Below are 71,508 nucleotides of genomic sequence, written 5' to 3' on the forward strand. Positions count from 1 at the left end.
CAAAATTTGAGCTTTGAGGGAACTTCTACACCCTGGGCTGTGATGAATCAACATCAAGATGATTTGACTTTATATGGAAGCGATACACCGGCAAACTAACCTTTAAGATGAACAAAACTACCATGAATCCCAGAACATCTCTCAAGACCAAGAGCTCGATCAATCGACCGAATAACTTCCTCCAAACGCGCAGGTTAGGAGACTTCAAAGCTTTTCAAAAAAGCCTCGTGATCCCGCATCTCCTTTCTGGCTAGCTTTGCCTGGAGATCAATCAGATGTAATCATTGAGGTGCGTTGTTACTCTACGCTTGTTACAAATAAACTAAACTTCTAAAGCTTACGTTTGCTACAAGTCACTAAGCTCAAGCCCCCATCAGTCTACTCAAAAGAGGACGGAGGCTACTTTCGGGTTGCAGCGTAAAAATGGCATGATAGAGTGGAACTTATTATGATTTAATTTCTTACTTCAATTGCACATAAACTTCAAACAAGCTTACATTTGCCAGTTTCAAAAGAGTAAAATTTCTGAAACAGTTCATAAACTCAAGGACACAGTTGAAGGTTCTGACATGTACCTCTAGGACCTTAGTCTTTCACACGTACATCTATATTTCAGTAGTTACACGCAGTATATAGTAATCAAATGTCACTCATTTTTTGATACGTGAGAAAGCGTTGTATTACTATCAAAAACTTCAAAAAATAATACAAGGCTTCCTGTATGAGCAGGGAAGGCAAACAGAAAAGGGTGCACCAGCCTACCAAAAAACACCTTAATGTTATAAGCTAATAAGATATACAATCAATCTTTGTCAATAATTAAAAAAAATCTTCTCTTAACTCTTAAAGAAACTGAGTCATGCAAGCCATTTAACAGTTTCTTGAAATCCAAACATGCTAATCGCTTGTTTCATTTACCCAGAAAGCACCACAAAAAGACTTGGCTGCAAGACATTTGATCCAGAAATAGAAAAAAGAGCCACTATAAACCTATATTCCTATTCCATTCGAATCACAGAAACTTATGTTGGAACTATAAGAATAAAGTGGCTAAAGAAGTTATGTCAAAAGCAGAAGCATACCAGATGCAAATGATGAACACGAGTTAAGACCTGCAGCTCCCTTGAGGCTTGCATATCCATCTTCTTGATTGTTGCTATATGATTCAAAGAGAATGAAATTAGTCAGCAATTTAGAGCTTCCCCTTATTTTCAGACAGGTAAGTGTGCAAATAAGAAATGGCATATCATATCATTTAGCAAATGGGATAAGGCCATCCTAGACCTCACCTCTTTCTTCCCATGACATGAACTGAGCTATAATACATAGAACGTAGGAGGGGAGTCATCATTCTGACATCTGACATAAAATGCCGGAACCAACTTGTTTAAGATGTTATAATGTACTAATTCAAATAGTAAACAACAAAAACCACTTCATATTCCCTACAATACATCTTCTGTCTTTTATTCACACTATATGCTCTATTGTTTAGGGTTCTTCGTTGTTGGACGAGTATTCAGCTCTATGGAATAGATCTGTTTCAGATTTTCAAACTATAATCTCCAAGGAAGTTGATCAGTGGAATTCCTAAGAAGAAGTCGCGCAATGCCTTATGATAACAGTAAAGCTATGCAAAATAGGTCAGTCAGAATTATGACTTTTATTCATAGAAACTACAGGTACAAACCTCGCCTCTGTGCTATGCGAAGAAGACTTCTCCAAATCCACCTGCACCAATCCTATAACTGCTGTTGAAAATTATTTGTCGCTTTTGCAAGCTCTTCGTAAGAGAACTCCATAGAATTGCCCATATATATACCTGAATTACCAGCTGTATGTCCACTTTGGAAGGAACCTGCAATAGGAACCCGCATATCAATAAGAGTTGATCGCAACCCTAAAACCTTAGGTCGTGTTAATTCAAACAAAATTTACAAAAAGAGGAAAAATAAAATCGATCACAGCCCTAAAAGTAGAATTGAAATCTAAACAACGAAGCATTCCACCTACATCTTTAATCTCCATTATCGCCCAATTACAAACAGAAATAAAAAAAAAACCCTAGAATAAACACACACACACACACAAAAAAAATCAAATTATGAAACAAAAAAAAAGTTATTAACCTTGCAAGAGTTGCAGCGACCATATGTAGAAATAGCAGATGAACCTTCAACTGGGTTATTTTTAATGTTTTCCATTTTTTGATAAACCCGGAATTAGAAATGGCATTAATCAAATAGAAACTGAAAATATTGAAACTTTGGAAAAAGAGGAGAGAGAGAATTGCTAAAACCGATGATGGAGAGCCGATAGTTCGGTGGCAAATGGAGCCCTTCAAAACGAACGCCCTGGGAGATGTCCTATAAAACAGGTCATCAAAGAAGAGAAATTAGTAGGAAAAATTAGGAGGACAAATTGAAGAAGAGAAGTAGGAGAGGGGAGGAGAAGTACCAGCGCCATTCGAGAGGAGAGGAGAGTAGAGAGAGGTAGCAAGAAAGTGAAACGTAACCCGGGTCCAGAGAGGCAAATAACAGGTGCGAGGAACATGCAGCAGTGTAGGAAGTCGGGGCTAAAAACGTAATCACTCTATTTTTAAGGAAAATGACAAAATAAAAACATGAAGGATTTTGAGGTTATAACAGACATTTAACTATTGTGTGAATAATAAGTAACGTATGAGACTTTAGCAGTGTTAGGATAATATCAAGGAGTTCTACCTATAAGAATATAACTTTTATACTTTTAAGCATTTTACTGAGTCATCAGTTGTATTGCCCTAATAATGGTTGCTCCACCACACCTCCACAGGAAACATCACAAGCCAAATTTACGAATTGAAGTCAGGTGTGGCTGACGGGGCTGGGTTGGGCTGACCCGTGTACCATGATGGCATGCCATAACCTGGTGTTGTAAACAATGGCCGTCTCAACTTTCCGGTCGTTAGGAGGCCAGAATAGTATACTTCGTATATAGATATAAATAGTCATTGACCATAGTTACCAATTTACCATACCACCCAAGAGAAGACATTGAAATGCAGTAAATCAATTTTGAAGGAGACCATAACACGCTGCTTACCAGTAGAGACTACAAAGACGCGAAATGTTCTCTGATATAAGTGGTGACATAAGTATAGCTGGAAACAGTGCAGATCCATTTGGTAACAGACGACAATTTTAGTTTAGATGGGAAAATAACAAGCTGGAAAATTGGACATGTGTTTGCTCCAAAGTATCAGAGAAAACCAGTTTCCAGGTAATGCTGGTCACAATACACTCAGGACTCGAGCCTTTGACATATATTAAGTGCTACATAAAACTAAGGAAAACAAAATTGGGTACAAGTAAAGTATTATCTGATGCATACGGTTTAGGAAGTGCATCATCAGGTCCCAACTCCCAAACTAATTTTTTCAACCCTTGCTCTTTCTTGAGGGAACTACAGTCCATCCATCTTCAGCTTCTTCCATCTGCTGGTGTCTGCTATTGTTTTTCTGTGTTTCTGTGGAGTTTGTACTTAGAAAGGACTCTGGTGTATCTACCATCATATTTGATGCCTCGTCATTCCCCATGCTATTCTCATTTTCATCCTCACCCTCATCACTGTCACTTGCATCCTGTCATATAGTAACTTGCACTTCAACAGAAGCAAAACAACATATTACAGTTTCTAAAATCCAAAATAAGGATCAATGACATCGTAACTAGAATGAGTCTCCCCCCCCCCCCTATATGTATAAGCTTCGGATCAAAGTCCAGGTTCAGGCTGGAATTAGTGAACTACTAGTGATAAACCGTAAAGCATATACTCCTCGACTCCACCAAGAACAACTACCCACTGTAATGAGGCATTGAAGGGGTATAACATCAATAGCGAACAACGATCAAGGAGAAAAGGGAAGAAGTCCAGGCAATTCATTGTGTGATCATAACATTCAAGTGCGTTTGGTGAAATTCCGGAAGAAACCATTCTCTTATTTATTACTCCTGTTAGGTTCAAGTTCTATAAAACCACATATCTAGCTAAAAGCATTCCTCACATACACACTCCTATCTCCCCTCCTCCTCCTTAGCCCTTACAACCAAGCAAATCAACTCTTCTTCCTCTCTCCTAAAAAGCAGAAATGGTTGTAATGCTGCTGTGTCAGTGAAGTGGTTGTGATAAGGCTGATAACAAGGTGGGTAGATATGATGGGTGAACTAGTGAAATGGGTGTGATTGTGGTGGTGGTGCCGCCAGTGGAGGTGGTTTCCATTATCTCCAGGTTCCAGATAAGGCTTTTTGTCTTTTTGAAACCCAAGGTGGGGGGTGGGGGTGGGGGTGGGGGGGTTTAATTTCGGTGAATGTGATTAGGCTTGATACGGAAATAAAATCAATTTGAACCAAATACAAAGTACCGGTTGTTGTTTGATTCATGTCCATGCCTCTAAATCAGTAAACCAAATATCCTCTCAAAATGCATGTACAACTTTGCAACATCATTTCAGGGGTAACAACTATTTTCAAGATGATACTCCGTACAACAGAAACATAGTTAGTTTTAGTATATACTGGATACATAGTCACCTAGCTTCTAAACATACTCCGTAATCTAAACGCTCACAATGAGTGCTATCCAGAACCTTTCCCAGAGTAGAGATCTTAAGGATAGGCCTAGAGTATCAAAACTGGGTAAATCCTCTTCTCTAGTTTCATATTCCCGGACAGTTTATTGATCCACGTTATGTTTTGATTTTTAAAAAAGATCATAACTTCAACAAACTTCTCCACTATTGAGTACTCCGTATTAAGGAATACATATTAAGACCTTCACTGCTCATGTAAATTCTTCACGCCAAGAACATCATGCCAAGCTCCCAATCCAGATACAGAGTGTAAAAAATCACAAATAACAATGTGTTGCACATAGCTCCAAATTCTCCAATTAACGTAGTTGTTGCATAGTCATCTAAATCCTCATTAAAATGAAAAAACATGATAGAAAAATGCTAATTACCTGTTCTACACGAAGAACAGGCTGCGATTTCATTTGCTTTAACTTCTGAATTGATTGATAGTTCCCTTCCAAACACTCTTCATACATAACCATCAATTGCACTGCCACCTATACACATTACAAAGCAGATACAAGAGTCTAAATTAGAATAAACCCATTATTGCTGATACAAAATCTTAAGCATTTCAACTCAATTCAACATGGAAATTCAGCATGTAACTTGGAGAAGGTGACAAAAACTAAATGAAGCAATAACCTCCTCGACGCTGCCGTCATCTGCAGTTGTATTGAAAGAATCCAAGCCTACGTTTAGTTCTTCTTCTAAATCATCTATGTATATGGGTTCTGAATAAAACAATCAAAATACAAACAATTCAAAAAATAATAATCAAATTCAAATAGCAGTCAAATGCAACCCCTCCAAATAACCCAGAAAGACAGCAATATGAAAACCGTTAAATTTTAAACCAAAATTTCAGGCAAAGTCCAAATTAGGCAAGAACCATATCCAAATAAATTAAAATAATCATACGATTATAGGTAGCTTAGTACGCGATATTCAATTATAGAAGAAAACATTTCTACTAATTTAGCAACAAAAAAAACGAAAAATTGAAGGAATTATACCTTTGCGATTAGGTTTGTAGAAGAAATTAAAGATATCAGAGGAGAAATTGAGAGATTTAGTATGAGAATCATGGCCTCCCCACTCGTTTTGAACAGCCATTTGAAGGGCCCACCATTTTGAGAACACCAATGATATGCCTTCTTGGAAGTGTGGAATTGCCACCGTTGGTAATACCTGCGGTTTCTTTGGCTCATCCATTCTTAATTTGATGACCAATTGTTTGAGGTCGAAGCTCCCGATTGTAGAAGAGGAGAGAGGAAAGGATAAAAAACCCTAGAATTTGGATGACTGGAGTTGCAAAACCCCGGCCAAATATTCGGCCATAGTTACTAAGAGCAAGATTATCGCTAGTCTTAGCAATATTCGTTTTTAGTATTAACCTAGCCTAAGCACGAGTTTTGAATTTCGAGACTTTTTTAATACGTTTAAACAGTAAATTCAATATTAATTTTTAATTTTTTTATTATTTTCTTAAGTTTGAGAATCTTGAATTAGTAAGAGGGGTGAAGTGAAAAAATTAAGTAAGTCTGGAAGGGTCTCAACAAGAATTTGAGAAATTAATAAAAGGATGATGTGGAAGTCTTAGCTTATACTAGCGCTAATCTTGCTCTAATCTAATATATATATATATAAAGGAGGCATATTTGCTGAAATATTAGAGCGCCACCTAGGATTACTAATAGTTTCGGCCAATGAAAAATAAGATTTATAATTATTTTTGAATTAAAAAAATCAATTGCCACGTAGATAATTAGTTATGTGCCACGTAGATATTTTAATTAATTAATTACTAATATATATAACTCCATCTAAAATCAAACACTCTAATAATTAAAAAATAAATCCAAAATAAAATTCATCCAAAATCAAACACTAATCTAAAATAAAATAAATAACTTCAACTTAATCAAACATTAGTCTAATTTTAGAGCGCAGCGTATGAAATCTAATGGTTACAACCAATGAAAAATAAGATTTCAAAATTATTTTTTAATTAGAAAAGTCAAGTGCCACGTACATAAATAATTAAGTGCCACGTAGATATTTTTATTGATTAATTATTAATATTAGCATATACAATTTCATCCAAAAACAAACACTCTCGTAGTTTTTAAAAAATCTAAAATGAAATTCAATGCAATCAAAAACTAATCTAATCTAATATATAAAATTGGTATATACATAAGAGTTTTATTTAAACATAACAATTTTAAGAAACCGTGCATCGCACGGGCTAAAATCTAGTATATACTATGGGTATATAATTAGTTTGAGTGAATATGTGGATTTGTTTTTTTTTCGAGAACAGTTGCCATCAGGTTAATTAATCCAGCAGTGTTGTTGGCTAATGAAAATACGCTATTCTCTGTATTTCTAAAAGGATAAAATACAAGAAAAATACATTCTCCGTAATACATACTCCTGCGTATGTTTAGTGTATTATTCCCCTCAACGTCTCTCCTCTTTGCAAATCTATGTAGGGTTCAAAGTATTAGCAGATCAGGCCAGCCTCCAGATCTCAAGAAGTGCAAGAAGCTTTAAATCAAGTCGAATGCAAACATGATGGTGGTGGCAATACTTTGTGGCTTCAAATCAATTTAATGCAAGCTATATGATGTAATCCCCCGTAAATTTATAAATTTTATTAATATATTTTAACGTATATTATTTATATTTAAATAGAATTTATGAATTCTAAGTAATAAATATATAATTAACGTATATTTATTTTATTTTAAGTACGTTCTAAATATTTAACGATTTTTGAATTTTATTATATATTTAATGTATATTTAATTTTATGTAAATATATTATAAATATTTTAACGATTTGTGCAATCAAAAATGATTTTAGAATTTTAAGTTGAAAAGAATTTGAATTACGAAAATTGATTGAATTTAGAAAACGATCCTATTCAGTTTTGGATTCGAATCATAAAAGCTAAATCCTATTTCTAGCCCACTTGGGAAAGCCCAACATTAAAACCCAAACCTCAAAACCCTACCCAAACTATTTTCACGTAAAACACCAAAGCCCTTCCTCCTCTCTGTTTCACGTACAAACAAACCACAAGCAAGCCCTCAACCGTTTCTCTCTCTCTCCTTGCTTCAACATCCACGACGCACAAACCCTGCCCTCTCCTTGTCGCCGCCGTCCAGCCAGTCACGCCGGACCACCGTCGTCCCTTGCCAGCCGCCGGTAATCCCCCTTCTCCTTTTCTCTCTCTTCGTTCTCCTTCTTTTCTTTTTCTGGATTTTTCGTCCTCCCTCACCATTGCTTCCCTCTTGTTTAAGTTTCGCGCAGCCAAGTCGTGAGCCTCCCTCGCCGCCAGCCGTCGTCGCCGCGAAAGGTCGCCGTCGTTGCACGTTAGTTCGCCCATCCTCCCTTCTCTTTTTGTCTTTCGTTCTCTTTCTTTGTCTATTTCGTTCGTGGCACTCATTCGTGCCCTATTTATGCCGACAGCAACCGCCGCCCACCAGTCGCAACCACCAACCCAGCAGCTGCCGCGCCGCCGTGCCCCGGACCGCCGGTCGCCCACTCTCTTCTCTTTAGTTTGGTTGTTTTTCTTAAACCCTAACTTATTTAAATGTTTAATTAAGTTTATTAATTTAATTTATGTCTCTTGAATTAAATTTATGATTTTTATGATTAAGTTATGAAATTTCAGATTATATGTTGTTGAAATTAATTTAATTATTTTCAGATTTATTAACTACGTTTAATTTAGGGTCTTAATGAAGTTTTATTAATTTAATTCATGCTCCTTGAATGTAAATTATAAGTTATCATGATTAAATTATATTTTCATATTATATATTATGTTTAAATAATAAATTTAATTTTCAGATTATGTAATTGAATTGAAATAAGGAATTTAATTATTAAAGCATGGATTTTTAAGGTTTTAATATTCTAAAATCATAATAGAATGATTATATATTATTAAAGCTATTATTTTTATGATTTTAAGAACGTTGATTATGATTTGTGGACGTTTGAAATAATTTTATATTGCTGAAAATTTTAAAAGGGATGTTTTATTGGAGTTTAGAACGATTTGGGATAATTAGTTTAATAGTTATTATGCTTGGAGGTTATTTAGTTAAGTTTCGATATTGGGGATGGTTCAAAATATGTTTAGGATGTATTTGGAATACTTTAGTATTTCTGTAAATTGTTGGAAATTGATTGGGGAATTTTATTGGTTGTTTTTAGGCGGAGAATTCTTTGTGGGCGACTTTTGAATTCGTTAAAGTGGCCTATCAGTTTGTTTACACAAGGTACGTACATGCCTGTGTGCTTGGATGTGTGTTGTATTGAGAATATGATGAATATATTTATGAACTTGTTTATGTTGGAATTTCATGTTCAGTGTCGTTGAATTAATGCGTTGAGCATAGAACTTTATTTATAAGAATTGAATCATGTTAGCATGGAATATTGATGCAAGCATGTTGGTTTTGTGGAACTTTATATTATTTAATATTGGTTTAGATCTTTATTGATCGTTGTTCCTCTTTAGATTTTCACTACTTTATAAGGGCCGAGGACCTTGTTTGGTAGTTGAACCTTATACCTAATAAAGGTTTTTAAATATGGATAAAGGAAGGATTAAAATAGTTGGAATTGGCTCTTGGTTGAATGTTGAGATCACTGGTTTAATTCAAAGATAAAAGAAGTTGTGTTTACTTGTTGAATATAATATTTATGTTTGATGAGTCACAACCAAGTATTAAAAGTTAAGTCATGTAAAGTGAAAATGAGTAGCAATAGCTTTAGACTGTGCACGTCTAAAGTGACGGCCAATCAGGAGTTGGGGTCATGGGTAGCCTATGGATTTTTCTTGGGCCGGATTGATCACCGGTTCTATTTTTATTTAAAAGTCCCTCGATATCGCAGGTCATTGGGGTTTACGGAGTCGCGCCCGTACCTCGTCTTCCTTAGTGAAGAAGAAGAAGTTTCTAGTAGACAACTCAGTCCATTGACTATTTCAATTAAAATAATGTTAATGATACAAAGGTCTAGTTCAGTCAAATATAGTATTCAAGTCAATATATCTTGATTATCCTTGCTTATGTTTTATTTAGTACCATGTTAGGATTGTTCGTTTAATAGAATCATGTTGGGATTATTATTGATTTAGTATGTAGTACTCAGCTTTGCTGATTACGTGCTTTTGCTTGTGCATGTTGATCATGACTATGCCTTATTGATCCTGTGATGACCCAATCTTTGGTGAGCAGTCTCTAAGGATCAATAAGCATTGTCCATCTGCAGGTTTGAAGATGTTGCATATTGGGATCGGGAATAGAGAGCTTGTATTTAGTTTTGATTTGCTAAGTTAACTTGGGTTTGTTAATTGGGACTTTAAACTTGTCGTACTATTTATATTTCCTTATTTTCGTTGGATGATTTTTGGGATTAAACATGTAATCGATTATTTATAAACCTAAAGTTAGTTTTATGTTTTCCGCTGCAAAATTCTGAATAAGCCGTTACGTTTTCACACGGGCGATAATGCCTTGATAATTCTCTACGTTTTATATTAAAATGTTGTTTTAGAAAAGAGAGAATTGTCGGGGTGTTACATATGATTTTGGTGAAAACCATTGTTTGTTGACACTTATCTCCTTTGAAATAAGTATAATTCCTATATTTTGAGAAACCAAAATTAAATGTTCTAATATTGCAGATTTCAAAATTAGTTTTCGGCTAAATGATATTCCTCATCTTCAATTTAAGTTTATTATTTCGACAAACCTTATATCTAAATACGGAGTATGAGTTTTTGAAACTCCAGCATAAGCTATTGAAGTTTTGATATAACCTATTTAGATATTAAATAATTTATTGTTTTAAGATTTTGATATAAGCTATTGAAGTTTCAATGTAAACAATTTGGATTAAGATATAAGTTATTGTAATGTAGACATAAGCTATTGCGAATTTAATTATTCCTCTGTTGTTTAAAAATTATGTTTTGATGTAGAGTGTTAGACATGCAAATTGAAAATTTCACCGAGAACTCTTGTCTGACTTCCACTAGTACAATTGCTCATCTCTCCAAGAAATGAAGCTCATGTAATAGCCCCAGGTTCCCTACTGAGATTGTTTGCCAACATGTCAAGCACAACTAACGCTGAATAGTTGGATATTCAACAGGAATATTGCCAATAAGAGAATCACCCCCACAGAAGTAAGCTAGTGAGCTTCCATATGCAAATACAAATTAGACAACTTGTATAGTCAGGTCAAATCTAGTATTTTTGATGAGATTTTTGCTAATAAATCTATTTTAACTTATAAATTTAAGCTTATATTGTCTTGGATATTTTTTGAGCTTTTTTCTTATTGAAGTTTTGGTGATTTGTAATACGGAGTGCTTGGTTAATTGCAAATTAATAGGTCTGTTTGAAAATATAGGAAAGGAAACTAGAATTTTGGTTGATTGGAAGTTGCAACTTCTTCAATTTGTTAGGTGTGACACTTAAATATATAAATATACACCCTAATGCAATCAAACTAGTATTTGTATGTTATAGATTTTCTTCTTTTTATTGTCTTAATCACGTGTAGTGTTTGCCACTTTTAATTGATACTTTAAGTTAGTTGTCTTAGTTCGAAAAGTTCTAACATGAGAATTTGGACATTGAGTAGAGACAAGCAGTTATTGTTGCTGGATCTGGGTGCATTGCTGCAATGTCAGCTGAAAGATATCTTACAAGCCACAAGCCCAGAAAATCAATCAATGAAAAACGTCAAAATCAATAATTTTTAACTAAATTGACGGTTCCGAAATAAAAATCAAAAGTGGGTAAGTCCTCAATAGTATCTTTGGTTCATCAACTAAAGAGAATTTTGAATTTAATAATTTGATTTTGAGAATAAAAGAAGTTAAAGAAATAGAAGTTGAAGTGGGCAAGCAAATGAGAGGAGTTCCGATGAGTGGAGCCCCGATGAGGGAAGGAAAGCAACGGCACCGACCACCAGCTGCGGCAAGAGACAACGATGGATGTACCGGAGAAGAAGGCGGCGTCTAGAGAGAAGAGGCGACGACGGTGGCTATGGAGAAGAAGAGGCGGCGGCGGTAAGAGGCGGCATCATATTAAGTCACCAAACAAGAGTGAGAAAGATGTGAAATGTTGAAAATGATAACCAAAAAACATTTTAAATCAGCTTGTTGGAAGACTCACCCACCACAAGCAAGGTGTGCGACCCGGGTCGGATCCGGATGTAGTCGGAGCTAAGCTCCGGTGAACCGGGTGTGCTATGCGTAAAAAAAAAAACATTTTAAATCAAAAAGTATTATTCCCATTCTCTTTCTTTTCCTTTATTCCATTCCATTTACCACGTGTGAACCAAACGCCCACTTAAACTTTATAAAACATCATTACCAAACATTTCCATTTACCACGTGTGAACCAAACCCCCCCACTTAAACTTTATAAAACTCCATTACCAAACATCTATCTTCTCTGACGTCCACCATCTGCAAACAAATCGTAGAGCCCCCTCGTAAAGGACAACATCCCCGTCTTCCCTATAAATTCCAACATCCTTGTGCCCAAGTTTCTGAGATCCCAGCGCTCAGCTCACTCGACATAGAGGAGGGAGAAAATGGCGAAAGCTCGAAAGCCGTCCAAGAATGAAGGTTCCAAGTCCGATTCCTCCTCCGCAGAAGCTCTCGTTCTTCACCAGAAGTTATGCCTTTCGATTGACATCATTAATCGTCGAATTCATGGGTTCGTCTTTCCTTTCATCTGTTGAAATGCGTCTCAATTGCCAATCCCTAGCTTTTTTTTTGCTTCATTTTTTGATTCACGTGCTCAAAAATGTCAATCCCTAGTTTGTTTTAATTTTTAATTTTAGTGCTGGAAAATTCACTTGTATAAAGTTAATTGATTCAATTGTGTGAAGAGATGAGGAGTGGAATTGAGTTTCTTGCTGGAAAATTCACTTGTATTGAGTTCTGTTTGGTAGTTCAAGAGGTTCTCTATCATGACTTGTTTGAGTAACCTTGACATTTATTTATGGTTTTTTCAATTATGTAGTTACACCGAGCTGGAGATTGCTGTCCCTGATAGTGGGGTTATTGGTTTGCATGCTGAGAATTTGGAGATTGAGAGAGTTTCCGTAGATGGGGAGCCAGCAGAGTTTGATGTTTTCCCTCACTATCAACCCGTTGAAATTGAGAACAGGTGGTGTTCTGTGTCTTCTGTGAGTTCTGCTGCAGATGCTGCTGGCGTCACTTACATATCAGCACTGGAAAGAGAATTAGTTCCGAACCTGCTGATCCTTTGCCGTAAGTCAATCGACACTGGAAACCAGCAGCAGGGACAACTGACCCTGGAAAATGGGAGCCAATCAAACAGCGAAGTGAAGCAGGTTTTATTTATATGTTGTGCTTTAGATGAATTTTGCTCTGTGAAGTTTCCCTTATGTACTGGATGCTTAATGTCTTATGTAAGCTGATTCACTGGTTTGTCATGCAATAAACTGAGATTGTTTGTACACGACCTGCACACCCATCCCCTAAAAAAAGGAAAAAGGAAGTAAATACAATAGTGCCTTGGGTTGCAGCTAATATATCTTTTCATTATCCATCTTAAAGAGACATCAAACTTCCTAAGGAATGCCCCATGTGCATTGAGTCTAAAGAAAAGAAGAAAAGAAGAGAGGCGCTACCATTTCCCATAAAGAAATATGAATAGACAACCAATGCTGGAAGATCCTACGCTCTCTTCCGTCAAATTTGTCAGAAAATAGTGTAAAAATGTTTACTTCCCAAAAACATTTATGCTTATCATGCCTCTGAACCTTTCATAATGGTCGAGCAATGTTTTGAGATAGCACTGTTCTATTCCACCTCATCCAAATAGTGCTAAAAGTTCCGAATTTAAGTAGGCAATTGACGATGCCAGGGCTAGTGACTATTCATTTCTCCTCTTGTAGGACATAAGATGTGTGCATAAGGCCTAAGTGCCTTAGTAAGCCTCCTAACCTTTAGCTTATCACTAATTTTGAGCTTTTCCAAGCTTCTAGGCATACAAAAAGATACCCCTTAGAATGGGTACCGGACATGGTGTCCTCACAAAGATACTCGAACAAAACTGCAGATTAGCCCAATTCTTCTGTATCTTTCCTAGAGAATAATGTGGGAAAACCTGCTTTATTAGATGGCTATAAAACATTAATGGCTAGTCTTATTGATCTCTGTTGGTGACTTGGTGGTGGACTTGAGAAAAAGTTTGTTACATGCTTGAATTTGTGGGTTTGAATAAGGCTATTAAGTATTTCCTTCTATTTTGTTTGATCGATGGATTTCTCTCCTTAGTGAAGAATTATGTTTTGAATTGAAGAATCGTCTTAATTTGTCTGGTGTCTAGGGGCTGGACCAACTTTTTAGGGTTGTAAGGAAATTAAGAAATACCTAGTAAGTTAGCAGTAAGTTGCATCTGAAGATAGTTTTTTTTTTTTCGCAAAATCATTAGTGGAGTTGTCTGATGGTGTCTTAAAGAGGTGGCAAACCTTATCCAGACATAATGTTATCCTTCGGATGAAGTTTTCCCATTTGCAAAATTGTCAAGAGTGAAAATAAGTTTGACTGACGGGGGTGTGTTCGTATCTAGCTGATCTTTAAGTTATTTATTTTGTCCGCGATATGGTAACTTAGACATCTTCTCTTGGACGATGTTGTATTAGTTGGTCAATAGTTTTGTACTAGTTTTCAGTCTGGCATATTTCAAATTTTTGGATAGATGGATTTGTTCTGGCACAAGATTTGTATAACGAGGTTTGTAATCTGATCTCTCATGTAGGTTAATGTTGGGTGCAGAATGTGAAGTTGATTAGAATTGACTATTGGGTGGAGAAGGCAGTGGCAGGAGTGCACTTTGATGACGATGTATTACACACCAATAGCCAGATAAGACGTGCACACTGCTGGTTTCCTTGTATGGACGACAGTTTACAGCGCTGCTGGTAACTTGTTGAATCTGATTACTTGTTAATTGATCTCACAGTTTACTGTAACTGATAACACTTATGCTGTTAACTTGTGTTCTTACACCAGCTATGATCTAGAGTTTACTGTTCCTCACAACTTTGTTGCTGTTAGCAATGGAAGGTTGCTTTATCAGGTGTGACACTGAGAACCTATTTTGGAGCTTTATTTAAGTAATATTGTTTTCTTTATTATGCTGTAAAATGCAATGGCTGTTGCTGTTATGTACATATGTTCTGCCATTTTGGGAGACATTATATTATGTTGTAAATGCTGTAATGGACTTATCAAATATTGAAAGTAGTTTCCATGTTCATTTTCAGTTTTAGACTCTTAATGATATGTTTATTACGGAAACTGTTCTAAAATTGTCTCTCTCTCTCTATATTTGTTTTTTTCTTATAAGGAAGCCACAGTTGTTAAACTGTTAATGATATGAGAATGTTATGCAAGCTCAGAATTTCCGAGTTTTCCTAAAAGCATATGAAAGCTACGTAATCTGTTTCCAGTTTAAGTATCACGAGCGGGACATAAGGAACTTTTGTGACTTCAATTTAGTCTTGCTTAGAAATCCTGTTCGCGCGTGCTTTCGAAGTTTATCATGAAACTAAAAAGTCATACGCTTATTTTCCTTGTTTTGTGCTACATGCGTCACATAAAAGAATTAGATACGTCACTGCTAGTATTTGAAGGACGTAGTGCAACCTATCAAGAAAATAATTATAAAAAAAATATGAATAATAACCGGATAATGGATGCTTAGGCTGACCTTCTCTGTTTCTATTCATATACTATTCAACAATTTAAAGAAAGTGACCTTGGGTGTTATAAAAATTCAAATTAGACAAGTAATGAAACATCTGCAGGGGTATAGCCCTTGAGTTGCATCATGTAATCTGTTGAGTGAATATAACTTTGGTAAGGTTGGTCCATTAATAGAAATTCTGTTCATTTGTTGTGGAATTTCCATCCGATTAGTGGCAATCCAGATCCTTTTCACGTATCTTATGCCAATACTTTTATGCGTAAGCTTTTAATGGTGTTTCCTGAATTTTAATGGGTACTAGTTACTTGTATGTAGGTTTTAAGCAAGGATGATCCTCCTCGCAAAACTTTCGTCTACAAATTGGATGTCCCAGTCTTTGCACGGTGGATATCTTTGGCTATAGCACCATTTCAGATTCTTCCAGACTATAATAATAGCCTTCTTTCGCACATGTGTTTGCCAGGAAATGTCTTGAAACTTCAGAACACTGTGGGATTCTTTCATAGTGCTTTCAGGTAGGTCTCCTTATGCCAGTAAAGAATTGTCTTATCTGATGAAGTCAGCTTACTCTCCCAGCCCTACCCCCTATCTCATTAAAGAAAAGGCATTGTTCAATCACACGCCCATCAACTTTGTTGTTTCCCCCCTCTTATATCCCCCGGGTGAATAAAGCTTGGTTCAAAAAGACACTTTACCCATTTTCTTTTCATTCCCGGTAATGCACTGTTCTTTTCTCCTTTGTTTTGGCAGACAATATGAGGCTTACCTTAAATCTCCGTTTCCATTTGGGTCGTATACGCAAGTTTTTATAGCTCCTGAGATGGTGATATCTTCGGTGGCTTTGGGAGCTTCAATGAGTATCTTTAGTTCTCAAATCCTTTTTGACGAGAAGGTTATAGATCAGGTCAGAAGCTCACTCTTATGGTTGTTCCCCTCCTCCATCCATTTTCAGAGTGTAATGTTATTGGTGCACTTGTTCGAAGCATAATGTTATCATGGGCTCATGGTTCTCTCTTTGTGGTACTTTTTATCGCTATCTAATGTCATTTATTTGTTTATGTATGTGAGTGTACGGAAAAGAGTTTCTGTTTGGTGCTTTTGTTTAAGGAATGAAATTTCAGGAAATTGAAGAGGAAAATTTAATAATACAAATTCTACTTCTAAGGCCTAGAGGGAAACCACCCATCCGTTGACTAAGGAGAATGCTGAAGTATGAATGAAAAAATGATCTGCTTGGAAAAGTGTTCAACTTCTCCAAAATTTTTACTAATTCAATCTCAAATTTAAATTTTATTTGATTATCCTGACAAGTCTTATCTAAATTTGGAATTTTAAGAATGAATAAGTGAATTGGAAATACACAGTTGGTAAAATTTAATCCTAGTGAAGATAAACAATGACTTCCATGGGTTTTCTAAGTCATGGTCCAAGGTGAAATTTTTGTCTGCATCCTCATGGTAATTGGCTTTCGCAATTGTATGGTGTTACATGTATATATACGTGTCCATGTAATCTAATAATTGTTCTTGTGTGCTGTCTGTATGTGTATGCTTGTCTAATACTATTACCAAAACACTAGTGGATGACTGCATCATCAAATCAATTTTTAATTAGTAAAAGCAGTTTTAATTAGTAACATAATTCCACTGTAGTGAACATCAGATGAAGAGTATAGAGCCATAGGGGCATGTTTTTAAATCAATAAACAAGACCCATGTGTATAAGTGTAAGACCATTGATGTAATTTTAAGACAGGCAATTAAGTAAATATAGAAACAACTTGTGCAGAAATTGATTTGATATATACAATGTAATCAAATGCTTTTAAGTCAAGCCCTACATAAAGGTCGTTTAATAAAAAGGATGGTTAACTTGTTATTCGGACTTTTGAGAAAGCTGTTCCATGTTTGTGTTTCAAAATCACACCATCTTATCCTATATAGAACTTTGAACTTATATTTGGCCGCTTCAAATGTTAATAACCTCAAAATGCATATATCAAGATAAAGATGTTAAATAGCAGATTTTGAAGTATGTTGTAAACAAAATATTCCAAATTCATTTTTCTTTTGAAGGAAAAAATGTTCCAATTTTTTGAATTAATTTTTCTAGGTTGTCATTTTTGGCTGCAATGTCCAAAAAGTGTGATATAAACTTAAGATTTTCTTTTTGGGTAAAAGGTAAGTATTATAACAATAAGCTCAAAAAACATGACAAGTCCAAAGGTCGCCCAAAAGACAAGCATAAACAGTTTACAACCAAACCAAGCAAACAACAAACTGTTACAAAGAATCCATCCAAACTCTTTGTACAACAAAAGTTTTTATGGGCATAGCGGCTCGAACTCTACCCTTCACTAGGTCTTTGTATGCATTTAACCGTAGTCTCCACTGTAGGAATTCTAAACTCCCAGTACCCCCTTTATTCCTGACTTTCCATATCTGATATAAGCAAGTAGTAGCAACTACAAAGCACACTTTCTTCCTGAAGTTAGAACATCGACTTCTGGAAACCCATATACACCACCAATTGCAAATTAGTATGGGCAACATCCAACCAGGAACAAATTCTGGAAAAAAAACAGCACTGCTAAACAAACAGTAAAAAAATAGGTGGTTATGAGTCTCGGGGCCTTGGCCACAAATATTGCAATGAACATCAGTACAGACTCCAAAGGTAGCAAGAAGAGAAGCGATCCTCAACCTACCTAGCACAGCTAACCATGTTATGAAGCTATGCTTTGGGATATTCATCCTATTCCACACCCATCGTTGCCACACAACCTTATCAAGTTGACCTTGTAGCCAAGTATACCCACTCTTAACTGTATATAGCCCTCTAGGATTTGCAACACAAGAATTACCACTATATCCAGCCATAAACTTGTCTTTTACATGACAAATCGAACGCCATTGCCAACTGGCAGCTTGAGGTGGAGAATAGCTCCACCATTCTTTGCCCTTCAAATACACATGGTCCACCCATTTCACCTACAAACCGTCAGCTTTAGAAGCTATATTCTAGACATACTTTGCCATATTTAGAAGCTATATTGCAGACATACTTTGCCATACAAGCAGTATTCCAGTTAAACACATTACAAACTCCAAGCCCCCCAGCTGACTTGGTTTTGCAAATAAAATCCCAAGACATCAAATGGACTTCAACTCCAGCAGCTTTGCCTTCCCAAAGAAAATGTCTATAAATAGCAACCATCCTCCTGAGAATGCCTTTAGGAGGAACAAAAATACTAGCCTAGTACGAATGCATAGCCAAAAGGACTGAATCAATTAATTGTACTCGTCCTTCATAAGATAAGTTCCTGGTGCCCCAGGTTATCTTGGTATGGTACAGAGTTTATCAATTAAAATTTCACAATCAATAAGCTTCAATTTCCTAGAAGAGACTGGCACGCCTAGGTATTTAAATGGGAGCTTACCTAGGCTGAAATCAGACATGCTTAACATTTGTGCAAGGTCATGATGGCAAACATTAGCAGCATAGATGGAAGACTTGCCAAATTTAGCTTGCAAACTAGAAGAAGAAGAGAAGGTAGCTAACGCCCTCAACAATAAGGGCTCGTTTGGTATGAGGGATAAGGGGTGGGGATAAGGATATTTTATCCCTTTATACTCTTATCCCTTGTTTGTTTACAAGGAATTCTAATTTATTTGGGGATAGGGATAGGGACTAATAGAGCATTTATCCCCATCATTCTGTACCAGGGTAGGAGGAGGTATAGAATGGAGGATTTCTCCTTTTTATGTTAAAAGACTATTTTATCCTTCATCAAAAGGCTAATAAGGAAAGAAAGATGTTGATATGATTTTAGCCTACCATTTTAAAAGGGTTAATATAGTAAATTTAATATTTAATCTCTATCCTTATCATCTACCATGCCAAACAAGGTATAGGGATAAAATTAATGAATTCCCTATCATAAATTCCCTATCCCTATCCCAAATTATATCCTTATCCCTATCCCCTTCTCATACCAAACGAGCCGTAAGGAGACAGATACAAATTGAGGATCACCTTTACAGAACAAGAGTAGATCGTCAGCAAAACAAAGATGATTCATCTTCAAATTATCACACTGTGATGAAAGGAGAATTCTGGTTTCTCTCCAACATATTTCATCAATCGTGACAAATACTCCATGCAAATCACAAAGAGAAGAGGGGACAAGGGGTCACCCTTCCGCAGACCTTTCTTACCCAGGAAATAATCATGAAGTGCCCCATTCAGAGAGACAAAATAACTAGGAGAAGTAACAATTGCCATAATCCCATCAATCATGGCTTTAGGAAAATTTAGAGCACATAACATTTCAGCTAAAAAAGGCCATAAGACAGAGTAATAAGCTTTTTTTGAATCAATTTTCATGATACATTTAGGAGGACCCAACTTCCTGTCATATTGCCAAACAATGTCTTGACACACCAAAATATTATAAACAATTTGCCTACCAGCAAAAAGGGCTCCATGATTAGGAGAAATTATGTTGGGTAACACTAACTTCAACCTATCACAAATAAGTTTCGAAATGCTTTTAAGGATGACAAAGCAACATGAAATTGGCCTATATTCAGTGACTGAAACGGGATGAGAACCTTAGGGACAAGAGTAACTGACGTAGCATTGACCTCCTTAAGTTTAATGTTTTTTTTTAAAAATTATTTTGTTGGGGGTGGGGAGTTGACGAGTAATGTGAGATTTTATAATACGAAGTTATGTATCAGATGGAGATTCATATTCTTTTTGGCTTTCTATGCCAGTTGACTTTATAATCTGTACTCATTCTCAAAGATAGCCTTGCTTGATTACATTACTTTTGTGGAAATAGATGTAAAAATTGTCTGGACTTTGCTTCTAAAGGGTGGAATTCTCTCATGTTTTCTTCTTGAACATTTGCAACATGCAGACCATAGACACAAGAATTAAGCTTGCTCATGCCCTTGCAAGACAATGGTTTGGTGTATATATTACTCCCGAGACACCAAATGATGGTAGGTAACTGCTATAACATCACTAATATGTCTAAGTGGATTCAAATATTGGGCATGAACCCTTTTGTTGTGTTGGCAGAGTGGTTGGTTGAAGGCCTTGCTGGTTTCTTGACTGACACATTTTCTAAAGAATTTTTGGGCAATAATGAAGCACGCTACAGACGGTATAAGGTTCGTGCTACCGTAGACTCTATTTTGGCTTTCTTTTCCGTTTCACACTTAAGCTCGTTTCCAAGTCACTGCAACGTTGTACGACTATTCATTTGGTGTATCAATTATGAAGTAACTCTTCTTTAGGAAATGACTTCTACTGGATTTTCTACATTTGGTGTTCTGCTAGTCTCTCCAAGAGTTATGTGATGGAACTTCTAGATGCTGAATAGAAAGATGTTTGATATCAGAATTGCTGAACTTGTGAAACACTGTCGTGTCTTCAAATCTTTTCAGCATTCAGTAGATTATCTGTCAGGTTTATCTGCATGAAGGCTGCATAAGTGAGCCTTTTGATGTGAACTTCAGATATTTTTTTAATTACAGGCAAATTGTGCTGTTTGCAAGGCTGATGATAGTGGTGCAACAACTTTGAGCCCCTCCGGCCCTCCGAAAGATCTGTATGGTACCCACTCAGTTGGTCTTTATGGCAGAATTCGTTCATGGAAGTCTGTAAGTGCTGGTGCTTTATACCTGATATGATTTTACCGTTTAACCTACTAGATTATTTTGCATATATAGCCTTGTGCATTTCTCATGTGAATTTTATATTAATAGGTGGCTATCCTCCAAATATTGGAAAAGCAGATGGGTCCAGATTTGTTTAAAGGGGTAAGACATTGCTCCTATATTCATATGGATATTCTGGTACTCTGTTTTTGGTGTTTCATTGAAGATCTTTCCCCAGTTTTGAACTACCTCATTTCCAGTGTCACAAATTGTTTCTGGGCTCATTTCCCCAGGTACTTTGTTTCCCCAGTACTTCATTAACAAAGTACCTGGAACTACCTCATTTCCCCAGTACTCTGTTTTTTTTTTTTCAACTTTACATGTTACTGTTTCCCTTGCTATTATGCTTTTGTGATCTATGACGTGTAGATCAAGAGTGTTGCTGGGCTTAATTTTGTAGATTCCTCATCTTTAAGAAACCTACTTCTGATGTGTATATTGAATTTTCATGTTGTGGGTATGAGACAAGGGACTAGTTTTCTTCATGTTATTAGTTTCTAGAAACTAGACTCTTTATTTTATTTTGGATGCCTGAGTGCTTGAAACTCATGCAGCGTTGGCGGTGGTTAGTTATTTGCTGTGGGCAATGGAGTGTAGTTTTTGTGTAGTGAATAGACCGTAGAAAATCCCGATATAAATTGGCCTGCCCCATAAAAACTGATCTAGGTCCATCGATATACCTGATAATGAATCATACTATTCTAATCTGAAACCAATCGAACCTGAATTAAGCCAAAAGTATTACCCTCTACCAGAAATGACATGAATCTGACAGTGTCCAACCCATGTTCACCCCAATCCTGATTATTTATCGGGATAAATATTGTTTTCATACCCTTATTTTCTGTGTTGGCTTCATACTAAATTATAGGAGATGATGTGAGTTGGTTGATTTGAGTCATATGTCTTCTTCAATTATTTAAAGAGTTAACTGTAGGCAAATATATTTGTTTAAGAAGGACAAGTAAATGTTTATTAACTTTTAAGCTTCACTCAATACTTCTGATATTCCGTTCATTAAAACAATGTTAAGAAATCTGAGTTTACCTGACAAATAAGATCCGAAACCCAATTCCCTCAAAAAAAAAGATCCGAAACCCAAAGTATGTTTACCTGATAATATGACATATCATATGAACTAGACTTGACTCAACCGGACCTGGATGCTTGTATGATCCGGAAAAACCTGTACAAGAAATAATTGGTAAGGATGTGATCCAGAACCGATCCAAGCATCGTATTGCTGAAGTGGTTTTCTCACCTTTTGTCCATTCCTGAAATAACACGTGTAAGAAAGAGCTGTTCTGTCAGTAAGTTGTTTCCATGAAAAGTGGCTCCAAGATTTCTCTGATTGTTTTTGTTTATCGTTTATGTATTTTTTCACTATTCTTCTTTCTCGATTTACTTATTTAGTTAATTTATTTCTTCCTGTCGGTCATTGATTAACGGTTCAAGTTGCTGTTATTATCAGTACCGATGGTTTTATTATGACGAGAATGCAAGCTAACCTTTAAAATAATGGTTGTATTTGTTTTTCTGTAGTGGGTTTAATCACAATGTAGGATATAGATTTTTGCTAGCGTGGTCCCAGCTTTATTGTAAACCGGTTAGATGATTGAATGGCTTGGCTTGGCTTTTCTATGTTCTCTAACTCATGTGGTACCATGCATTCCTTTGTCTGTCTAGTTTGGAAACTTAGTTTTGTTTTTGGGAACCCCCCTCTTTTTTATTTAAATTTGTGTATTAAAAAAGTTTTTCAGTTGATTTTCTGTTGTCTGCATCAATGTATAAAAGGCTCAAAGAGCACCTAGGTGATTTGGAGTTCCTTGTGCCTTAGGGGCGCCTCGGTATGCCTCATTGAAGTGAGGCTCACCTAAGAAACAGTAAAAAGTAATTGTGAAAAAATGGTTTGCACCTCTAGGGGTGCGCCTAGGCGTGCTTCTGTGGCGCCTTATTTGCGCCTCATTGAAAGCGCCTCGTCCAAACCACAAAAGGTGGTGGCTCCAAACGCCTCAACTTGAGGCGCGCCTTTTTATACACTGGTCTGCATTCATTCATCTTTATTAGTTCAGTCTGGGTAGCCAAATGATTCATTGCTAAGTTCTTGAGGCTTGATCTAATATTACTTTGCACTTGCAGATCTTGCGAACAATAGTTTCTCGTGCCCAAGATGCTACTCGTCCATTGAGAACGCTTAGTACGAAGGAGGTAATTCTTCTTTACTGTTGTTTAGCATAGGCTATCACCTACCTGGGTTGTGTAACTCATCTTTTTTGCGTTGGAATCTCTGACTTATGTTACAGTTTTTTAACATGTAGTAATCTGTTGCTTCCTCGCTTTTCCCTTATTGTGGTCATTGATGTTGTTTTTCAATTTCCAGATAATTTAATTTGTCTAGTTATGTATTTTGATTGTTGCCTGTACCCGTGCAGTTCCGCCATTTTGCCAATAAGCTTGGTAACCTTGAACGTCCATTTCTTAAAGAATTTTTCCATAGCTGGGTGGAGACTTGTGGTTGCCCCACCTTAAGGTATATGTTTTTTCTTCAGTATATATATATTTTTTAGTATTAGTTCTCCTATAATGTGCTCACTTATAATTGTAAGTTCTTTTTGTGCTTCTTGCTTGTATTCTTTCTGAGTTAGCAAAATGTTCATGTAGGATGGGATTTTCTTACAATAAACGCAAGAATTTGGTTGAATTGGCTGCTTATCGCGAGTGCACGGTTACTCCCAGTGCAGTTGCACCTACTACTAACAGTAACATCGATTCTGAAAATCGGGAAGGTGATAGTGGCTGGCCTGGCATGATGACTATCAAGGTTCACGAACTTGATGGTACACACGACCATCTCTTACCCATGGCTGGTGATGCTTGGCAGCTATTAGAAATTAAGTGCCATTCCAGACTTGCTGCTAAACGTTTCCAAAAGCCTAAAAAGGGTTCCAAACCTGATGGCTCTGATGACAACGGTGATACAGTTACAACTGTGGACATACGCTCTGGGTACTTCATATGCTTACTTCTAATAAGGTGACAAGATTACTAGTCATCCTTTTGTCTGAGTATGAATATGCTTTTTGCAGTACAGATTCACCCTTATTATGGGTCAGAGCGGACCCTGAGATGGAATATCTAGCTGAAATTCACTTTAACCAACCTGTACAGATGTGGGTAAGAATTATAATACCTTAATTAATAAAGTTTTTTGTATACATATTATTCTGAGTCTGTATGCTTAAAGTTTTAATTACCCAAGATGGATTACTTGCTAAAGTTGGTGCAGCAGTGGATAGCATAATAAAAAAACGCGGACGTGGTCGCGTTCGCGGTAACGGTCACGTTGTCGCGGAAACCGCTTGTAACAGATGAATAGAACGGATCGTGGCTGATGTGGTGTGAATTTTTTGTAAAAATTCACATTAGCATGTTTACGCCTTCTTACTACATTTTAATTCTAAAAAGTATTATATCAACAAATATGACCAAATCTAACATATTATGAGTGAGTATTATATTTTGTGAACAAATAACCAATCGAAATATCATGTTTCATAAACTACATAACTAATTACTGAATATTTTAGGCCAATTTGTGCAAAAGAACGGTGTAACGTGGGAAAAAACGTCCTTACGTGGTGAGTCACAATTACGCAACGGACAACGGGGTGAAAGACGTGCTTTTTGTCGCACCGTTACGTAACGGGGTTTCGCGTAATGGCAAATCCAAAATCCGTTACCCGAACGACCATTATGTAACGGAATGGCCGAGTTTTAATTCCATGGTGGATAGTGATAAGAGATCGTTGCTTGTGAACAACTTGGTATTGAGGGTTTTCCATCTATTTCCAAGTACCAAAAGCTGAATAAATAAGCTGTAACACATCTTTACAAGTCTTAGGCTTTGTTTGGTTTGGCGTAAAACGTTTTCAGTGAAAAATGATTTTCTAAGGAAAAACACAATTTCAAACTAATTTTCTTTTATTTGGTTCCTTACAAGAAAATTAATAGAAAAAGAAAAATGGGAGAAAATTAATGGGAAGAAGGAAGAGGGAGGTGAGGAAGAAAAGTGGAAAAGTGATTTCGCGTCCTTTGAAATGGAAAATGTATTTCCACCTTTGAGGGAGTTATGAAAAATTGTTTTCCATCCTTTGCCAAACCAAACAACGTAAAATGATTGAAAAGGGAAAAATCGTTTTCTATGAAAACGTATTACACCAAACCAAACAGAGCCTAAATGATGATCAAATATCCTTGTGGAGTTACGCTAGAGCACTAAATCAAGCAACTCGTTTATTCCTCCATATATAGCATTTGAAAATGTTGGCTGATACTCGATATATCAGTTCATTCATATTGGTTCCTCAACTTGTGGAACTTATATTCCTGAGTCGTAAAGGGGTGTTACCTGTTGTCCAATATGGTTGATAAAGATCCATTTATGCTGAAATGGGTTGATATCATTATGGAGGCGGATTTTGAATTGCGGTCTTTAATCTTTTACACAATGCTGCAGTATAGTTAACTTCTTACATGCTTGTTGACCATTATTGCAACCACGGCCATAAACGCGATCTAAACCTTTGGTTTGGATTTGGAAATAGACATATAGTTGTGGAAGTAAAGAAAATTTCCCCACTGGATTGGCAGATGACTGCAGATCAGTCAGAAAAAGCTATCAGACCTAGAAATTAAAACTTCATCTCACTAACATTTGGTAAAACCTGGGGGGCATGTCCGCAGTCTGCTTCCACTAGATTTGAGGTACTTTGTTAATGGAGTTTGTGTAGCATAAGCGTGTAGGTTCCCGTAAGAACACAGTCACAGAACATTACTACATTGGTTTCATGTTCTGTAACAAAGAATTGATGGGGCTTTAAAAGGAAAATATCATTTTATAAGGTTCCTCTTTGTGATGCATCGGTGAGCTTGATTATAATTTTGTAATTATAAACAGAAAGAAATAGAATAGTAGTGTGCTAATTGGTGGTGCACATATAGATGGTTGGGTTTTATTCTTCCATTTTCCACTATATTTGGAGGACTTTGGATTAATAAGGAAAGTTTCTTTTGAAGATATACTGTTTCTGGCTTTCTGCTCTCATTCGTTTGGCTGCACTAGAAAACATAGTATAGTATAAAAGAAAGGGACTAAAGGTAAATCTTCATGGAGACAAGGGTGACGTTGATTTTGATATTCTCTCAGATTAATCAGTTAGAGAAGGACAGAGATGTTGTTGCTCAAGCTCAAGCAATTGCAACATTGGAAGACTTCCCAAATATCCCATTTCCAGTTATCAATGCTCTAACAAATTTTGCTGCTGACCCCAAGGTTAGTATTAATCTTGATTTTCCACTTGATTTTGCTTCAATTAACGTTTTACGTACGTCACCTTTTTCCTTTTATTTGGTTTTAAGGTATTCTGGAGAGTCCGAATTGAAGCGGCGTTTGCACTGGCAAAAACTGCGTCGGAGGTATGGTGGGCCTTTTTTATTTCGCCAAAATAAAGGGGTGTCCTAGGTGGTATTCTGAGGGAGGCTGAATTACTTTTCATACTCTTGTCCAAATTATTTCAGTTCTGAAGTAGATTTTGGCCTGTGCGATGATTAACGTTATTTTCGAACATAACCTTATGTGAAAAACTGATACTCCTGTATCTCATAAGTTTATGTGCTCTTATGGGTCATTTGCGTGGAGTTTATTTTTTGAATGATCTTGTATCTATGCCATTTTCTTGAACTTCCTCGTCATGTACTCTCATGACGTAAATTGCAGTAATCCTATTTACAGGCAAGATGCTCACTTGATTACGAAACACTGATTAGGCTGACTGGCTGAATATTGATATTAATAACTTTGAAGGACAGGGGATTGACTTTTGTGATGATGTCCCCAAGGCTGGAACGTAATTCTGTTGTCTTGTCTTGCCTTGTGTATTATTTCCTCCGTTTCTTAATGCATGTAGCATTTTAGTTTTTGCACTATTTGTTTATGAACTTTGACCTCATTTTAATATTAACATATAAAAATAAATGTTATTAATTTTTATTATTGTTGGGTTTATCTCAATAAATGTTTTCATAGGATCAACTTTTCATATTTTTTCTAATGTATACTTAAAGATATTAGTGGTCGAAATTTATATTTAAACAGTACAAAAAAGTCAAATGTTGCATGTATTTAGAAACGTAGGAAGTAAATGCTTAGTATTGGAAACACCTTAAGGTGCCTTGACCTTAGGTTATATGGAGTGGTCTTCTTCTGTTTTAAGTCTGTGACAACTTTATAAATCTTTCTACCTGGACCAGTTCTGATGTGGGCTTATGATTTTTTATCAGAATTAGAATGCATTTTTTTCGTGTCTGATCTTCAGCTTGTTTTCCTTTTTTGCTGCAGGAGACTGGTTGGTCTGGCATGCTTAATCTTGTTAGATTCTATAAGGCTAAAAGATTTGACCCTTCCATTGGATTACCTAAGTAAGCCCACTGCATTAGCTGTTGTATATTGCTATTTTAACCTATTTTGTTACTAATTCCAGAAATATCTTTTCCTCGTTTGCCAGGCCTAATGATTTCCTTGATTTCTCTGAGTACTTTCTACTTGAGGTAATGCTATGAGGTAGGATTTGTATCAAATCCGATGTTTGTACGGCTTGGATTGATTTTTAGTTTGGTCATTTATTTTGCCTTTCTGTGGGACCTTTCCATTTGTCACTCCCTTCCTTACTCTCTGTCTTATTTTGTTGTCAGGATTTGGAATATTTGTACAATGGTAGTTGTAAAAAGGGGTTATAGAGTGGAGTACTGTGGATATGTAGTCTAGTGAGGCTGGGTGTGTGATGTTCCTGTTTGTGTGTAACATTCTGCTGCTACTTGTGTCTGAGAAGAAATTTGGGTGGTATATTCAAAATCATAAGGGAAGAACATATGATATTCTAATAATTTAATCTACTGCTAGTAAATGAAACATATCCCTACAGATACATCTCATATGAATTCCTTCTCGCCATAATATCCATATAGTTGCATATCATGTAATTTTTAGGACCATGCTTAGTTGTCGTGTTCATTAGCACCTTCTAGTACGTCACCCTAATTATCAAAGATATCTGTTCCGAAATAGAACCCTACATTTCGGAAAATCACTTCACATAGAAAAAGGACCAAACCCATACAACCTCTCTTGCTCGAACTTTTAAAATAAAAAATGGAAGCACTCAATTCTGTGCGAGTCTGCCTCACATTTTCCTACAAGCCCCACCCTTCTCAGAATAAAGTTGCACCACCTGATCTGCTCTGTCTCATTCTCATAAATTTATAAACCCCACTTCAGATATTTTGTTCCTTTGACTTGGTCACACCTTCTCTTCCTCCCATTTTGGGAACAATTTTTTACACTTTTACCCTTCCCTACCCTGCATAAAAGGACCCACACACATATATTTGGCTACACTCTCTCTTCCTCCCACTTTGGTAACAATGTTTTACACTTTTACCCCTCCCTACCCTGCATAAAAGGACCCACACACATATATTTAGTTAAACCAGGAAAGTGAACCAATACCTTTTAGTTGTGAACTTTTGTTAACACGTCCCTCTAAAAGTTCTTTTTCGTAAACAGCTTCCTAGCTTTAAATATTTTGTTTGGGTACCACTTCCAAATAATGAAATATATCAGGAAATTCCATTTGTAACGTCCACATCTTCATTTTATTTTAATAATATTGTAAATGTGTTGAATTTTCTCTTAATTAAATTGGTGACGATTAAATAAACTTTTGTGACTGGGGTTACAAATTGATGGGTTGAAATTTCCAATTTATTTTTATATTTAATGAATCGGGGGTTTGAATCGGATTAAAAGAGATACATTTAATGTATGCAAATAAGTTATCTTAACCTTGATTGGAGAATGGGAGAGTAAATGGAGAGGGAGTAACATTTATCAAGGTGGGCTTTAAAAGAAAGGAAAAGAAAAACTTAAGCAATGTGGTTTTAAACACTTTATTTCTCAGGCAGTTTCTCATCTCTCTAGATGAAAAGTTTCATTTGGCATCCCGTCCAATTTTTGAAATTTATTGATTTATAAAGTTATGTAATTGCAGAAATGCAATGGTCTCCTGTATATGGGCATTGTTTGACAAAACTTGAAACTACCAACAAAATCTTAAATGTGTCAAGAGTCCTCTAGGTTGTGGTGATTGTGCCAACCAACTTACTAGGTTGTTGAACTTGTAACACTACGCAATAACATTATATAGCTGTATTGCGTGTACTATAGATATTTTGAGAGTTTAAGGATATCCCGTCAACTTTTTAAATTTATTTTTGAGCCCTTATTTTCCTTTTTTGTTTGATTGGTGACAATGACGATCTCCTACGACGATTCATGTTAGCCGACCCCAAATCATTTTGGGACTAAGGCTTTGTTGTTGTTGTTGTTGTTGTTTTGAGCCCTTACTTTGCAATTGCAATATCCTTCTGAAACTGTATGGGTATTGTTTGTCACCTGTCATTGTAGCATAAGAAAGGTTGGTTAACCTTTGACATGTTGAGGTATTGTTGCTGCCGCCGTTCATTAAACGTGGGATGTTGATTTTCTGTGATTGTCTAGGCCATTCCACATGCTGTAGCTACCGTGAGAACTGTGGACAAAAAGAGCCCTAGAGAAGCTGTTGAGTTTGTCTTGCAAGTCCTGAAGGTGAATTTCTTCTTTGGTGTATTCTTTATGATGGTTTTTTCACTAGACTTTCCTCAGGTTTCTTCTTAATGCTTTAAGGAAAGACCAACACTTCATTCATATATCTGACGCCAACCTTTCATTTATTCGATTTACTTCTAGATTTGATTCACAAACATAGATAAATGAGTAGAAAAACTCACTCTTATTAAGGGCATGCTTGGTTTTAGGGTAATGGGTAATGCATTAAGGGGGTAATAAATGTCAAATTAAGAAAAATTAAGGTGATTGGAGGTTATGATGAGAGGATGAAGTGGTGGTAAAGAGAATAAGCTTGTTGGTAAAAAGAAAAGAAAAAGGGGGAATAATCACCCTCCTTATGGGTTGTTACCCACCTTCCTAATAGGATAATTATTACCCTCGTTTTGGGTAATAGATCCCCCCTTCCTCCCTTCTCCTCACAAAACCACCACTTCTCATCATAACACCGCCACATCACCCTCTTTGCAACCACCTTAATTTACCTTAATTTTTCCTTTATTAAGGTGGTTAGACTTTTAGTACCCCCTAATCCATTATTCCCAACCACAAATTATTAGGTACACCCGGTTGTACGTAGCTCTACGTGCAACCGGATCGTTTTGTATTTTTTAATCCCTCAAAAAAAGCACATTTTTCAGTTTAAAAGCACATTTTCAGTTTAAAAGCACATTTTTACAATTTTAATGCACATATGTTTTTCAAATATTATGATATTGAATATCGATCTTCTTCCAATTGGGAAAAAAATCTAAACTTAAAAGGTGAGCAACCAACATCAGTTTACATATCCTCTCAAATTCTTCGCGCTCGTATGTTCTTTTGTACTAACAATGTATTCTTTTGAAATGTATCTGCTTTTAAGCTATAAAAATGTACTTTAACCTGTAAAAATGTGCTTTAAACTCTAAAATTGTGCTTTTTGAGGGGTTAAAAACCAAAACTACCCGGTTGCATTTAGAGCTACGTACAACCGGGTGTACCTTTTACCAATTGATCCAAGCATGCCGTAAAAGAAATTTGTTTGGAAAGGGGTGAGGAGATCAATTATTTAACTTCACTCTCAAATTCTGAACACTAAAAGCTTTGATGAAGCAAATCTTTTGCCCAACTCATAAAGAATCTAAAGCTTAAAGCATATACAAGCATAAAAAGGTTGGAACTTGGAACATACAAAACATTCTAATAAACTGTACCCACATCTGCTACTTACAGTGATTTAGAGACTCTCAAAGATGACACATACTCCTACAAATAAGTTCAGTATATTATACTATTATAGACACATAAACCTAACTTTTGATTCATCTTTGAAAATGTGTTGAGAAGTTACCAGCTCAGGTTGTTTCAACTTTATTTTGATAAGTTGTTTTTAATATGTGATGTATTTGCCATGTATGAATTTTTTATTATTATATTTTATGGATCCTATCTGATTTCTACTAAATAAATACTGAATTTTTCTAATTTATGTTGTCAAGCTTATTTCTAAACATAAAACCCAAGTGTCAGACAGTGATAATTAACCAAAACCAAACAACCAAAACTGAGATTGACAGACACTATAAACTGAAGCAACTCAATTGCTGAAATCCCCCCTCCCCCTCCCCCTCCCCCTCCTCCTCGTCTCCAATCTTCTCTATTTTGCATGCTTGAACCAAACCTTCGACCAGCGACCTGCCCAGAATGCGTATCTGTTGTCATGGAGGCAGCGAAAGACGGGCTGTTTTCCCTTACCACAATCATGCTCCACCAGGGCCACCACCTTACACCTCTTACAATAAGGTGGAAGCCAATCATACAACACCCTTTGTTCAACAGTCTCTCCTTGAGGGTCCTTCACTAACGTGGGGGACTCAAACTCAAAACACCCATTTACAAGAATCACAAGGACTCGATTCTATGTCCAAGCCTTATACTACTAGGTGCTCTGCAGTTCTGTTCTTTAGTTTCAGCAAATGCATTTTTGTGGTTTTTTCTCTTTGCTTTCCCCCTTTGCTCAAAACACTTGTGAATGTTGATTTATCATTTTTCTTTCGATGAGCCTTGTTTTGTATGCTGCTTTTAGTGAAAACTCCTGTTCCAAGGCAATCCAGTTGTATTTCCTACTTAGTTGCTTCCACAAATGCGTTAAAGTTGCAACAAAACAAACTTTATAACTTGTTCTGACACCCCTCGTCAAACAGAAATTTATAGCACAAATGGATAAGGAAAAGGACTTACAGTATGGATGATTGTAGGGGTATCTTTTTTTCCTCTTTGAAGAGAATTCATCGCTGGGTGGAGTGTTTAGGGGTTTTGTGGACTTCTGATGTTCTTAAAAATGTTGGAGTGACGGTAGAAGCGTAAGCACCCGTTTAAATAGATCAAAGAACCTTTAGCTAAAACAGACTAGGGAGTAAGGACTCAAACATTAAAAATAGTAATGAAGGTAATATAAGAATATTGTTTTGAGTTATTCACCTTCTTTCACGTAGTCATCTTTGGTGTTCTAGAATCAAGGCCCTAAGATGCATGTTGTGCTTTGTGTTACTCTTATCTATGCCCTTCACTGGCAGTCCTGTGAGATGCTACAGCTAGTGAATATGAGTTTTCTTCTGACTATCTTGATGTTTTCGGATGCTATTGCAGTATAATGATAACAGTGGTAATCCTTACTCCGATGTATTCTGGTTGGCTGCTCTGGTTGAAGCTATTGGCGAACTTGAATTTGGGCAACAGGTTTCTGGTCCCTATCTCTTCACCTCCTAATATCTTTGTTTGTTTTTGTATGATGATTTCTCATAACTTTTGGCTTATGCCTCTTGATTGTTACACTTAATATCCTCTAAGCCCTATAGATTTTATTTTTGTTTTTCCTATTTCTTTTCCTCTTGTTTTGATTATGCGTATTCATCCAATAATCTTTTCCTATTTTCCTTCTGTTGGGGCACTGTTGATTAGACTTCACTCATCAATTATACACCATTACATTTGTGAAAAGCCAGCTACGCTACTTCCAAAGGAAACATATTTTTAAAGATAATTTTTTTTTTATCACTTTTCTAAGATTCAAGATTTCAAGGTGCTACGAAGTAGATCTAACAAACAGGTTGTTCAGATCACGCCGTTTCAGGTTGAATTAATCCAGGTTATCTTTGTAATACCCTCTAGATTAGTTCTATTTGATTCAAGTATATTACTGTTTAGGATTAATTCGGGTCTGTGCTTTCTGGGTCGGGTAGGGTGCGGTCGTTAATGTTCCTTCTCGGATATAGTGGGGTCAGAGTCAATGTTAGGTGAGTATCAGGTGGGTCAAGTTATATACACCTCCGTTTATTTTTATAATTGCACCATTTGAAATTTACATATTCACACATTCTCTTTTATCAATTTTTTGTGATTTATACATAAGGAGTTATATAATAATGTGGGATCTTGTTAGATTCGTCTCGATATATATTTTCAAAATATCAACTTTATAATTTTAACTAATGTATAATTGAAGATATTAATGCCTAAACTTTTGCATTGATAAGCGAGAAACATCAAATGGTGCAATTATAAAAGAAAGCATAGGAAGTAGGTCATAATGGAATTTTTTGTTTGTGTTCAACTCAAACCTATATTTCTACAAGTTGATTGGGGTACTACTCGGTTAATATGATGTTGAATCCAGCTTCCAGTTTATCATGATTTCTTTTATGTCGTTATGTTTTATTTTTACTTTTTAATTGGATATGTGGAGAATTGTGGATAGAGTACTTTGTCAATTTGGTTTATGGGATCTCTTCTAATTGTCTAGGTCTTATTTTTGGTTTTGTTTGATTTGTAGAACATAGCTTTTCTATCATCGCTTCTCAAGCGGATTGACCGGCTGCTGCAATTTGATAGGTGATTCTTTTTTGCTACTTTTCTAGTGTGTTAGTATCATGCGTAGATTGCTTGTTATTAATTTTTTGTTTGTGCACTTGACATGCATCAGGCTGATGCCAAGCTATAATGGGATCCTGACTATCAGTTGCATTAGGGCTATAACGCAGATGTCACTGAAGCTTTCAGAATTCATTCCTCTTGTGAGTTAAATCACATTTGTACTATCACCTATGTTTGTGTTCTTGCAATTATTAACCCTAAACGGTGTTTCTAATTTATTACAGGATAGTATTCTAGAACTTATCAAACCATTTCAGGACTGCAAGGCAATATGGCAAGTAAGAATTGAAGCTAGGAGAGCCCTTCTTGACATTGAGTTTTACTCTAAAGGCATAGATGCAGCATTGTTGTTGTTCATCAAGTTTCTGGAGGAAGAGTCGTCCTTAAGAGGTCATCTTTTTCAAATTCTTGTACAGAAGATCATGCTAATCTAATATGGTTAATAGCGTTCATATTTCATCTTTCTTTGACATTCAAATGATTGGACGTCTCATTAGCTCTCATTCGTTTCCAAGATGTATGATTGTCAGATTAATAACCCCTCTTTATATTAGATGTGAACTTCATAAAAGGAGGTAGCCCCCTCCCCCCTCCCTCTCTCTCCCGTCAACTGTATTGGGGATTTTGGGTATAGAACCGTAGAGCTTTTATGGATAGTTGTCACATCTGTGTCAATTGTGTGGTACGAAAGACGTTTGTTTCCAGTGTTGAACGTATCCTTGAGAAAACTTGTCTTATGGAACAGAACTTGATTTTTCATTTAATTTTGGGAGTTGGAATTTTCTAAGTAGGTAGTCCCATGTTTTCTTTTATTTAACTACGAACGATGGAGTCATCAGTATGATTTTGGATTACAGCGTCAGTGAGGGTACTTTTTGTTGATCCTTTTCTTATGTTGTTCTGTATGACTCTGTTTTGTATGTAGTGTGAGCTCTGGTTCAGTGAACATCAAATTATGCTATTTTTTTTCCTGTTTCAAATTATTTTCCCCCACATTATCAGGGCAGGCAAAATTGGGCATACATATCATCCGGTTGAGCCAGATTAGTGCTGGGTCTGGATCTAGTGATGATGTCAGGAGCCAAACTCTTGTGGCTTTACTTCGTTTGCTTGAAAGTCGCATAGCGTTCCGGAATGTTTTTCTTCGGCATCATTTGTTCTGCATTTTACAAGTCTTGTCAGGGAGGTGAGTTGATTGACAAATTTCAATATCTTTATTATACAACAATGTGAGTAATGTTTTCGGGCAAAAAGTGTTACTTTCTGTTGCAATGAGTGTACTTTGGCTGGCTGTTTGGTTGGTGGTAATAAATTAAGGTTAATGATGACGAGTTTAAATCAACGCTCACAACTATTATGAATTTAGCGTATGAACCTTTTGCCAAGCATGGAAAAGCATACTTTAAAAGAAGGTCCATAACACAAGTTATGAGAAAGTCAATGGAAAAAAAGAAGGGAAAGGTTCACGATAGGTATGTGAACAGACAACATGTCCTGGATGAGGATACCGAACTAAGGATTCTTCTATTCTTTTTATCAACAAATAGACTATTTCCCTCTGTTGGAAGCCCATAGGTATAATATATCTCATCTAATGATGTAAACAATACAGGCTGTTGAGCCGGCTAGATAACATCTCCCATTTCTTCATATGATCGTTCCATTTCATATCTTTTGACCCACTGCTAGATCCTCACAGCATACAAAGCGGGTATAGCCGAAGTTTTGTAAAGATATCCCATGTCAATGTCCGTGGTAAACTGGTAATGCAGCTCCATTTCAGATAATTACCATCTGTTAACAGTTTTACCACTTTTGAAACATTACACTGTATTGAGTGGTGATTAAAATTTATGAACGGTGTCACTTAGGTTGGGGGGGGGGGGGGGGGGGGGGGTTGTAAACAAGCATTGCCGTTGACATGCTGAAACTTTCCTTGGGAAATTACCTATAAACTCGGTTGCCATTACTGCCATCTTTTCCTGCTATGCCTAACGGGCTGTAGGGGTTTTTTGGAAATGGGAAGTGCAGGCAAGAGAAGGTAGAATTTCTATCTATGGATTTGAATTCGTGAATATCCTTCCTCCTCCCACCCTTTCTCTATTCTTGAGGGAAATATTTTAGAATTCCTTTTTCTTTTTTAAATTCCTTTATGCGAAGTATGTTTTATTCCCCCTGTGTTTAGTTACCCCTTTGAATGAATGCTAATCATGAACTTTGATCATCTCTTCTGCCCCCCCACGATCTCTCTCTCTCTCTCTATATTCCTGTTATTTACTGTCTTCTCATTGTGCTTAGTATTTCTCTCTTTTTTAACCTTTGTAATTCACCATTCCATCATATGCTGGCATTTCATATTTTGACGTTATTAAATACCTGAATAATCTATTGACGAGCCCTGTGGTTCTTGGCTTGTAGCCTTGGTTTCTAATTCATACTCTCAGTGACCTGATTATCTTTTTTGATGACATCAATCATCTCTCCTTCGTCTCAGTACCATGCCACTTCTCAGTAATTATAGCTTTGTAGTTTTTTTATTGCAGTGTAAAAAATTACTGCATTTGTTGACAACAAGCAATCCTACTGATTGTTTGTGTTCTTCTGCGTGAAAGCTTGCACACATAAGTTAGCAGAACTCTGTTCTATTGGCGTTTTCACTCTTTAAAAATCATTATAGGTGTTCTACATTAGCTGTTATTGATATAATTTAGTGTTTCCGTACTTGCATTTCTCTGCTTAACATGATGTCATTCAGTGCTTGTTTAGTTTAAAAACGACACTACCTGGTCCTGTGCTAAAGCTTCTATAGAAGCATTGAGAGTTCTGGATGTTGATACTGATGCTGTTTGCCAAAACCAAGCTTCACAGAATGTCTTCTGTAGTATTGTTTAGAACACTTCGTTTGCAATCTACCGCCTTTTTCTTGTGATTGGGGGCTGGAATTCAACTGGCTGGCCATTGACTACATGCATTTTTATTTAAAATGTAACACTTCCCATTTTACTTTCAGGCGCCCAACTCTGTATGTTGTTCCTAGAGATCACATGCGTCAAACTGCAGAAATTTGCAGTGAGCAAAGGAATAATTTCCTAGCTTTTATCAATCAAATGAAGCCAGCAGAGCATCCTGTTGAAATCCAGAGTCCTTTCCCGGATAGATTGATTGAAGATATGTGCAAAGACGCGGATGCCATATCCAACAGTCAGGAGCAGAAAATGCCTGTTCTGGAAGCTTTCAAGGATATCGATACTGTATCCAATACTCAGGTGCATGTAATGCCTGCTTCAGAAGCATCTGAAGATGCTCAGAAAACTGTCAGAGATGTTATTACCGATTCCGATGCTCAGGTGCAGATAGTTACGGCTCAGGAAGCTCTGAAGGACGTAGATACTTTTGCCAACAGTCAGATGCATATAACACCAGCTGAGGGAGTTGTTACCAATTCCAACGTTCAGGTGCAAATTATTCCTGCTGAGGGAGCTGTTACCAATTCCAATGTTCAGGTGCGGATTATTCCTGCTGAGGGAGTTGTTACCAATTCCAACGTTCAGGTGCCAATAATTCCTGCTGAGGAAGCTCTGAAGGTTGCAGATAATCTCTCCAACAGTCAGATGCAGGTAACAGCTCAGGGAGTTTCCAGAGAGGCAGATAATGTTTCCATAAGTCAGGAGCGGAAGACGGCAGTTTTTAAAATCAGGGTCAAGCAAACAGCAACATCTAACCACGAGAGATCTCAGGCGGGTCATAATGAAATTCATCCAGTAGCTAGCAGTTCTGTTTCTGTTGATGCACCCCAAAGAAATTTAACAGAAGCTGCTGTTAGTGTAAGCAATCAAATCACCGAAGAAGTGAATTCATGCCAGGGTCGTGGGTCCCATTCCCATATGACAGCCAGTATTGGCAGTGCCAAACTAGCTACAGAAGGTGATGAGTTTGGGAAAGAGCTCTTGTGCACTGCTGATTCAAGCAACATTCCACCACTACAACAGCTTGAAGATCGCTTATCACCCAGTGTTGCCAAAGACAACCTTCCGAGGTTGGAGATGCAAAAACAAGAAACATTGCAATCACTGTCAGTTGCAGCTGAAGAAGTCGATGTGGTTTCACAGAGCACGGTAAATCCAGAATCGCATGGGAAACATAAGTCGAAGAGGAAAGATAAAGAAAAGAAAAGAAAGAGGGATGATCCTGAATATTTAGAGAGAAAGCGTTTGAAGAAGGAGAAGAAGAAAAAGGAAAAGGAAATGGCGAAATTGATGAATGAGGAAAGAAAGGCCGGATCAGGTGATAGGCACAACAGATTAGACAACGACAAAAGATTGTTCAGCAATGATACAAACACAATGGCCATATCAACTGATTCACTGGCTAAGACTGGAGTACCTGCAAGGAATTTGGAAAGTGTTGGGCGTAAACCTCGGGACCAAGAGATTCCAGTAGAGGCGCCATTACCATTGCCAAACAGGGATGAGTTTGAACATCGGGAGGCGACTGTAAAATTGAAACAAAATGAATCAAGTGGACCAAAATTAGTGTTGAAGACAAGTGATAATAAACCTGGAGCCCCTTCAGGCGGTACAGGCCACAAACTGCGAATCAAGATAAAAACCCGAAGATAAAGCCCCCAACAAAATTGTAATAAAAACTAGATTGTATGTTCTACCTTCTTTTTTCTTCAGGCCTTGCAAATGGTTTGAGCACAAGGGAACTACCATATAGTGCCTATTTTCTTCCTTGTGGTTTGTTCCCTTTCCATGCCACGCTAAGTTCATTTTATAGTCGAAGTTGCCTGTATTGATTTTTTTTGTTTTCTTTTGAATTTTTCCCCCAGTTAATTGCAGTTCGAATATATCGGGGTTTTTCCCCAATTTATTTCATTTGGATGCGATGCCATACCAATGGTTTGAGATTATAGGGTTCCCTTTCCTGCGCAAGATTTGCTGATTAAGGTCACTTTTGAGTCTACTTAGATGGAGCATGTTGAGTTCGAGTAGTGTGAAAACAGGAATTCTAGGAATACGGCAAGAGTCTGAGATAGAAGATGCTTACTCTTATCGGCTCTATATTCTTGTATGAAGCTGTTCATACTTATATGCAGACAATCAATTCTGAATCTTCATTGGTTGAGGAAAGAAAGGCCGGATAATTTCTGAATCAATACTTTGAGGAAAGAAAGGCCAGATTATTAGTTTGAGGAAAGAAAGGCCGGATCAGGTTATAGCTGTTTTTCCTTGATATAGGGAACTTTTGTTTTAGATAAGTGAGTTTTGAGAATCTCAACTATGTAATTTTGATTCTGATAGTAAGTCACATTCTTTTTTAGATATTATGAATCATTACTGGAGAAATAAAAGTGTTTTTTTAAAGGTTTTGAGCCTCAATTATATGCTCCTCAATGACTAACTAATATAATAAGCTAACAACATGTAACCGAACAGAGCCTTATGAGGATTGAACAATATTCCTATTTTATGATGACATTCATTCCTATGCTTTTATTTGTAATGACAATTAGGGGCGAGTAAAAGGTCAAGTTATCTTGAATCGGAATCGGAACCAGAACTGGTATATGTCAGTAACCTGTGGTTCCGGTTACTTGTAACAAAATTGGGAACATGTTGCAAGTTGCAACAGGTTTCTGTTCCGGACAGTTCTCAAAACGGGTACCTTGGGTGCCTGTACACACCAATTTTCAAATAGAGTACCCAAAATCAGGAACCAGGACCGTATAAAAATTCTTCGTATGCTCGTAATATATACAATCCAAGCTAATTTTTGGAAATATTGTTGGGTATACATCCAAAGTCCCACACCGGAGATATAAGAAGGAGTTACCTAATTTATAAGAGTTCACCAAATACATTAATATGAGGCCTTTTGGGAAGGAGCCTAAAAGCAAATTCGCGCGGGCTTTGCCAAATCGGTCAATATCATACTAATGGAGTAATGGTGGAGCTGATGGTGAACTCGTGGCCCTACAAATATAAAATTACAATTTAAGTCCAAACAATCAAAACCGTAAATTAGATTTCCTTTAAAAAATTAGCAAAAACGACGGGTATCCTTAATCGTAACCTTTTGAAACAAAATTCGATTCTGATTCTCATTTTTAGGAACTTATTGCAACTAGTTGTCTTTCATACCGAGCTCTTTTTTCCCAATTTAAATTTGAGTGTAATTAACCTAGTATTTAAGAGACCGTTGTTTGGGAGACAAGTCTTATTACTTCCAGATTTTTAGTCTTTTTCCTTCCAAATTTTTGTCATTCATAAAAGTCATAAAACCGCTACTTGGATAACGGATTTTTCTGTCATTCATGCCTACTTTGATGACATTTTGGTAATTAAATTTGATTCCAATTAATGCACAAATTCAGATATGTTTTTGAATAGCGATAGTGTTGTGAATGAACCCTTTTGGGCTTGAATGTTGATTTTATGACAATTTGATGTTGAAAATAATGAGAAGAAATAAATGAAGAAATTAAACAATACACAAAGATTTAAATTGGTTCACTCCTCAATGAGCTACATCCACCATGGGGGAGGATTTGAAGCTTGTATTATTCTTCAATGGACAAAAGATTACATAGAGGAATTCTCAAAGGTGAAGAAGAGAGAATTCTATGTATGCTTAGATCTAAGGTTTCAACCTCACTTGTGTTTCTATCTCTTAATTCTGAAAATCTCATTACATTTGGTATTTATAGTGTTAGACATCAAAACAATATAAGGGACAAGAAAAGGCCACGTCGATTGAAGCTTGCGGAGAAGAAAACAGTTCACCCACAGGGTTCGGTCAAACCTATAATGGGTCGGCTGAACCAAGGCCAGGTTTGGCCGAACCAACCCAAAGTTCGGCCGAACCTCAAGAATCTCCAAGCTACTGGTTCTTTTCTTGTTAGGTCGAACCATCAAAAGGTTCGGGCGAACTTCCAGCAGGTTTGGCCGAACATCAAACATGTCCGGTCGGACCTCCAAAATCTCCAAGCTACTTACTCTTTTCATGTTCGTTCGAACCATCAAAGGGTTTGGCCGAACTTCCAGCAGGTTTGGTCGAACCTCCAACAGGTTCGGCCGAACCTCCCGTGCTTCAGGACAACTTCTCGTAAAATAGTCCTAACTCCTTCATTTCTCATCCAAAATGAGCTTATGAACATGCGTTGGAAAGCTATTGAACCAAGCTTTCACCTCCAACTTGAATCAACTCAATCTAATGAGTAGATCATGAAATATGTCCATTTAAAGTCGTTTCTTCCACTATAACAACCTAACATATATCCTTCAAGGAGAATTCGAGAGACACATAAACCATAGATTAGTTAACTATAATCGAACGCATTGGGAGCATGACCCCAACAAATACTTGCACATCTCACACATTGCCTCTCATACCGCAAGTGAACAACGTGTGGATATTATGCATTCGTGTAAAATTCTGATAAATTATCACGCTCAGTGTTCTCAGGATTAATTACAGAGTAATATACTACTCTGTATAAGTTTTTGGACTTTATCTTCTAATATATGCACCCGCATTATAATCATGTATCTTAATAACGGGTACACCTACTACTTATCTAGTTATCTTAAGTAATTATGTCCCTAGCTTGCATAATTTCAGAACAATTGTTGGACTTTATTTAGCCGTGCAAGCTGCAAGTTTTGAATAGTTCTGAATTAAGTACGGAGTCGTGAGTCTATTTAACTCTAGCATGCTTGCTCTATGTCCAACAAAAAATCTTGGCAATCTTTTGCCAAATTAAGTTAAGTCAACATCTCCGTACAAAAGTTTCATTATTTTGGCAGAATATTTAGGGAGTGTTTGCTTATTGACTTATGAGAGTTTTCGGGGAAAAAAAAGTTTTTTAAGATGAATTAATTAGAGGTAAGACCATTTTAACAAGTTGACGGGAGTGTTTGGTCAGGAAGGGTTTGAGCAGGGCCGTCTCCAGCAATTTGGAGGCCCTGTGCTAAAATACAGACATTGGGCCCTTATAAATTTTTACTTACAATTATTTAATGTAAAATTATATTAATATTGTTTTATTTATACAAAATATAGAGTCAATTAATAATATGGTTTAACGTTTTATGTTTGATGGTTTGAGAAAATAAATGTAAAGGTTTGATGGACATGAAAGAAGAAAATAAAAAAGGGGGAAGGAGAAGAATCAAACCATAGTCTTAGCTACCACACTTATTATTCCTTACCAATTGGGACAAAGATTACATAATGCATAATAAAGCAGCTTTTAATTATATAATATTTGTTCTTGGGGGTTTAACCAAGATAATTTCTTTTTAGGGCCAACGTGACGCAGAGGTCACGGGTTCAAATCTCATCCACCTTTCATTTCAAAGTGGAATATTTCGCGCTAGGTATGAGGAGGCCTATGCTGCATCCACACTTCAAGCCCAAAGGGCTTTCATGTAAGAGGGCGTGATAGATTATAAAACTAATCTTGGGGCTTCAACCATCAGCTTAAGCTTTTGGTTGAGTTGGTCATTTGACATAACCATCTAGTTAATCCGGTAATACAAACAAGTGAACAACTGACATTAAGTTAACAGCTACAGAGTAATAGCTAACAACTAACAACTCTTCAGATTCACTACTCACTAGACTCACTACGTAATTTCTTAACAAATTTCTTTTAATTAAGTAAGATGAAAAGTCTTATTGAGCGGAATTTTTATTGGATTAATAACCTTAACGTGGCTTGAATTAGCAAACTATATGCTTCAAAAAAAAAGTGAGGGAGAAGGGTAAGCATAATTAAGGTAAAAAGAGAAAGTTAAGTTCTCATCTCTAAGCAATTCAACATTTAAGGACCTCCAATATGTTACTCCGTATTATTGTTACAAGTTTTCAAATATTTAAAAAATTAAAACAAAATACTGGAAATAGTGTTCTGTGTTTTGTTGTCTTTTCATAAATAAATTTTGTTAATTTGTAAAAATAAAAAGAAAAAAAGACAAGAATTTATTCAACTATCTAAAAATAGAATCAATTACCATGCGCAGCCTTGCTCTTGTAGGCTTTATCTATCCATCAAGCAGATCACTCGTATAGTGCCTACTGTACTGTCTACTGCTACCATATCCGAGATGTGATAAGTTTATTACTTTATTCGTTGATCGCGGAAATAAGGACCGTTTTCTTTGTGAAATACCAACACATCAACGTATTTATATTGAAATACCAACAAATCAACGAATTTATATAGTGTATCGTTATTCGACGCCCACATACGTTAAAATCGCCCTCATTTTATGCGCGAAAAGACAGTTCTACCCTTAAAATTAAACACCATCCCTTTAACTTTCCCCCAAATTTCACTGACCCATCATCCTCACCCAGCTCCGTGAGCTGTACTTCCAACAAGCCGCCATTGTCTTCCTTCACACCATCATCATTACTCCTTTTTCCCTCCCCTTCACACCATGACAACCACGTATCAAGAAGCTTATAAGCTCTGCCATCACCATAAATCCATAATCTATAATTAAACTAAACAGATAGGAGTCGCCGGAACTTAATCCTACAACTTGACAATACACCTTCGTCGACGGAGATTGATAATTTCTCGACGGAAAATGGTGGATTCATTGCAAAATCAAACCAAAAATCAAAATAAAAACATATTTTTTTATAAAAAAAAAGTTTGAAATCTGACCTGTGAAATCCCGCGCACAGCCTTTTGCGGGGGAAGCCATGGCCGCCGCGCACAGGGTGTGCGCCGGCGACACGGAGCTTGTGCACCAGATCTGCACGGCATCCGTGTCGCCGGCGCACACCCTGTGCGCGGCGGCCATGGCTTCCCCCGCAAAAGTCGTGCGCGGCATCCCAAATTAAAAAAAAAAACTTTAAATTCATACCTTCCGGTGGATGAGGACGAAACAGAAAGGCGATGATGAGACATAGAAGGAGGAAACAGAGGAGGACGAGACAGGAGGACGAGACGGAGAAGGAGGACGAAACAGAGAGGCGAGGAGCAGTGAGGGAGGCAACACATACTTTCTGGGTGGTCGGAGTTCTTAACAAAGAAGGGATTGGTGGCCGGAGTTTTTAACAGAGAGGACAAAGGTGGAGGGTGAAGAGAATGAGGGGTAAACTTATACTTTAACGTAATAAATAAGGGCGTTTTTAACGGATTAGGGCGTCAAATAAAAATCCCCATTTATATATGTTACTTGTAATCTTCTCGTTCAATTTATCTCAAGTATTCATAGTAAGTTTTGATTGGTTCAATCGTATGAAATTAACTTATTTGAATAATTGAACTTAATCGAACTTATCTATACTAATATTTAATAACAGGTAAATTTGAAAGAAATCTGGAGTGCCATGTGCATTGACGTACAAAAAACAAAATTCATTTTAATTTTTAAAATTTCATGCCTCTCTCTTCTCCAATTTTGTGTCTCTTCACCAAAAAAAAAGTAAAAAAAATCATGCGCTTCCTTCTTCAATTTCATGTCTCTTCACCACCAAAAAAATGTTCATGCCCCTTCCTTCTCCAATTTCATGTCTCTTCATCACCAAAAAATATTCAAGCCCCTTCACCTCCAATAAATTTCACGCACCTTTATCTTTAAATTTTTCTATTAATTTCAAGTAAATTACCAATTTATATTTTTATCTTTATTGTTTTCCTTATTGTTTTCCTAAAACACGTAATGAAATAAAAAAATCCGTGCGTGGCACGGGATCAATACTAATTATAACTAGCTTTTGAGCCCGTTCAATGAACGGACACTTATATAGTGGTTTTGCTAATTTTATTGAGGGTTTGCGATTTAGTGCGTATATATGATTTATATAGAGGTGAAATTTGAAAGTTGAAAAAATAAACTCCGTATAAATTAGATGGTGAATTATGAGTGTTAAAACGGAAAATGGAATGGAAGAGGTTGAATGATCGAATGTATAATTAAATGGTGAATTGATGTTGAATGAGCAAGATAGAGTGAAAGATGTGTTGAAGCTGTAAAATAAGTATTTTCTATAACACACCAGAAAAGGAAAAATTGAAAAAAAATATGGATGAAAGATGGAGGTGACACTTGTCATATAATAATCAATAAGATAGATGTGACATTTGTCATATAATAATCAATGGTTATCCTTTTTAAATACTATGTATAGATGTATAGATGTATAGATAGATTTATTTTTATGTTAAATTTTCTAGAAAAAACTTATTTTACTGAAATTATCTAAACTTATCATATTTTTGCTGAAATAAGTTAAAATAAGTTAAAACAAATCAACCCTTATTGTGGTCGACATATGTTTTTTTCATGCTAAATTATATACTCCATACTCGTACTTCGTATCATGTAGGAGTTGACACGAGCCAAACCGAGCCAAGATGGCTCGGCTATTCACCTAGCTTAAGAATCCTTATAGAGCTAGCTAATAAAGTAATAAACAGATAAAGTATGTTCCGGTGTTGTAAAGATGGAAACAATGGGCTTCGAATGGAGGCCCTTTCGTATGTGTTGAAGATCTTGCTTGTTTGAATGAGTAGAGTCCGAATTCACCTGCACAAGAGCAAAGTCACTAGCCTCGGGGGTGTTTCCGAGGAAAGCCCCTCCGATGCCTAAGTAAGAACGATGCTCGGATTCTAGAGAGAAGTTCTCTAGAAGAGTAGTCTTAAGGCGATAAATTGGACGTACCTTGAGGTGTGAGCCTTGGCGGCCTATTTATAGTGTTTGCATAATAAATGCCCATAGGTCATTTATTGCTATTGGGCCTTGGGCCTTGATGGATGGCTGACTAGCCATTGGTAGGTTTTGATGCTGTTTGTTTAGAGCCATTGGGCTTTGGACTTAGTGGCCCAATTGAGAATCAATTGGGAGCCCAAACAACATGCCCCCCAGACCCGGTCCATTTAGAATTAAATGGGTGGGTTTCCAGCTGTCAGAAGTCCAAAAGTTCCCTCTCTTTTTTGAAAAGAGATGACTTGCATTGATGACAAGTGTGGGGATTTGTATTGTGTCGTGGAGATCATGGGTTGAGGAAGTTGATGCGCCCCCTTTCTTTTCTATAAATACTGGGTGCTTTGCTCCTTTCGAACTTTTTACTCCTTCTTTCAAACCTATTCTCTCTCTAAATTCCGGCGATCGCAGTTTTCAAATTTCTTCAGATCTACGAAATTCGGCCAGCTTTAGACTTCGGGAACTTGTGTTGTTCGTTTTATCGGCGAATTCCGCTTCGGAAAAAGGTAATTTGTTTCTGAATTCTCCTTTCTTCTTCGTTTTTCCTTCTACCCCTCAATCTAAACCCTAGACCGAGAATTCGCGACCATGGCAAAGAATAGGGGCAAAAGCAAGTTCGTCGTTGGCTCCTCTAGTGAGAGGGAGAACGTGCCTTCGGGAAGGTTACCGAAAACTTCGAGGGGTCGGCCTTCGGAGAGGCCGGTGGAGAGGCGTTCGATTGGTTGGGATGCTTCCAAAGATGATGTAGTTGGTGGGTCTAGCGTGTCTGAACGCGCAACTTCTGGTGAGAAAGCTGGCTCTTCGGGTGTTCGTCGTTGTTACCCCGAGTTTCCAGTTCATTGGACGGAAGCTGATCCGAAGGGCAGGTATGCCTCAATTTTGCACGAGACCACCAAGATCGACGGTCCGTTGGAGAAATCGGTCAGTGGTGACTGGTTGGTGGAAGCGAAGTTGGGGAATTATCATCGGAAGGCCGAGGAGCTATACGGAATTCAGCACGCCCTGGGGTACTGGTGCGAGCTTCCTGAACAGGAGCGTCCTCGGGTGACTCATCCACCGAGAGGGTTCATTTCCGTGTACACTCATCATTTGGAGAATGGTCTCCGCTTTCCTTTGGATTCGTTCGTATCCGAGCTTTTGGTGTCGTACAACATTAGTTTGGCCCAGCTCACACCCAAATCTATGAGGCACATAATCGGATTTAGATGGGTGTGTGACTTTGTCAATTTCCCTTGCTCTGTCGCTGTTTTTCGGGATCTTCACGATCTGGTTCTCAATCATGCTTCCAAGGGTGATGGGTATGGTTGGTGGACCATCGTCAACAAAAAGTCCCGAAAGAGGGGGGAGCCGAACTACATTACGGCGTACCCTTACCTTAGCTCTGACCACAATTGGAAGACGGAGTGGTTGCTCGTTCGTGTGCCGACGGATCCGAAGCATCCCAATTTTTATCGTCCTCCGAAGTGGTTCGTGGCTCCTGATCCTGATATGAGGGGTGTGGCAGCTCCGGATCGGAATCATCGCCACTATGTGGATCTCCTTCAGTGGTTCTTGGCTCAAGAGGATAATTATCGACTGCCGTCTAGCTGGCTCCCGAACCTTAATTACATTTTGCGGGAGGACATTCTTGCTGTTGCCGGTCTCAGCAGGATTTTTGACAGGGGTAGGTGTCTTTCGGCTGGGACCGTTTTTTCAGTGAGTTTGTCCTTCTCTTTCCTGTTTCGTTTTGCTGACATATTTTGTGCTTTGTTTTTGCAGAGTACGGCTTTAGCTGCATTGATCCTAAGAAGTTGGGCATTTCTTTGGATCTGAAGACTATTCACGACCCGGCTCCTGAGTACAAGTTTGGAAAAGATAATCCCCGTAATCCTCGCCTGAAGGATTACGTGTTGTCTCCTTCGGGGGTTGCTCGGATATCCGAAGTTCGAGCTGATCCGTGGGATTCTGCCTCCTCTATTGAAGCTGTTCCTGTGAAGGTTGTGCTTCCTGCGTTGAAGACAACTTCGGATCCGGTGAGTGTTCATTTATAGGCTCGGTTTTCTGTTTGTCTTTTTCTTTTTGGTTGGCCGTCGGCTAACGTCTTGGTCCTGGACCATCTTTTTAGGGTCCTGGGACTGACGCTGTGCCGCGTGCCGCGTGCCGTTCCTTCGGTTTCATCTCCGGCTCGGATAGATATCTCTTTATCTAGGAACTGGGTACTTCACGCTTTTTTCTTTATTTCTTCCTTTTTCTTCTTTTACATTTGTTGACCCTTGGTCTCCCCTTTTTAGGATCAATGCAAAAGGAAGGATAGCACTCTTTTGAGGCCTTCCGCGCATCCGAAGAAAGCAAAGGCTTCTCAGTCCTCGGAGAAGGTATTTGTTCTGACTTGGAGTTTTTTGTAGTCCGTTCTCCCTTTTTCCGAAACTGATCTTTGAACGCTTGCCATGTAGGAAGCGGTTTCGGAAGTCATGCCTCCTCCTAAGAATCTTCTTCACTTCATGCCCTTGCCGGGGCAGAAGTTAAAGAGTGTGGTGGTTGCTGAATCGCCGCCCGTGGACCAGCCGCTGATCGAGGAAGATATCATCCCCTCTTCCCTGAAACCATCTGCTGCTTTGGGGATCGAAATCCAGGATATCACCGAGGTGATGGAGGCGATTGAAGCCGATTTTGTTCCTGGCTCGGATGTCCCTGAGGTAGCTGAGGAGAAGAAGGAGTCTGCTGATCTTCCCTTCGAAAGAGAGAAGAGTCCAGAAAAGGAGATGGTAGATCTCTCGGGCCCCGAAGCTGCGGTTCCCGAGGTTCAGAAAGAGGTTCCCTCTGCTGGAGAGGAAGAGCAGCCTGAGCAAGGTCTGACGAGGAAGAGGCGCCACTCAACTTTGGGTTCTACTTCTACCTTGGCCTTGGATAGGCTGATCCATGCTGATCCCTGTTCGGATGTTCCGTTGAAACGGATCCCCGAAGAAGTGAGGGAGGCGATGGCTCGGTATGCCAGGGCTCCGATTTTGGGAGAGGACCCCTTGGCTCACGTGGGATCCTTGGTGGGCCCCGAAGCTGCTCGGGAGAATCTTCTTCGTGCTAACCCGCGGTGGAGGGTTCCTGGGGCTGAAGAGAGGAATCCGGCTATGATGGCCCAGTACTATCTGAACGAGGTAATTGCTGGATTTTTCTCTTTGAGTTGTGTTTTTGTTTTATGCTTTTCCTACTTTTGCTCATCTTTCCCTCGTTCCCAGGCTGTTTTCTGGTCCTCGTTCGCTTCCGAGTGCAGCTCGGTTGAGGAGAAACAATTGAGGAAATATCGTGAGGCTTATGCTCGTGATATTCCCATTTTGGACCAGAAGGCTGGGCAACTCCTCTCCGAGCTTACGGAAGTCAAGCAGCTATACCTTCAGTATAGTCGCGAGGCTAGAGAGTCTGCTGAGAAGATCGGGGCCGAGGTTGGCAAGCTCATCTTCCGAGTTGAAGAGGATGCTGAGAAGATCGCTAAGTTCGCTAGCGAACTTGAAGAAAAAGATAGACTCTTCCAGGAGATGAAGTCTAAATTTGAAGCGGCCGATAAGGAGAGTAAAGAGGCAGAGTTGAGGCTTTGCCATTTTGTCAAGCATCGGGAGCTGATCCAGCAGCAAGCTGATAAGGTGCCTGTTCTTCGGCTGAAGCTCCAGGAAAAAGACGACTACATTCGGAGGTTGGAGCAAGAGCGAGTTGATCTCTATACTGCTGATCAGTGTAGAGAGCAATACTGGAACGGTATCCTGGGTGCTCGGCGCATGTTTGCGAAGCACATGCCCCATTTCCCTTGGAACGAGAAAGTTCCCCTCTGGATGCAGGCCGAGGACCACTTGGTGGAATGCCAAGCTGATCGAGACGAAGCTGAAGCTGAACGCCAAGCTGCTCTTGCCGAGGCTCGGGCCCAGAAGGCGACTTCCGAGGGTGATACTACTGCTGGGGGTTCTTCGAAGGATGCTCCCCTAGGGGCTGCTCCTGAGACTCCCAAGAGTTAGGGATTCGGGCAGTCGTCTTCTTCAGAGTCGGTCGGTTCCAGTTGAGGACTTCCGAATATGTGCTTGCCTTTCCCCCTTTTGCCTCGGCGCTGCGTTGTACTCATTTCTTTTTGTTTTCTTAGTACTTCGGTAGGCCGGTATTGTCTGTTGATGGCTGCCGATTTTAACTGTTTCATTTTGTTTTCAATTTTTGAGGGTCCTCGGGTATGTACCGAGTTTATTTGATGTATTTGTACTTCCCCCAAATATTGAATGAAAAATGAATGTTTGTTACTTGGCTGCTTCTTTTCAATTTTGTACTTTCGCAATTTTAAGTCTTTGAATCCGTAGACTCTCCGAGCTCTTCTTTCTGTAGACTTGCTACAAACCCTTTGATCTTGCGAGCTCTTCAAATCCGTAGATCTGTTAAGAGACTTTTTAATTTGCGAGTTCTTCCAATCCGTAGATCTGCTAAGAGACTCTTTAACTTTGCGAGTTCTTCAAATCCGTAGATCTGCTAAGAGACTCTTTAATTTTGCGAGTTCTTCAAATCCGTAGATCTGCTAAGAGACTCTTTAATTTTGCGAGTTCTTCAAATCCGTAGATCTGCTAAGAGACTCTTTAATTTTGCGAGTTCTTCAAATCCGTAGATCTGCTAAGAGACTCTTTAATTTCCAGACTCTTCAAATCCGTCGATCTGCTAAGAGGTCTGGATTGTTCTTCCGATCTCTTGTGGTTCGGAAACCTGGGCAAGAGATCGCTAGTCTGCCTCTTAGTTATGACTTCGGCGATCCGTGGATCTGAGCCGAAGTTTTATAACTTGATTTGAGCGACTGTTTGTTGCGAACAAGTTTTATCTGGGTATCGCGAATCCGAGGATTCTGGACGATTCCCTGAAGTGTATGATTTGGTCATTTCTTGCATTTTGTCAAGGAATGGGCAAAGTCAACCTGTTTTTAGTCTCGGATTGATCAGATCCGAGGCTGCATGTATATATAAAGGGACAATAAATATAGAGATAAGTTTAATGAAACACATGGTGCCGATGGCTTTCCTCTTCTCATTAAACAACTTACTTGGTTTACAGACAGAGATCATACAAAATATTTCTTGAGAACATCGGTATTCCAATGGTTCTTCAAAATTGTTCCATCTAACTGTTTCAGCATAAACGTGCCTGGCCTTTTTTCGGAATGGATGATGTATGGTCCTTCCCAAGTGGCTGAGAGTTTGCCATGGATCCGTCCTTTCTGAACCGAGGCGGCGTTTCTGAGTACTAGATCACCGACTTTTAGGGGTCTGGCGTTGACTCTTCGGTTGTAATGCTTGTTGACCCTCTGTAAATAGGCTGCGTTGAGTGTCCTTTCATCGTTCCGAGCTTCGTCCAGTAGATCGAGAGCTTCGGACAGAAGTTGGTTGTTGCTTTCTCCTTGGAGTCCATCATACCTGTTGTATGCCTGGATCCTCAGGCTTTCTGTTCCGATTTCCACAGGGATGACAGCTTCGGATCCATATACAAGGTGGAACGGTGTTTGCCCGGTAGCTTCTTTCACAGTGGTCCGAAGGGACCATAGCGTTCCGGGTAGCTCTTCTAACCATTTGTTTTTGTCATCCTCGACTCTTTTCTTGAGTGCATTGAGGATGAGTTTGTTAGCAGCTTCGGCTTGCCCGTTGCTTTGTGGGTGGCAAACTGCCGAGTAAGCTAGGTGTATGCCGAACTGTTTGCACCATTTTTGCAACGGGGTGTTGTCGAACTGTTTCCCGTGGTCGAAGACCATCAGTCTTGGTATGCCGAACCTTGTGATGATGTTCTGCCATATGAACTTGCGGACCTGAGGTTCGGTGATGGAGGAGACAGCTTCAGCTTCGATCCATTTGCTAAAATAGTCGACTCCTACAATCAACCACTTCTTCTGGTTCGTAGCTGAGGGGAAGGGACCAATGATGTCTAACCCCCACTGTGCGAATGGTAAGAGATACAGTGTTGATTGTAGGGTTTGAGCTGGTTGATGGATGGCTGGTGCGAACTTTTGGCATTTCTCGCATTTCCTTGCCATCTGCTTTGCCTCGGAAACCATAGTGGGCCACCAGTATCCGGCCCGAAGGGCTTTATGTGCCAATGTCCTGCCTCCGATGTGGTTTCCGCATATCCCGAGGTGGATTTCTCTTAGGATGTAGTCAGCGTCTGTTGGACCCACACATTTTAGCAGCGGAGCAGAGAATGATTTCCTCATGAGCTCTCCTTCGGCGCTGATGATGAACCACTTGTTGAATCTTTTCAGTTTTCTCGCCTGCAGCTTATCTTCGGGAAGTTCTCCCCTTTCTTTGTATGCAACTATTGCGTCCATCCAGTTGGGTTCGGTACGTAAACTGCATACTGTGGTGGGTAGCAAGTCAATGCTTCTCTCTTGGTGAACTTCCACGTGGACCGACCTGTTTAGGTCGATGAGTGTTGAGCTTGCGAGTTTTGACAGTGCGTCTGCTTGCGTGTTTTGTCCTCGGGGGATGAGAATGACTTCAAAGGATCTTAACTTTGACGTTAAGGATTTAATTTTTGCTAAGTAAGCCGTCATGCTGGGCCATTTGGCCTCATACTCCCCTCGGATCTGGTTGGCTACAAGCTGGGAATCAGTTTTGAGGCAAACATGCTCGGCCTCCAGGGATAAGCAAAGTTCTATCCCTGCGATTGCGGCCTCATATTCGGCCTCGTTGTTAGTTGCTTTGAAGCCGAACTTCAATGCATACTCTATGCTTTTCCCCGTCGGTGGGATTAGTACAACTCCTGCTCCTGAGCCGTTTATTGTGGAAGATCCGTCAGTGAAGACCTCCCAAGTGCTTTTCGTATCATCCAGCATTTCCTGGTATGAGCACTCGGCCAAGAAGTCTGCCAACGCTTGTGCTTTGATTGTTGTCCTCGGCTGATATTTGATGCCGAACTCTGATAGTTCGAAGGCCCAGGCAGCCAATCTTCCTGACCTCTCTATTTTGTCGAGTACTTTCTCGAGCGGTTGGTCAGTTAGTACTGTGATCTGGTGGGAGTCGAAGTATGGCCTCAGTTTTCGCGCAGCTACCACTACTGCATATGCGACTTTCTCGATGAGCGGGTACCGAGTTTCGGCCCCTGTGAGTGTTCGGCTGGTGAAGTAGATTGGCTGTTGCTTTTTCTCTTCTTCCCGAAGAAGCACTGCGCTGACGGTTCCAGGGCTGACTGCGACATATAGGTACAGGGTTTTCCCCTCCTTTGGTCTGGCCAGTGTCGGCAGTTGAGCTAGGTGGGCCCTGAGTTGCTGAAAAGCTTCTTTTTGCTCCTGTTCCCATATCAGTTCGGGATCCACCTTCCTCGGGACCCCCTTTCTCTTGACTGGTTATGCTTCTCCCCCGGGGAGGTTCTTTGATTTCAGTGCTTTGAAGAAGGGGGCTCCCTTGTCCGAGGCTTTTGATATGAACCTTGTTAGTGCGGCTAACCTGCCGGTTAGCCTCTGCACATCTCTCTTGGTCTTCGGCTCGGGTAAATCCAATGCCGCTTGGACTTTGTCTGGGTTCGCGTCAATTCCTCTTTCGCTCACCATGAATCCGAGGAACTTCCCTGACTTCACCCCGAAGACGCATTTTTTTGGGTTCAGCTTCATGCTGTATTTCCTCAGATTCCCGAAGATCTCTGCCAAGTCTTTGACATGGTCTTCCTCCTTGATGCTTTTTACGATGGAGTCATCCACATAGACCTCCACATTCCTCCCTTTCTGGTCGGCGAAGACGTGATCAACTAGCCTCTGGTAGGTGGCTCCGGCATTTTTCAAGCCGAAAGGCATCATTTTGTAGTTGAACACTCCTGCGCTTGTGATGAATGCTGTCTTTGCCCTGTCGTCGGGGTGCATGAACACTTGGTGGTAGCCTGAAAAGGCATCCATGAAGCTGAGCAGCGCATGGCCGATGGTGGAGTCAACCAATTGATCTATCCTTGGCAGGGGATAGCAGTCTTTGGGGCAGGCTCGGTTCAGATCTGTGAAATCCACGCACATTCGCCAGGAGCCGTTCGCTTTTTTGACCATCACCACGTTGGCCAGCCATTTCGGATACATGCATGGTTCGATGAATCCGGCCTCCTGCAACTTTTTCACCTCCTCGGCGATGGCTTTGTTTTTCTCCGAGGAGTAGTTCCTCTTTTTTTGCTTGACTGGACGAGCTTCAGCGTTGACGTCCAGCTTGTGACAAATCAGCTTCGGATTTATCCCTGGCATATCTGCTGCTGACCATGCAAAGATGTCTTTGTGATCCCTGAGTAGTCGGATCAAATCGATTCGGAGCCCCGAGCATAGGCCCTTGCCTATTCGGACGCTCCTGTCTGAATTATCTTCGAGGAAGATATCCTCCATTTCTTGATCTGGTTCAGGAGATAGGGTTTCGGGGCGGGCATCAACTTCTGCGGGAGATAGGCTGCTCGTGCTTGCTCTTCTCCTTTTTGCCTCGCTTTCCTCTCCTGTAGCTCCTTTTTCTTCCTCGGGGCCGTCCTCTAGTTTGGGCTTTCGGACAGCAGTGTGGCAGGTTCTTCTTGCGACCTCTTGATCGCCTCTAATTCGCTCGGCGAACCCTGCGTCCGAGACGTATATTATCAGCTGATGGTATGTGGAGGGGACTGCTTGCATCTTGTGGATCATGGTTCTTCCCATGATTACGTTGTATACGGAATCGCAATCCATCACCAAAAATTCGTCCCGAAGGGTTTTTGCTGCTTGGCCTTCACCCACCGTGACTGGCAGGGTGATCTTTCCTCGAGGGATAGCTGCGGATCCGTTGAATCCGATCAGAGGATAACTGACTTTCGTCAGTGCTTCCTCTGGTTCTTCGAGGATCAGCTGCTCGAAGCAGTTTCTGAAGATGATATTGACGGCACTTCCTCCGTCGACTAACACTCGATGTACGTTGTGGTTATTGAGGTCCATGGAAATGACTAGAGGATCGTCATGTTTGTACTGGACTCCGAAGCAATCATCAACAGTGAAGGTCATGTTCGGGGGGTGTGGCTGGTTGTCTCCCACCGCGCTGAAGTTGACCCGATGGGAGAGGGCTCTTAGGTGTTTCTTGCTGGCCTGGCCAGACTTCTGCCCCCCGAACACCACTAGGATGTCATTTTTCTTGTGTCCTGTTGCTTCGTAGACCCTCTTCTGGGGTTGCTCATGTTGTTTGCCACTGGCGGCCTTTTCTTTTTCCTCTCTTCGGTCTAACAAGTATTGTTTCAGGTAACCACGGCGGACGAGGTCCTCGATGTTGTCTTTCAGCGAGTTACATTCTTCGGTGTGGTGACCGAAGTCGTCATGAAATTCGCACCATTTGTTCTTGTTTCTCCGAGCTGGGTTGGACTTGAGCTTCCCCGGTAGTTTCCACTTTTCATCATTTCTGTTGAGGCTAAAGATCTCTTTTCGGGGCAGAGCTAGTGGAGTGTAGTTAGTGTATTTGGGTTGAAGTTCACCCCTTCTCCCGTCTTTCTTCGGGCTCATTTCTCTAGCTCCTACTTTCTCCTTCCCTTTCCTTGAGCCGCCCTCGGGCTTGCTCTGGGTATTCTTTGTGTCTCTCGGATCCGACGATCCTTTCAATCTTGCAGCGGCCTTGTTGAACTCTTCGGTTCTGATGAACGCATCGGCCATTTGGAGCACGTCAGCTATTCTGGAGGGGTTCTTCATTGAGAGTTCGTCACGGAATTTCCCTTCCTGGAGCGCGTGCTTCAAGGCGAAGATGGCCACGTCTGGCTGCAAGTTTGGTATGTTTGTTGATTCCTTCATGAATCTGGCCATGAATTCTCTTAGACTTTCGTCTCTTTCTTGTTGGATTGAGGTCAGTTCTGTTGTGGTTCGCTCGGGGCGATTGTTGCTCACGAACTGTGTGCAGAATCTCTTTTTCAGCTTTTTCCAGCTCTTGATCGATCCCTTCGGCAGCGATCTAAACCACTCTCCCGCCACTCCGGTTAGCGTGGTTGGGAAATATTTACACCAACATGCTTCGGAGTAGGGACTTAAGAACATTTGCTGCTCGTAGGAGATGACATGATCCCTCGGATCTGTGATTCCGCTATAGGTTAGGTGTGCTGGCAGTCTTACCTTCGGTATTTCTTCCATGATCAGCTCGTCCGAGAAAGGGGATGACGTGGGAGTCATGATTCTTTTCCCGAGTCTAGCCCTGATGCCTTCGTTTGCCGAGGTTCTGTGATTAGAACGTTCGGGCGTACGATGGGGGCTAGGGGTTCGATCATGCCTCCTGTCTCTTCTTCTTTCTCGGCTACTGACCTCGGGTCGTTCGCCAGATCTGCTTGGTTCGCCTACCCCGAGTCTTGTATGGATCGAAGGTCTTAACCTTGAGTGGACCGAGGGCCTCAACCTGCTGAGCACCGAGCTTCGGATCCGAGTGTTATGAGTAGTCGATTCGCTTTGGAGAGCTGTTGGAGTAGGCGATGGTTTTGCAAACCAATCTGGTTGTTGTTGTGCCCTTTTTTGGGTGTCCCACGTGCTTTCCATCCATCTCGACGTCAGGTGTGTTCCTGTCAAGGGGAGGAGCTCTCTTTCGGGTCTGGACACTTCTACACTGGGCTGTTCGTTCAGCCTTCGCCTGGTCCTCCTCTCCTCTCTGCGGTCTTTTGCCAATCCTTGCTGCTTCTCATTGAAGAGGAAGTTTTGCATGATGGTCATGGCCGCAGTGAGCTCTTCCCTAGTTGGAATCGGAGGTCCTGCGTTTGTGGCGGTCGTAGCTCTGCTTGGCTGTGACCTCGCCATCGATTGAGGGTGCTCCTCTTGGTCAGATTCTGAATCTGACCGCACTATCATATCGTCATCATTGTTGTTAATAGCATCATTAACCATTTTCGCGGAAAGAGGTGATTGATGTCTTTCAAAGGCTTTGAAGTGTTCTTCCCCACAGACGGCGCCAAATTGTTCCGGTGTTGTAAAGATGGAAACAATGGGCTTCGAATGGAGGCCCTTTCGTTTGTGTTGAAGATCTTGCTTGTTTGAATGAGTAGAGTCCGAATTCACCTGCACAAGAGCAAAGTCACTAGCCTCGGGGGTGTTTCCGAGGAAAGCCCCTCCGATGCCTAAGTAAGAACGATGCTCGGATTCTAGAGAGAAGTTCTCTAGAAGAGTAGTCTTAAGGCGATAAATTGGACGTACCTTGAGGTGTGAGCCTTGGCGGCCTATTTATAGTGTTTGCATAATAAATGCCCATAGGTCATTTATTGCTATTGGGCCTTGGGCGTTGATGGATGGCTGACTAGCCATTGGTAGGTTTTGATGCTGTTTGTTTAGAGCCATTGGGCTTTGGACTTAGTGGCCCAATTGAGAATCAATTGGGAGCCCAAACAAAGTATATTAATAATTTCTTAATCAACTTTAAAATAGTGTTTTTCTTAGAAACGTTATGTAAAAAGTTCCCCCACTGTCATTCAATTGACGGATTAAGCATTAGTATTAAAGGATATATAACAACTTCATGCACATGCATTGTTATTCTTCAAATTAATCAACGATTTTTGAGCAGAATACCGAGGGAGGCTACATCGCTGGTAACCACCGACACAATTACCCCATACCCGGGGTAAAATTGTAATTTCCGCTCAAGAGTTGAAAAGTCAAACAAAGTATTACGTATGGGCAACAATGACAGTAATTAGTACAACAATGACAGTATTTTAATACAACAATGACAGTATTTATGCAAACGATGACAATACTTATATAACACTTGTATACATACTTTTGCTCATTCATTTAATATACAACACTTTTATCCATTCATTTAAGTGATCTCTTTACTTTTTATATTTCATTACAGTTGTATACATAGTTTCTTTTTTTTGGATGATTGTGATAGTATTTTAATACAACAATGACAGTATATATACAACAATGACAATACTCATATTACCAATGACAGTATGTACCAAGTTAGCAACAATTTTACACATTTATTTAAAGGTGGGCCATGTTTCCAATTTTTTTTTTTTTTAAAGGTGGGTATGGGGTAATTATATCGCTGGTTACCAGCGATGTAGCCTCCCTCCAGAATACCATTGAGTTTGGGTTTTGCTCATTTCATTATTAAATTATAAATTAATGTTCTAGCGTTGTTACTTAACAAACGAATAGAGTTCGAACCGAACTTCTATCGAACAATTATATCCGTGTTCATCCCTGGTACTAATTTATTTACTTCTCCATACTAACTATTAGTACTACCTCCGTTTCAAAAAGATCTTTACAATTACTATTTGCACGGACTCCGGTGCAATGTTTGACCGTTAATATATCCAGTTTCGTATGGAAAAAAATTATAAAACATTGATATTTATAAAATACATTTAGAGATGAATCTAACAAGATATCTCATGATAATTTTTGATAGATAAAATAGTGAGAATTTATGGTCAAAGTTTTGATTTTTAGACACATTTTTTAAAGCGTAAAGATCTTTTTGAAACGGAGGTAGTACTATTTAAATCTGCTTATAAAACCAGCCATTATTAGATAACTAGTTTTTTGGACCGAGCGATGCCCCGAGATACTACATTAATAACATTTGCATTTATTTATTATTAATTTTGCAATGATAACATGAAACATGTCATGTCTTAGTGGTAAAGAATTTATTATTTAAACATATGGTTGGTGGTTCAAACCTTATGCAAAACATATTTTACATTTTTTTCATGTATGTGAAAATCGCATAGAGTGAATGACTAATAAGCAGAGCGCCACATGTCGCGTAAACTTCTTTAAAAAAAAAAAATGGAATGAGATTTAAACATACATGTAGGTTTCAATAGTCTATAATTGCATGTAGTCCAAATAAGTACACTGACTAACTATTTACCTTTGTAAAGTCTAGTACTTGGAGACTTGGAGAGTGCTAACTTTTCTGAACCTTGATAAGTTTGCCGATAAATGAAAAATCTTCTCTTTTGACTCTAGATAAGTTTGCCAATAAATGAATCGTACGTTAAGGTGATCGACTTATTCATGTGGGAGTATTTGTTGAAGTGTTTCGATAGGGATACTTGATATAAAATGAAGAGTTCGACTGTACGAGTAACTACTGATGTACTCCCTATCTCCCTCCGCACATTCCTGATTATAGATTAGTAAAAATTTGATGCTTAGAAAATTTACATTGATGAGAATCTAATGGATCCCACAAGTTAATAATTTTTCGGTTATGTATAGTACTAATTACGATCGTCAAAGTTTTTAAACTAACTTTGACCATATAAATAGTATACCTGACAAATATTATAGAACTGAGAAATTAGTTATATATACTATGGACATTGTCCCACATTGACGGATGAGAATGTTCTTCTTAAATTAAGCTCAGGTAAACTCATTAGTCATTACCATCTCATTATCTTCCATGCATGCAAATAGTAAATATTAAGAATTTACAAAAACAAATTAAGTCTATGTTTGGCAAACTAACTGAAAGTGACCTGAAACTGATAAGGTAGCTGAAACTAATAAGGTAGTTATTTGTATTACTTGTTTGGTAGAACTAATTTCTTAAGTACCTGAAATTTTAGTAGTTTTAATTGTAAATATATTTCAACATACATAATTATTTTCTTTTATAAGAAACATTACAAATAAAATTATATACGGAATATGATTTTTGAAATTTTAGTTAATGTTATTAATATGATCTATATCTACATGTCAATAGTATTTCATAGTATTTTTTTCCCTTAATACGGAGTACAATATATTAAAGGTATACACGTAATTGTAATATTATATTTTGTATAATACATATGTATAAAAGTTTAAGTTTCCGTAATTTTACTTTTGATCTAAAAACCTAAATTCTTATCTTAAAAACTAATTATTTTTTACTTTGAAGAGCTATATGAATTGCGTTGGATTTGCATTCAATATATCTTTCGCAAATGTAGACAAAATTTATTGTTCCCTTATGATTTAATTTGGTTGGCAATTTGGCATTCACGTAATCCAAATTAAAAAGTCAGACTTTCTGGTTCATCTATGGAGTATGGAGTCCTTGAAAGCGTAAGTATTTATGCCGCTAACGCAACACCAACGTGGAGCATCATATCATGGATTGTCAATAGCAACATCTTGATTTTAGATTATTAATTTTCATTTTTTTAAGGGAAAAAATAAATAAATTTCAGCTGCTGAAACTCAAACGATTAACGTTTCAAAATCAGTCAATTTACTCACCTTAAATTTTATTTTAGCTCCTACCAAACACTCCTAATCATTTTAGTGTGACTTATATCATTAGCTCCTAATTATTTAAGGTGACCGAAAGTGCTTCCCAAACAGAGCCTAAAGGTCGTGGTGGTACTACTACGTACTACTCCGTAGATCGGTATTTGCTTAAATGAATGCAAAATGACAAACAATTGAACATCGTACGAATAATATTTTTCTTTTTAGAGCTGAGGGACATCAACATAACAAAGTAAGTACTACATCATGATATGAAAGCTAAGTGTTACGGATTGATTGTGTACGAGATAATAAAATGAAGTGACTGTGTGACCCCTACAAAATAAATATGGAGTATGATTATATCTGAACACGTTTTCAAATAATTTTATTATTATTCTTATTATTTTTATATTCAAATTGTTTTTGTTTTATTTTTTATATCTTCAAACAGTTTTATTTTGATTTTTATATATTCAAACAGTTTTTTTTTTATATTCAAATAGTTTTTTTTTTTTTTTTTTATATATATTCAAATAGGTTTTTTTTTGTATATTTGTTTTAATATTCAAATAATTTTTTAGTTTATTTTGACATAGTAATATTCAAACAGTTTGAGATATGAAAACAGTTTTTTTTTTTTGTATATTTGTTTTTAATATTCTAGTAAATTTTTTAGTTTATTTTGACATAGTAATATTCAAATAGCAGCCGGGCTAGATATATAGATTCGAGATTTTACTGCTCGATATTTTGAATCTTTCAGCCGAAATTCCAGCAACTTCATCTGTTACGTTGAAGATCATTCCGTATCTTATTACAAATCTCATCAACAAACTACACTGTTTTTTTTCCCCAGGTGCTAAAGCAATAAGGAGTAGTCTGTTTGTCTCTTTTTCTTCTTCCTATCTGAACTTTTTTCGTGAGATAATAAATAAACGTCTAAGTAGAAATAACAAATAGAAACGGAGGGAATACTTCTTTTTATTTGTCACATACAAGCAATACGTTTAGACAAGATTGATTCGATATACTTAGGTTGAACCAATTTGAAAAGTTGATCTCTTCCCACATGAAACATGACATGTCATCAACTTAGCAAGAAATACGCGTACAAAAATTTCTCATAGTAAGTCTCAAACATGACCAACACGATGTAAGGTACTTAACCAACTACTACATATTTGCAATGACTTTTACTCCACGTAAATATATAACTTGGAATAATAAATGTTTATTTCGCATAATGAATGATAAATCACATGCATGTTTGAATCCCCTGTTCTTCAATTACAAAAACTTATACTTCGTATAAGACGGTATTATGTATGAAATCAATTTCTTACCTAATACTGCGTACTTATGTTTTTAATCAAATACTACGTAGTTACTAAATTTGAGGGGAACTAGTTTCCGGTGTTGCCGATTGACATCTCTTCTAATTTGTCAATACGAGAAGGAAATTGTTGTGTGGGACCTGCTTTCCAGGCGTTGGTCCAAAGCGTATCAAAAAAACCTCAGATCCAACAATCACTATTTGGTTATTATTAATTAATTATACTCTCCAATCAAATAGTTAATACTTTATAGTCAAATAGTTAATAGTTATCTTTCTTAATGTTAACATCAACTATCTTAATCACACATATGACAAGTCTCATAGTAGAGGATATACTCTTTCTCAATTGTAATTTAAAATTTGTATTACTATACTCATTCACAAAAAAAAAAAAAAAAATGAAATACGTACCGTGCTAATTTGTTCCTACAGTTGTGTACGGAGCAAACCGTGTATATGTGAAATGACTGGACTAATATACGGAGTAGCAGGAAATCAGGAATGTACATGTACTATTGTACTGTAGTCTGTACTATGTAGGAGTGACCAAGTGAGTAGTGAGTAGTGAGTAGTAGTATTGGTAAAATTAGAATAAATGAAGTCCAGACAAGTATCTATATTTAGCTGTCCAGATCCCTAAAACTTGTGCGTGCTCATCTATCGACCTGACGTACAACTTCTATTTATCTTCCCCTTCTTTTACTCTCCTTTTGCTTCATCACCACGTTCCTTTATTTTACGTACGGACTACTCCGTTTTTAAAAGAGATACATTTAAGATAGGAAAGTAAGGGACGGGGTTAAAAACACTACGAAATGCGTATACATCAAACTCCCCCAAGCTAGATATTTGTTTGTCACTAAGCAAAGATATCATCGATGAATACATAAATCAAGACTTCACCCCAAATATATACAGTTCAAACCAATAGATACGATTTAAGGCAAATGCAACAAATATGCATCAACGTTAACCAATCAAGTCCATCCGACTACCAATCTTCCCTAACAATCGTCAAGCAGAGCATACCACAAGTGCATATGGAATTCATTACTAGTGCTTACACTCTCTTTACTCATTTATGTGGCGGGTAAAAGATGTACCCGATCACACTTCTCCCAACAGTTTATGTGAACAATGCCCTCCCAAACTCAAAATATTCATGTGTTTAAAAAGACATGCACTCAACCTAATAGTCGACTCAGAATATGTCACGTCATTACTTGCATTGATAAACAACTATTTCACATTAATACAACTCTATGCACAAAGGTTGGAAGGTCTTCAAAGCTTGTAATGTAAGGCTTAGGTAAAGGGTATGCTAAATTTGGGGAAAATGTGAGCGTAAAGCCTTAACTTCGGGGAGCCAAAATCCTAATATAACCCGTGATCAGAAATGAATAGTGACCACAAACTCTCTCACTCAACACATGAATATGTACCAAACAAACCATACAAAACTTTTTCCACCTTTTTAATTTGTATAACCGTGCACTCATAAGAATATAGAATTGTAAACTTGAGTGGAACCATGCTTTGAACTTTTCCTCTTTGAAAGTATTAAAAAAATTCTCAATTTTTTTTTCTAAATTTCTTTCTTTTTTTCTCCTTTTGAGGGGGACTTTCACTTAGAAACATTTGAACATTGATAATCTTCTCATTTTTGCTCATCATTTTTCTTTTCAACTCGTCATACAAAAACAAGAACAACCTTTATTTTACCCACCCAAATTGTGCATGAATGAAGCACACTACAACTCGATCCCTCACCTCACTCACTAATAGCTCCCCCAAGCCAAGCTTGAGACTAGTAACCAATAGAGATTAAATGGGCTTGTAATATGGCTAGTAACCGAATAAAAGGGCCCATTCAACAACATGGGTAGCAAGAAGGGAAAAAAATGTATCTAAAATCATCTGAAGGCCACCTAAAAGAGAAAAAAAAATGACTTCGTCCTCCTCAATTTGCATGTATATGAGCCATAAAACATTAATCAAAAATTAAAAAATTAACAAAACAACACAGCAAATCGAAAATTCCAAAAGAAAGGCTCAATAATAATAAAAAAAAAACATTGTGGCAGATTGAAGCCTTATGAGTCTCATTACTCCAACGTCCTCGTTGTTGTAACTCTGGCCATAATCTAGGAAATGTCTATAAATTGAAGAAAGTTAAATAGCAACGAATGAATAAAATAAATAAATAACACCAAACCCACATAGATCGAACAAAATTCACCTATCCAAAACCAAGAAAATCCACCGAAGAAGGGGAAGAAAACTGAAAAAGAGCGCAAGAAGTTGAACCCCATCGTGAAAATATGATATTAGGGTGATGATATTTTAACTGAAATATTACAAGCATAAATAAATCGTGCACCAACGAAAAAATTAAACTGTAAAGACGAATAAAAGTACATTCAGCAAGAGACGTCATTGATGCTCGAATTGATAAACCCTAGAATATGAAGAAACAAAGATCAATTATAATGCAAAATTAGCAAATTGCAAAATTGTAGAATAGTTGGATGATGAAAGAAAGAAGAGAAACCTAGGAGAAAGATTAGGTGCAGCTGCGACAAGGTCTCCTCTCTCAGTCTCTCCTTGAACTCTCTCCTCTCTCAGTCTCTGTCATCGTCGATTGTCATTTTATTTTTTAAGAATCGCTAAATCTCATCGTCATCGCCACATAATTAAGTTTCAATGTTTTAATTTTCTTTGAGCATCAATTTCTTCAAACGGGAATTGGAATTGGAATTCGCTGTCGGGAAAGAGAGAGAATAGAGATTTGCAAAGGGAGGGGAAAGAGAAGAGTAGAAGAATTTAGACAAAGTGGAAGGGATGGGGCGGTAATTCCACTGTTCTTAAGAGAAAAAATGAGTTTTTTTCAAGAAGGAATGCGAGGGCATGACACTAAATTTTACTATTCTTAAGGAAATTGTGGGGCAACTCTCACTTTTTAAAGGGTTTAGACAAAGTGAAAGGGATGGGGGCGGTAATTTCACTGTTCTTAAAAAAAAAATGAGTTTTTTTCAAGAAGGAATTCGAGGGCATGTCACTAAATTTAACTATTTTTAAGAAAAATTTGGAACATGTCTCACTTTTTACAGGGTTAGGATTTTTGCACAGGACCCAAAATATCAGGACCGGGTCGGGCCTGCTTAAATTAGGTTGAACATTTGGAGCCACAATTGACCATAGTGGAGAAACATTTTCCACATATATAAAATGTACGGAGTATCTATATAGGCATGCATTTATTAACAAATTGTCCTTCCCGTATAAATACAACTATACAAGGCATGTAACAAGAAAAATGTCAATATAAATTCAAGCATCTCAAACTCAAAACTCAAACATAAACATTATAGATAGAGAGAGAAAGAGAAAAGAGAGAAAGGAGAGATTATTGGGTCGTACATTTTCTAATCAGTTTTTCTTGCAATGAGAATACTGTGGAGGTACTTAATATATATTCAACTCGCTCTTTTATATTAATTGTTTTAAAATTTCAGGAACTGAATGAAGTGATTTGTACTATGTATAAATATGCGCCCTTAACACCTAATTATCGAAGGGTACGTCAAATTTAATTGTTTAATTTTGTTATAATTTTATCACTGCAGTAACATTTAAGCTCGTTTTTTACTTGACTTAACCAATCGGAGTTCTTTGAAAAATTAGAGTATAACATTAATTTTAGGTGTCAACCGTAGCTTAAACAAGACTTAATACTCTATTAAGTACGTCATTACAAGAACGTACGTCGTAGATTTTAACTCTAATTCACTCGATTTTTTTAATTTTTTACAACTGGGGTGATACTAAAGACTTTGGATTAACATGTACATCTACTAAATCTCTATTAGTACCACCTTAATTATGAGATCGTTAAGACTTATTGTATGTCAAAAAAAATAAAAAAAATATTTCAACTTAAGAAAAAATGGTTTATTAACTTAATTATTAGTTGGAAAAGAGGCTGAGTGAAATTATTCAAAAATAAATTGGCACATAATTAACACATACGAAGTAGTAATTTCTATTTCTTTCGTAAATAACTAGTCAAGGTCTCTACTCTCTAGGTTATTACTAAATCACAAGGTTGTGTTTTAAACTATAAATCTGCGGTTCATAGTAATGGACCGGAATCGACCGGTTCATCGCACCTATTATGAATGGACCGGAATCGGATCTGTTTGTACCAATTTTTAGATATTTTCTATAATGATGGGAATGAATAGGACATCGTTTGAATGCCTAATATAGAATAATTAAGGTATTTTCCCTGATATATTGAAGGAAAAAGTTAATCATCTTAATTATTTGTGTTTTAAACTATAAAATTGCGGTTCAAGCTAGTCTTTAAACACTTTTGTATCATCTGAAACAAAATTTTTTTTTTTGAGGGAATCGACTAAACATTTATATTTTTGGACTTGAAGACGGGATCGATTGTCTTAGATCCGGTCTAGTACATCTTTTGAATCTTAACATGTTGTTCCGGTTCATGGTTGCACATCTAATGGGCTGAAACGAAACCTGGGTCTCTAAGAGTCATGCAAGGCCCAATTAAGAACTCCAAATATCCAAATATCCCATTCTTTTTCATTCTTTCAACTTCACTAATTTTAGGTAAAAAAAAAATACTTGGATCCTATTTGATTCAATGCATTTGAAGATATCTACTGAGTACTTTTTATGTATTTCACCCATACCGCCACACATAATTTCAGTATCAAAAGATAAAATGAGTGCATTCCCTCGAAAAAAACAAAACATGGTACAAACATGCGTACTCTTATGGGAATATACCTATCCGGAGTTATAAAAGCTTTGGTTTCCTTATTAGCCTTAGCTTAACTTATTGAACCTTTAACCCTTTATCACACTAGACATGGTTATTAGAAAGGGTAGCCTAATGGACATAAGGATAAGATCAAGTTAATAAAATTTTATTAGGCAGAGCTTTTATTAGACATGGTAAATATAGTATCAAACTTATGACATAATAATTTTGAAAATTAAAATAGTTATAATATAAAAAATTATGTGAATAGCTTCGTAATCACTTGAATTCACATACGGCTCAGTTTTTTGCATTTTTCCTTGCTCATTTATTGACCCACCCATTATCGGTCCGTAATTGATCCTCGACCCTCTTTGACCCGTTAAAAATGACTTCATTATCCGACCGCACCGCACCGACTCTGTCCCAGCCCGCCCAATAATAGGTCTAGTCACGATTTGTTAGAAATTATTTTAGTTGTTTTTCAATTCGAATATTCCTTATTTTTCACGAACTTGTCTTATCTAAACCTAACTTATTTAAACTTAATAAAAATGCACAAAAAACCTTATTGTATCTAAATTAAATTAAACTTATCAAACTTATTTTTTCCCGAGTCTTGATGGTTTTTAAAAAGTGCTATAAATTGTTAGCACTTAATAGTAATTAAGTATCCGTTGTTATATCTATTTGCTCGGTTAATTTAACATTCTTTTAGTATTGTTAAGTGATTAGTGGCTTAGTAGGCATTCATTTATGTAGTACTAAAATATATATTGTTCATCCCAGTTGAAGTCCTGTCTTTTTGACCCGATGATATATTGGTGGCCTAGTGGGCTCTGCAGCCCTATTGCACTTTCTCCCGCAAAACTTTCCGACAAAAGCCCAGCCCAATCAAACATATATGGTAAGCCCAGCCCAATCAAACATATATGGTAAGCCCACTTTTCTGTCATTGATTATAGTTTCTGTCATTGTAATCGACGTTGTTCGATTTCATTTTTTTCCCCTCTCCTTCCCCCCCCAAACAAAAATGGTTCCCCGACTTAATTTTGGTTCTTAGGCTATTTTTGGCAACTCTGTTTATGTACCTTGAAACGGAATTAGGAGTTTAAATTTTAAGACACTTTCAATGGTGTCAAATAATTATGATTGTTAAATTTAAGGTGTTGTGATTGATTAATTAAGATATTAGGTTGAGTATAATCTCAATTTAAGAAAACGTTTTAATACGGAGATTGAGTCTGACACTCTAAAACAAAATAAACCCTACTACTACACCTTGGAGGGAAGATAGAGGAGGGTCAAATTCTATGTTATAGAAAAAAGGGGGTCAAATTCTATGTTATAGAAAAAAGGGGGTCAAATTATCCACAAATTCTTAATTACACATGCATGGTGTACGATAAATATTATAAGCCGGATATATAGTTACCCCGATCTAAGAAAACATTATTTATTTTTTAGTAATATGGTTTTTCTTCTAGGAGAAAATGATTAATAAAGGGCCACTTTACTGAATTATAAGTTTCTTTAATTGGGAATTCAAGATATCCCATCATTTCCTTTAGAAAATGCAAGTCAACTGTGTCATAGGCTTTCTGCATATCAATCTTCATTAAACAACTTGGTTTAATTAACACCCCTCCTCCTATAATGTCTCACAAGATCTTAAACTACCATTATGTTGTGAACAATATACCTGCCATGAACAAATCCCCCTTGATTCTCCAAGATGAGATCAGGAAGCACCTGTCTTAATCTGCCACATAAAAATTTAGTAATACATTTGTATAATGTCTTACAACAAGAAATAGACCTAAAGTCATTGACATCCGTTGGACACTTGGTCTTGGGAATTAGGGTGGCAACTGTATGATTTGCCTCTTTTAACAATTTTCCATGCTGTAATACATCCAAGACAGCTGCAATAACTTCACTCCCAATTATATGCCAAGCATCTTTGTAAAAGTAGGAACCAAAACCATCAGGTCCTGGTGCCTTGATATCGGAATAGAGAAGATAGCTAACTTCACTTCCTCAACAGTATAGGGAGCATTAAGAATTGCCCTATGATTATCCTGACAAACAGGGCCAGTTTGCACTATCTGTTTGACAACAGGAGTTCTAGCTTCATGAACACTACCCAACAACATCTTATAATAATCTAAAAAAGCTTCTGAAATCTCTGCATGCTTGTCTTTCCACTCCCCCCTCATATCATGATACTATATACCTGATTTTGCACATGTCTGCTTCTAATACTGTGATGGAATAAGTTTATATTCTTATCACCAGCTTTAATCCATGCCAACTTAGCTTTTTGACTCAAGAAATTCAGATATATTTTATGTTTCACTCTGTACTCCTGGATAGCCCGTAATTCCAAATCTGCAAGGTTACGAACTGCAGGAGTTAAATGCATAACCTCTTGAGCAGCAATCATAGCTTGATAGGCACACAAATCAACAGCCTGAACATCTGTAAATTCAGTTTTTTTTTTTAGGTTCTTAAGAGCAATCTTAACAATCTTCAGCTTACTCACCACAATAAATATTTTACTCCCACTTATTTTAGTATTCCATGTTGCATGCACAATATCATTAAAGACGGGAGAGGACTTCCATATTGTGAAGTATTAAAGGGTTTTCTCCCTCCATCAACCCTGGGATACCCAGTAAATAAGTTAGGAGAGTGATCAAACTGACCCTCTGGTAAGAAACAGGCTTCAGCAGATGGATAACAGTTTTGCCAAGCATCATTAGCTAAAACTCTATCAAAACCCTGTTGCTTATTATTCCAAGTGTACAAGTTACCTACACACTTAATATCCTCCATACCACACACATGCATACAATTATTAATGTCAAAAATATCAACATGCCTAATGGGAGCACCAATTCTTTCATTCATAACCATGACACAGTTGAAATCCCCACACAGAATCCAAGTACTCTGAATATTCAAATTACTCAAGTCCTTCCATAACTCATGCCTCAAGCTATGATCATTAAAAGCATAAACAAAAGTACAATGAAATCTAGGCATACCACTTACAGGGGTGATATGATAATGAAGAAACTGACTTGAAGCTGCTACAATTCACTGTAAAGCAACCAGCCTTCCATGCTACAATAATCCTAACACCAGAGTGATAGCAAGAGTTGCTAGTAAACACCAACTAGAAAACACCTTTTGATAAAAGCTTCCTAGATTAGGTAACTTCACCTTAAGCTCCAGAAGACCTACAAGACCCACCTCATACATTTAAATGAAATTCTTAACTTCATTCTATTTTTGAAGTGAATTGAGTCCCCTGAAATTCCATGCTAATATTCAATCCATGAGAATGGGAAGGGTCCCCCTTCCATTTATACTTCCCTCATGTCCTGCACCAAGAATCACCTTCATTTCACTTCTGAGTCCAACCTCATTCTGAACAAAAGACTCCAAAAGATAAAAATGTGTTAGTTGTGTGAGTTGGAACCACCGGTGAATTCCTAAATCTGATTGGCCTAAGAGCCCTCTGAAAACTCTTTGGATCCACAATTGGTCCCTCAATTTCATCTCTTTCACTCACCTGAACTTGTATTGCAACTGTGTGTTTCCTAACCCATACCCTCTCAGTGTTACCCTGCTTATAGTCAGAAGCCAAATGCCCAACCATATTGCATTTTGAACATAAAGTTGGTCCCTATTCAAAGTGCACACTAACTCTTGTCATTGCTCCATTTTCATTCCTGAAAGAGATTTCATCAGAGAACTTCTGTGACATTGTAACATCCACCAAAACTCTTGCATACTGAAGCTTATCTCTACATGTTGTTGCATAATCCCTTTTAATGGGCTTCCCTATCTGACTTACAATTTTGAACAAATTAAAGACTTCTCTCCCTAATACTTGAAATTCAGTTGTAATTGTAACCATATAGGCACTGATTTCACATCTTCTTTTTCCATGTCCATTTCAATAGACCATAACTTAAGTATCAGAGGTTTACTATCAAAAAAGTAATGTCATGCTAAGACTTTATCCCTGGAATCCATAGTCGAAAAGCGAACTAAGTATATACCCTTCTTCACCATAACTACCTTATCTATAATCAGATTCCTCCATATCCTCCTAACAAAACCTTCCATTACATTAATAGGTGGATTTACTCCTACAATATAACACACAACTGCAGAATTTCAGAAATCAACTTCAGTTCCCCTTGAATATCATCAAAATCAATTTCAATAGTGCTAACAGAGTTATCTAACAGTTCAATCTCATCATTTATCGTATTTAATTCAGATTCAATCAGTTCATTAGTATCCACAGTATGATTAGATTCTTCATCAGATTCATGATCATTAATCGAATCACTTTGGTGCAAAATAGGAATTGTACCTACATCAGATTTGGGTCCTGCCTGCATTTCCAGTCGAACGTACTATGAATATGTTGCATATTTCTGATCGCACTTGAAGCTGTTGCCAACCCGATTTCAGAGTGAGAACCTCATTTTCAATCCCAAAATCAATCGCCTCCACCCCAAGAACCTCATTGATCGAATGAGTTCTTTTTGCCTGTGAATCTGAAGTAGGTCCTCTAGGTTTCGATTTCCCATTCCCATCTAGACTGATTTTTCGATCTAGACTTCCTTGCCATGACGAAGGTGTATGGTAAGCTACCACATACACCTGAGAGAAAACGTAGAGAGAAAGTCAGAGAAAACTTACCATGTACTAAAATATATGAGATGAGCATTAAAGTTTTAAAATTATTAAGTGAAGTACATAGTACTCCGTATGACTTTTTTTATTCACTTTATTATCATAAGTTGTGTCACTAACGTGTTGATTAGGGATCTAATATATTGATCAATTGAACATAACTACATAAGGTCATGAATTTAAACATTAATGTTAGCCCATGTTTATCCATTTTACGGAGTATAAGACATGTTCCAAGATGACGACCTAGCTACATGCATTGCCAACAAGTTTTAATAATATATGTAAGAAAAAAAGCCAAACAAAATAAGAAAATATAAGATAGATATTTATGTTATGCTTATTGTTAAAGAGTTAATCAACGCATTATGCTTGTAGAGTTGTAGAACCTAATTACTGTACTAATTATATGACTTATACACTAATTATTATTTTTTTCAATGTATTGATCATATTTTTTTCTTTCCATAAACTACCTTATATAAAAATACTATGTATATATAACACTTTATATTGTAAAATGGTACCTTACACTACAAAAATTTGTATCTTTATGACAACCTAATAACGACGGGTAAAAATCCCGTCGCAAAAACGGGTAAAAATCCCGTCGTAAAAGGGCTTTTGCGACGGGGATAACAACCCAACAAAGACGGGAAAAACCGTCGCAAATGTCTTTTACGACGGGTTAACGACGGGATTTTCCATTAACGACGGCCCTCTTTTATGACGAGTTCGCGACGGAAAATCTCGTCGTTAATCAACAATTATTGACCTTTAGCGACGGAATTTTCCGTCGTTAAGAGTACAATTTCTTGTAGTGTTATACGGAGTACTTTTATTGTACGTAGTAACAATTTGCAAATTTAAGTTGATAAATAAAAGTATAAAACCATTCCAACATTGTGTAGTGGCTGAACACCTAAATCCTTTTGTGGAATTAATGAGTACAAAATTGACCCCCTTGGATATTATTACCCTCTTTTTTATAGGTATGGATATTACCCT

The 71,508-nt window shown here is 37.8% G+C and overlaps 3 protein-coding genes and 2 long non-coding RNA genes across 12 annotated transcripts in view; 2 read left to right on the forward strand and 3 right to left on the reverse strand.

The window, feature by feature from the left end:
• The window catches only part of LOC110789487 (uncharacterized), a 3,891-nt gene extending 874 nt beyond the window's left edge, over positions 1 to 3,017 (reverse strand). For 2 of the 6 annotated variants that reach the window (XR_008920747.1, XR_008920746.1), the window contains exons 1-6: positions 2,458 to 3,017; positions 2,300 to 2,366; positions 1,823 to 1,858; positions 1,691 to 1,742; positions 1,083 to 1,156; positions 101 to 260 (exon numbers count right to left, since the gene is read on the reverse strand). Coding sequence is in view for 2 of the 6 variants with exons in the window: in XM_056828149.1 (XP_056684127.1) it covers positions 205 to 260; positions 1,083 to 1,156; positions 1,691 to 1,742; positions 1,823 to 1,858; positions 2,300 to 2,366; positions 2,458 to 2,553 (381 nt within the window). In the remaining 4 variants the exon portion in view is untranslated. Of the gene's footprint in view, positions 261 to 1,082; positions 1,157 to 1,690; positions 1,743 to 1,822; positions 1,859 to 2,129 lie in introns of all 6 variants that reach the window. The other 4 variants (XR_008920749.1, XR_008920748.1, XM_056828149.1 and 1 more) reach the window with 3 other exon arrangements.
• A 141-nt stretch (positions 3,018 to 3,158) lies between these two features.
• On the reverse strand, positions 3,159 to 5,966 carry LOC130459076 (uncharacterized). Its single transcript, XM_056828148.1, has 4 exons — positions 5,629 to 5,966; positions 5,258 to 5,346; positions 5,002 to 5,109; positions 3,159 to 3,622 (listed from the first exon to the last, which is right to left on the reverse strand). Exons 1-4 carry the CDS (start codon positions 5,825 to 5,827, stop codon positions 3,419 to 3,421), a joined length of 600 nt encoding a protein of 199 aa, XP_056684126.1. The 5' UTR covers positions 5,828 to 5,966; the 3' UTR covers positions 3,159 to 3,418.
• Positions 5,967 to 12,096: 6,130 nt separating this feature from the next.
• On the forward strand, positions 12,097 to 38,675 carry LOC110789488 (transcription initiation factor TFIID subunit 2). Of its 3 annotated transcripts, none has more exons than XM_021994162.2 (25): positions 12,097 to 12,373; positions 12,683 to 13,016; positions 14,467 to 14,612; positions 14,704 to 14,770; positions 15,716 to 15,915; positions 16,151 to 16,304; positions 20,325 to 20,409; positions 20,489 to 20,580; positions 20,947 to 21,072; positions 21,178 to 21,231; positions 23,269 to 23,337; positions 23,562 to 23,659; positions 23,791 to 24,135; positions 24,216 to 24,303; positions 26,336 to 26,461; positions 26,548 to 26,604; positions 27,527 to 27,606; positions 27,693 to 27,735; positions 29,744 to 29,830; positions 32,480 to 32,569; positions 33,663 to 33,721; positions 33,813 to 33,903; positions 33,988 to 34,153; positions 34,766 to 34,949; positions 36,774 to 38,675. In XM_021994162.2, the coding sequence occupies exons 1-25, from the start codon at positions 12,249 to 12,251 to the stop codon at positions 38,380 to 38,382; spliced, it is 4,575 nt and encodes a 1,524-aa protein (XP_021849854.1). In that variant the 5' UTR covers positions 12,097 to 12,248; the 3' UTR covers positions 38,383 to 38,675. The 3 variants fall into 3 exon arrangements, with proteins under 3 accessions (XP_021849854.1, XP_056684817.1, XP_021849855.1); XM_056828839.1 differs by lacking the exon at positions 12,097 to 12,373 and having other exon boundaries at positions 12,879 to 13,016; positions 14,450 to 14,612; positions 15,716 to 15,783; positions 15,864 to 15,915; XM_021994163.2 differs by lacking the exon at positions 12,097 to 12,373 and having other exon boundaries at positions 12,879 to 13,016; positions 14,450 to 14,612.
• Positions 38,676 to 63,306: 24,631 nt separating this feature from the next.
• Positions 63,307 to 63,939, reverse strand: LOC130461986 (uncharacterized). Its single transcript, XR_008922068.1, has 2 exons — positions 63,544 to 63,939; positions 63,307 to 63,450 (listed from the first exon to the last, which is right to left on the reverse strand). It is a non-coding gene; the product is annotated as an uncharacterized lncRNA (long non-coding RNA).
• Positions 63,940 to 64,321: 382 nt separating this feature from the next.
• LOC130461882 (uncharacterized) lies at positions 64,322 to 66,709 on the forward strand. Its single transcript, XR_008921836.1, has 3 exons — positions 64,322 to 64,453; positions 64,508 to 64,570; positions 66,571 to 66,709. It is a non-coding gene; the product is annotated as an uncharacterized lncRNA (long non-coding RNA).
• The last annotated feature ends 4,799 nt before the right edge of the window (positions 66,710 to 71,508 follow it).

The sequence above is a fragment of the Spinacia oleracea genome, chromosome 5 (genome assembly GCF_020520425.1).
Source record: "Spinacia oleracea cultivar Varoflay chromosome 5, BTI_SOV_V1, whole genome shotgun sequence".
In the NCBI taxonomy this organism is placed as follows: Eukaryota; Viridiplantae; Streptophyta; class Magnoliopsida; order Caryophyllales; family Amaranthaceae; genus Spinacia; species Spinacia oleracea.

What these genes read in the sequence shown, in the direction of transcription:
- LOC130459076 (XM_056828148.1), bottom strand. Translation starts at nt 5,827, where the DNA reads ATGGATGAGCCAAAGAAACCGCAGGTATTACCAACGGTGGCAATTCCA. An exon ending in CTACAAACCTAATCGCAAAG is followed by an intron (nt 5,347 to 5,628) that starts GTATAATTCCTT and finishes TGTTTTATTCAG; the next exon opens with AACCCATATACATAGATGAT. An exon ending in ATGACGGCAGCGTCGAGGAG is followed by an intron (nt 5,110 to 5,257) that starts GTTATTGCTTCA and finishes TAATGTGTATAG; the next exon opens with GTGGCAGTGCAATTGATGGT.
- LOC110789488 (XM_021994162.2), top strand. Translation starts at nt 12,249, where the DNA reads ATGGCGAAAGCTCGAAAGCCGTCCAAGAATGAAGGTTCCAAGTCCGAT. An exon ending in GACAGTTTACAGCGCTGCTG is followed by an intron (nt 14,613 to 14,703) that starts GTAACTTGTTGA and finishes TTCTTACACCAG; the next exon opens with CTATGATCTAGAGTTTACTG. An exon ending in TTGTCTTGCAAGTCCTGAAG is followed by an intron (nt 29,831 to 32,479) that starts GTGAATTTCTTC and finishes ATGCTATTGCAG; the next exon opens with TATAATGATAACAGTGGTAA.